The 72089-nt window shown below is 38.5% G+C and overlaps 4 protein-coding genes across 6 annotated transcripts; 3 read left to right on the forward strand and 1 right to left on the reverse strand.

Annotated features, from left to right (window-relative positions):
* Nucleotides 1-9540: 9540 nt before the first annotated feature.
* Nucleotides 9541-11638, forward strand: LOC145006276 (cold-responsive protein kinase 1-like). Of its 2 annotated transcripts, none has more exons than XM_078965370.1 (7): nucleotides 9541-9737; nucleotides 9837-9952; nucleotides 10106-10221; nucleotides 10318-10528; nucleotides 10606-10843; nucleotides 10937-11087; nucleotides 11163-11638. In XM_078965370.1, the coding sequence occupies exons 2-7, from the start codon at nucleotides 9886-9888 to the stop codon at nucleotides 11544-11546; spliced, it is 1167 nt and encodes a 388-aa protein (XP_078821496.1). In that variant the 5' UTR covers nucleotides 9541-9737; nucleotides 9837-9885; the 3' UTR covers nucleotides 11547-11638. The 2 variants fall into 2 exon arrangements, with proteins under 2 accessions (XP_078821496.1, XP_078821495.1); XM_078965369.1 differs by having other exon boundaries at nucleotides 9542-9737; nucleotides 9819-9952.
* A 5176-nt stretch (nucleotides 11639-16814) lies between these two features.
* Nucleotides 16815-19503, forward strand: LOC145005188 (cold-responsive protein kinase 1-like). Of its 2 annotated transcripts, none has more exons than XM_078964246.1 (9): nucleotides 16815-17028; nucleotides 17192-17412; nucleotides 17495-17593; nucleotides 17682-17717; nucleotides 17821-17936; nucleotides 18037-18247; nucleotides 18321-18558; nucleotides 18653-18803; nucleotides 18880-19503. In XM_078964246.1, the coding sequence occupies exons 3-9, from the start codon at nucleotides 17536-17538 to the stop codon at nucleotides 19264-19266; spliced, it is 1197 nt and encodes a 398-aa protein (XP_078820372.1). In that variant the 5' UTR covers nucleotides 16815-17028; nucleotides 17192-17412; nucleotides 17495-17535; the 3' UTR covers nucleotides 19267-19503. The 2 variants fall into 2 exon arrangements, with proteins under 2 accessions (XP_078820372.1, XP_078820371.1); XM_078964245.1 differs by having other exon boundaries at nucleotides 17192-17314.
* A 9734-nt stretch (nucleotides 19504-29237) lies between these two features.
* On the forward strand, nucleotides 29238-31172 carry LOC145005058 (multiple organellar RNA editing factor 8, chloroplastic/mitochondrial-like). The gene is made up of 4 exons (XM_078964104.1): nucleotides 29238-29670; nucleotides 29967-30064; nucleotides 30157-30222; nucleotides 30297-31172. Exons 1-4 carry the CDS (start codon nucleotides 29309-29311, stop codon nucleotides 30923-30925), a joined length of 1155 nt encoding a protein of 384 aa, XP_078820230.1. The 5' UTR covers nucleotides 29238-29308; the 3' UTR covers nucleotides 30926-31172.
* Nucleotides 31173-34085: 2913 nt separating this feature from the next.
* LOC145004283 (transcription factor GTE4-like) lies at nucleotides 34086-37689 on the reverse strand. The gene is made up of 5 exons (XM_078963175.1): nucleotides 35304-37689; nucleotides 35154-35208; nucleotides 34926-35021; nucleotides 34736-34812; nucleotides 34086-34376 (listed from the first exon to the last, which is right to left on the reverse strand). Exons 1-4 carry the CDS (start codon nucleotides 37056-37058, stop codon nucleotides 34751-34753), a joined length of 1968 nt encoding a protein of 655 aa, XP_078819301.1. The 5' UTR covers nucleotides 37059-37689; the 3' UTR covers nucleotides 34086-34376; nucleotides 34736-34750.
* Between the last annotated feature and the right edge of the window lie 34400 nt (nucleotides 37690-72089).

Here is a 72089-nt window from a genome sequence, read left to right on the forward strand (position 1 = left end):
CACGATATGCTACGAGCGGACATTCGGGAGCATGTGAGCTTTTCGGCTTGCCCTACCCTGGACTCCATGATTGCCAGGGCTAGGGAGAGGGAGATAGATTTGGAGCACATCCGGAAACGGAGACTGGAGGATAGTCAGGCATCGGGGGCTTCGGGGAAGAAGCCCAAGGGATTGGATGGGAGGCCGAAAGGCCAGTCGGGACCGAGCCGCTGCAGGAGGTGCGGCAGGCCGCACGAGGGGCCGTGCAGGATGGGATCGTCAGGCTGCTACAAGTGCGGCAAGTTTGGACATATCAGCAGGGATTGTCCTGCTCCTGCGACCGTGATTCAGATATCGGAGTTGCTGTGTTTCCACTGCAACCAGAGGGGCCACAAGAAGGCCAATTGCCCCATGTTGACAGCTTCAGCGCCAGTGAAGGCGCCAGCCCCAGCGACCCTGCGGATCACGGATGGCCGTCAGGGCAAGGCAGAGGCTCCAGTGGTGAGGAGTCGGGCATTTCAGTTGACTGCCGAGGAGGCGCGCGCCACACCCGATGTGGTGACGGGTATGATTCCTTCCTTCTATCTTTTAATTTCCGTTGTTATGATATTGATATGTGCTCCGTATGTATACATGTGTATTAGGATCGTTCCATGTGAACGGCATCCCGGTTCAGGTATTGTTCGACTCGGGTGCATCCCGATCGTTCGTTTCTCTTGCACTTAGCAAGAGATTTCATGAGACTTCAGGCGAGTTAGATTGTCCGTTAGAGGTGGAGATTGCGGATGATCGATCGGTGCGAGCATCGATGGTGTTTCGAGATTGTGTCCTGCGACTATTTGAGGAGTGTTACCTGGTAGACTTGGTTCCCATTCCTTTGCGTGGGAACAAGGTGATTATCGGTATGGATTGGTTGAGCCCTAATGGGGCAGTGATAGATTGCGCGCAGCAGCTGGTGCGAGTCAAGACCCCAAGCGGGAGAGAGCTAGTGATTCATGGAGAGCGGCCGCAGTGTGGACCCACTGTATGTTCAGCCGCGAGGGCTAGGCGCTACCTTCAGCAGGGATGCGCAGGTTATGTCGCATACGTGATGGACACCCGGGAGGCGGGTAAGGCGACCGTGAGCGAGGTCCCAGTGGTTCGAGATTTTGCTGATGTTTTTCCGGAGGAACTACCTGGGATACCTCCGGAGCGACAGGTGGAGTTCAGGATTGACCTCGTCCCCGGTGCGGCTCCGATAGCCAAAGCACCGTATCGGTTGGCTCCTCCCGAGATGCAGGAGTTGTCTACGCAGCTGCAGGAGCTGCTGGACAAGGGATTTATTCGGCCGAGCAGTTCGCCCTGGGGAGCCCCGATTCTGTTCGTGAAGAAGAAGGATGGGTCGCATCGGATGTGTATAGACTATCGGGAGCTGAACAAGGTAACGGTGAAGAACCGTTACCCGCTTCCGAGGATTGATGACCTCTTTGACCAGCTTCAGGGTGCATCTTGGTTCTCCAAGATTGATTTGCGTTCGGGTTATCATCAGATGAGGGTCAGGGAGGAGGATATGCAGAAGACCGCGTTTCGGACGCGCTATGGCCATTATGAGTTTGTGGTGATGCCGTTTGGGCTCACCAATGCTCCTGCCGCGTTCATGGACCTCATGAACCGCGTATGCAGGCCGATGCTGGATCGGTCTGTGATAGTCTTTATCGATGATATCTTGGTTTATTCCAAGACTCGGGAGGAACATGAGGAGCATTTGAGAGAGGTGTTAGAGACCCTGAGGAGGGAGAGCTTGTATGCCAAGTTCTCCAAGTGTGAGTTTTGGTTGCGGGAGGTGCAATTTCTGGGGCACCTCGTCAACCAGAACGGGATTCTGGTCGATCCGGCCAAGGTCGAGGCCATGATGAGATGGGAGGTTCCGAAGTCCCCATCTGAGATTCGGAGCTTCCTAGGATTGGCAGGCTACTATCGGAGGTTTATCCAGGATTTCTCCAAGATAGCCGTGCCCCTGACGCGGCTGACGAAGAAAGCCGTGGTCTTTCGGTGGGGACCCGAGCAGCAGGCTGCATTTGAGACACTGAGACAGAGGTTGTGTGAGGCGCCGATCTTAGCCCTGCCAGAGGGCGTAGAGGATTTCGTGGTTTATTGTGATGCGTCCATTTCTGGGTTGGGCGCGGTGCTGATGCAAAGGGGGCATGTCATTGCTTACGCTTCGAGGCAGCTTAAGCCTCACGAGGCGAACTACCCGACGCACGATTTGGAGTTGGGGGCGGTGGTATTTGCCCTCAAGATTTGGCGACATTACCTCTATGGGGTCCGGTGTACCATCTACACGGACCACAAGAGCTTGAGGTACCTCATGGACCAGCCGAATCTGAATATGAGGCAGCGTCGGTGGTTGGATGTGGTGAAGGATTATGATTGCGAGATCCTTTACCACCCGGGAAAGGCCAATGTGGTGGCCGATGCGCTTAGCCGCAAGACGGCACCGATCAGGGATGCCTGTTTGAGGATGACTGTGGTGACTCCCCTGTTGGAGCATATTCGGGAAGCTCAACAGGAGGCTATCAAGGAGGAGCATCGGAAGAGCGAGCGCGTGGTAGGTCAGGTTTCCTCCTTCGATTATGATAGCCGAGGGTTATTGACTCTGCACCATAGGGTGTGGGTGCCGTATCACGGGGGCGTGCGCCAGATTTTGATGGAGGAGGCGCACAAATCCCGATTCTCTATTCATCCCGGGGCGACGAAGATGTATAGGGATCTTCGTCTGGACTATTGGTGGCCCTGCATGAAGCGGGATGTGGCATGGTACGTCGAGCGGTGCTTGACCTGCAGGAAGGTCAAGGCCGAACATCAGAGGCCGCATGGCAAGATGCAGCCGTTGGACATTCCACTGTGGAAGTGGGAAGATATCACGATGGATTTTATCACAAAGCTTCCCAGGACCGCACGTGGAGTGGATTCGATTTGGGTCATCGTGGATAGATTGACCAAGAGCGCTCACTTTATTCCGATTTCGGAAAGCATATCGGCCGAGAAATTGGCCGACATCTATATCAGGGAGATTGTGGCACGGCATGGGGTGCCAGTATCGGTGATCTCGGACAGGGATGTGCGTTTTACTTCCAGGTTCTGGAAGAGATTCCATGACGAGTTGGGCACTCGTCTGCATTTCAGCACCGCCTTTCACCCGCAGACTGATGGACAGAGTGAGCGGACCATCCAGACTTTGGAGGACATGTTGCGGGCGTGTGTTATGGATTTCGGTGGTAGCTGGGATACCTATCTTCCTTTGGCTGAGTTTTCCTACAACAACAGCTATCACGCGAGTATCGACCGCCCTCCCTTCGAGATGTTGTACGGACGGAGGTGTAGGACCCCGATATGCTGGGGTGAGGTGGGCCAGAGAGTTATGGGGAGCACTGAAGTGGTGCTCAAGACGACTGAGAGGATACAGCAGGTCCGGAGCAGGCTTCAGACTGCTCAGAGTCGGCAGAAAAGTTATGCCGACAAGCGTCGATCCGATTTAGAGTTCCAGGTAGGGGATATGGTCCTCCTAAAGGTGTCGCCGTGGAAAGGCGTCATCCGATTCAGGAAGCGGGGCAAGTTGGGCCCGCGATTCATCGGACCGTTCAGGGTCTTAGCCCGGGTGGGCAGGGTGGCATATAGGCTGGATCTGCCAGCCGAGCTTAGCCAGATCCACAGCACTTTCCATGTTTCGCAGTTGCGAAAGTGCCTCGTGGACGATTCTGCAGTAGTTCCTTTGGAGGATATTCAGGTTGATGACAGCCTGAACTACATTGAGCGCCCAGTCGCAATCCTCGACAGGAAGTCGAAGGATTTGAGGAACAAGAGAGTGGAGCTAGTGAAGGTGCAATGGCAGCACCGCAAGGGTTCAGAGTGGACTTGGGAGCCGGTAGACGAGATGATGGAGCACTACCCCGAGCTGTTTCAGGATCAGGCAGTAGACTTCGAGGACGAAGTCTAAAATAAGTGGGGGAGATTTGTAGCACCTGGTTTCCGGTATGTGAATTTCATTTGAGCATTGCCCTAATTTAGCCTTGGACTCGGCGAGTCATAGGGTCCGACTCGCCGAGTAGGGACGGGACTCAGGACGCGTTTTAAGTAGGCGACTCGACGAGTCCATATCCTGGACTCGGCGAGTCACAGCTGTTGGATGAAACCCTAAGTTTCAGGGGTTTGCACCCTATTTAAACAGCTTATCCGCCCCAGGCCAGCCCCCATTCTCTCCCCAGAGCTCCCAACCTTCGTTTGTGCTTGTTCTTTGAAGATTTGAAGCTTTGTTGTGTGTTTTAAAGGCTTTGAAGGAGGAAAGGAAGTAGGTTCAGAAGAAAGGAAGCCATCCAGGCGATTATTGTGTTCTTCCAACATCTCCTTTGAGGTATAACTCGTTTTCCCCTTCATTCTATGCTTAAAACTTCATTTGGGTCATCCTTGGTTAATTCCTCAAGTGTGTATGTGCTTATTATGGCGTAATAAGGCGGTTGGCCTTTGGATCTGTGCAATATTAAGCTCCAGGAGCTCAGATCTGTGAGCTTTATGGCCCCATGTGGCTTGCTAGCTCTAGATCTATCCTTTTGAGACATTTTGAGCCTTATAATTCATTTTGGTGCATATCCACACGTAAAGTTGGAAACTTTACGTGTGATTCGTGCCCTAGAAGTCCAGATCTATGAATGGCATGGACTGGAATCGAGCAAATCGCTATATTTAAGGAGTGCATGGCGACGACTCGGCGAGTCGCATGGGTGACTCGGCGAGTCTGGTCGCGAGTCGTTGATTTGGTCCCTTATTCATATGTCGAGTTGAGCCTTGAGTCACAGGGGGTGACTCGGTGAGTTGGGAGCTGAACTCACCCATGTTAGGACTCGGCGAGTCAATGCTCTGACTCGGCGAGTCCAAGGCAATCTTCATAGCTCAAGAGCAGACTCGGCGAGTTGTTCATACAACTCGGCGAGTCTTAGCAGAAAGTGTTCATCGGATGAAGATGAACTCGACGAGTTGTTCATACAACTCGGCGAGTAGGATGAAGGTGATGGAATGACAGTTAGAAGCCGGACTCGTCGAGTCATAGCCCGACTCGACGAGTAGATCCAGGACCCAAGGACATTGGTTGCTTAGGACTCGGCGAGTGGTGATCCACTCGGCGAGTCGGGTCAACTGAAAGTTGACTCCAGCTTTGGCTTAGAGTTTATCCAGGGGTAAAATAGTCATTTTACCCAAAGGTCGGTTAGCAGTGTTTGATTGAGTATGTTATGGGAATTGCAGCCGGAGGACTCCCGGAGCAGCAGCAGTCAGTCAGTTCCCTACCAGTTCAGCAGCTACTTCGAGGTGAGTTACCTTCCAGTAGCGGTGGGTCTAAGGCCACAATGCCGACCCACCAGTAGGAGATGTATGATAGATGATTGTCTTTGTGATATCATCTAAGTTGTTATTGCCTGATATGTTATATGCTACCATGATATGTGGTAAGTGATAATAGTAGAGTTTGGTTGTTAGGACCAAAGGGTAGTCAGACACCCCAGATACGTCTGACAGTATGTGATGATATGTTTGCATGCTGGCTTGATATGTTATATGTGATCGTAGTGGTAGGGGGTGAAATAGTCCCCGAGGATCGGTTGTTAGGACCGATGGGTAGTCAGCACCCCAGAATGGCTTGACATGGGTAGGTCAGCACCCCAGAATGGCTTGACACGGGTAGGTCGGCACCCCAGAATGGCCGTACCGGGTAGTCAGGCACCCCAGAATAGCCTGGCACTATATATATGTTATGTGTTTGTATGGTATGCGGTACGTTGGGGGAACTCACTAAGCTTTGTGCTTACGTTTACAGTTTTGTTTCAGGTACCTCTGCTTCGAAGGGGAAGGAGCCGGCGCAGTAGCGGCACGTCATACACACTCTTCGATTTCCGCATTTATGAGTTTCACTGGGATTGTACTCTGATATTTTTATGATGTATGGTTGACTTTTGAACATGGTTGCGGTGGTTTGGATCAAACAATGTTTTTATTTATTAATATTTTCTAAAGTAATATTTTAAAAATGAAATTTTCGGACGTAAAAATTGGGTCGTTACAGATTGTGTTACTGCTTATAGCATCAAATTTCCCCCGTATTCTAATCAACTAGCTATTATTAGTGCTATTTTCTAAAACCAACGAGTTGCAGTAGAATTGTCGCGACCTTCGTATGTTGTTTTCAACTTTTTCGCTATCACATATGCGCCTCATTCCTCCTCCCACTCTTTGTGATGTTATGTATGAGGCGGATGTTTCACAAATCCTGTAAGGATCTTGCATATATAGCTTTTACCCAAGACATGACCTACACAACTTTGGAATCTAATAAAGCCTATTTTGGGTATGAAGTTTGAGAGTCCAAAATAGTTAAAACAAATGTTGTAAAAACGCTCGAATTAATCGGTTAGACGGGGATTAACCGGGGACCATCAATTTCTAATTCGTTTAATTTTCAAAAATTAAATATGACTAATAGCATAACAAAGTTTGTAAATATCACTAATATTATAATAAAATGGATTAATATGATTAATACAACACTAATCATTCCTCAGATGGTTTGTATTGAGATAAAATTTCTTCAAAGTGTTAAAAGTTCATTATTTTCTACCGCCTCACTAATTTTGTAGGTAGTGATTAATTGTTAGACGCCTTCTAATCAGTCGAGTAGCGCCTAGGGATTAATCGGATATTAATCAAGACCTAGTTGGGATTTTTACAACATTGGTTATAACAATGTTTATGTAATTATGGCGTTACTAATGGCTATCATGTAACACCCATTTTTCAGGTAATTCTTTTTCCAAGTTTAATTTATTAAATACAATTTTGAGGATTTTGGTGTAACGTCTCGAAAATACCAATAAATTTTTTTCATTTTAAGGATTTTGATCAAAAGTTTTCAGAGCTCAAGAACACCTAAACAAAGGCTAAGGTTTTCAAGATATGGAGGCTGGGTAAACATGACCAAATGAGGCTATCATAAGGTTTATATAGGGTGCAAGCCCTAAAAATTAGGGTTTCATAATTTCTCATGTATGCCATACATACTCCACGTACGCCCAACGTACGTGGATAGGTTAGTACGCTAAGCGTACCACCCAGTACGCCCTGGTAGTAGCTTAAAGACTAATTTTGCGAACTTTTTAGAATAGAGATTAAATATGAAACTTACCAATTTCAAGTGTTACATCATCAGTACGATGACAAACGTAAATATATGAATCTATAGCTTTTTGCAAGATCAGTGGAATCAATATTAATTAAATTATAATTAGATATAAACAATTGATATATTACAAAAGAATCTTATGTTCTTACCATACAGTTTAGAGCTATAATATAGAACTCAAAATATTCTCACCTATCTTTCTTGATGTTTGTGAAGGTTTTCAGGTTCGCTATATGAAAATTATGAAGGTAAATAGGAAGGTTAGAAAAGCTTTCTTCGTGCATGAAGGTAAACAGGAAGGTTAGAAAAGCTTTCTTCGTGCACACAACCTCATGAACTCATTTTCAAATATGTTTATATAATTTGAGCAAGTTGAAAGAGGAATGTGTTAAAATAGATTATAACAAACAAATTTATAGTCATCATAACTTTCTAAATGCTAATATGTTCAATCATAATGTTTTTTTATTGCAGTCAAAATGTTAAAATTCACAATCAACATGTTAGAATTCAGTCATTCACAGTCAAAGTGTCAAAATTCATAGTTAAAGTGTCTGGAACTATATTCAAAGTGTTAGGAATCACTCAAATTTTAGAATTTACAGTAAAAAGGTGTTAATTCACAGTCAAAATGTCTGGATTTATATTTAAAGTGTATGGAATTCGCAGTTAATGTGTAAGAAATTCTAGTCAAAGTGTTTGAAATTCCATACATTTACTATGAGTTGTCATTTCAATAGGGATACACCTAATACATCATCTATCACTATATTCAAACCTCTATATAAAGTATATACAATAAAGCAAATAACATATTATGATTGTGGAAGTTCTTGTCTACTGTCTCCACCTTTTATACATGTCATTTGAAAAACATATAACCCTTCTTCATTCCTTTATTCTTCAAGTTCGTGTCATTATCTCCATTTACACCCTTTATATTAACATTATCCAATTAAATCAAGCAAATGATGATTTGTTATAGTGAAAGTGAAGTGATTATAAGGACCTAGAGGACCGACAACAACCCTAGAAGATATTTTACGATTGTCAAAAAAAGGTACCCTAGTTTTCATTTTCCCTCTTCTTATCTTCTATATCGTTTTAGTTTTTCAATTGCTATTTCTGAATTTCATACGGACCATAGTGCGCGTAATCCACTATTTCTGAATTTCATATGGACCATAGTGCGGGTTTATTTGGTAGGTTGATGATGAAAATGTTCATCATTATTCTTTGAGAATTTTCACAGGGTTGGTAAGAAGGAGCTTGAAACCTAAAATAGGAACTTGAATATATGCTTAGTTTGTAGTTGAGTTTTGTTCTTAACCATAAATGTTTATTTGTTGTAAGTTTTAGGATTATCGGTTGTGTTTTTAGTTGTGATGATCAAAATTATCAGTTGATTTTTGGTTAAACATTTAAATTCTTACTTCAAATGTTAGGGTTTGCTTTATGTAGATATTACAATACTAAATCTAATCAAGATTAATATAAATGTTTGTTTCTTAGATGTCATTACAAATTGTTTGTCATGGGAAAGTGTTTGTCAATGAAAATGTTAATTTCATTATAATACTCACTAATAAGAACATGGTGTATAGTGGTTGGTATATATTGTTATTTGAGACACTTTTTGACCATGTTTTGAAAACCAAATCGTATCGGCTGGTTCAATCGGAAAGCGGTCCCGAAATCCGTTCTTATAGGCCAAAAAAATCACTTGTTATGTGAACTGGTAAAAATCGGTCCGGTTGAACCGGTAAAAACTAAGGATTTTAAAAATATTTATTTATTTTTTATTTTTTTTAATTTTTATATAATTAAAATTAATAATAATATAATTATGATATCATTTGGTTTTTTCAGTTTTATAGACCGGTCTCAACCAGTTTGACTAATTGAACCATCGAACCGATAAGATGATCGGTTCAGTCAACAGTCGTTTTCAAAACTTTTTAATAAATAGGTTGGTTGCTATATAAGTTATTTGGGACAAATTTGGAATAACAATCCAACAAAAGTGTGGTTATTTTTGCTTACCACTTTAAAAATGTCTAAAATAGTGGCTAATTTTGGTCAAATTTTCTTTTATGCTTGTATGTTTTCAAAAGATATTCCTAGTTCACACATGATGAAAATCGTTTATATTTGAATTTCGTTTCATTAAGGATCGAATGTTGAGAACTATAAAAAAAATAATAATAAATAAATAAATAAATCCCAAAATCCCAAATAAAAAAAAAATTACCATTATCGTGTGCGAACTAGTCGTCTATCGTCACGATCACGTCATGGGCCCGTGGGACCTGTTCTTCACTGCACACCTCTGCGAGCTACTCGTCTACCTATCCACAAAAAGTCAAAAGGAAGCTTTCCTATCATTCTTCTATCTCCATTATTGACATTTCTCTTGACTTTTTTGTTTCAAATTCTTCCAGGATCCTGATCTTGGTGTAATTGGCCTAATTTTGAGATAGAATTTCGTTTTGTTCATGTTGTTGTTGCCCTGATTTTGATTTTCGAATCATGATGTGATAAATTAGTAATCAAGGTTGACAATCTGCCATAAATCTTCTGATTATGATATCTATTTTCATCTTCAATGACACATTACATCGATTTATTCTTACAGATTCATTTTACATCACAGCACATGGCAATCGACACAATCTACTAGTCAACATACACAGCTCATTGTTATGGCTAAATTCAGTTGTTGTTTTGGGAAGGTAGCTTCCCCAACAAACGGTGTTCTTGTTCATAGAGGTACATGGTTAAAATTCAACTCTTTTTCCACAATTCCACTTACATATATGCCTATTCAATGCTAGTAATTTTCTCGAATATTTTCAGCAAACAATGGGGGAATTGGTGTGTCTTAAATCTTAACTTACACGATATCTAATTATTTGAATGCAGAACTTTTGGATGTTGAAAATATGAGATTGTATACATACAAAGATTTGCAAATCGCTACAGGAGATTTTAAACGTGAAAATATGATAGGGCAAGGGGGTTTTGGTTCTGTTTACAAGGTAAATTTCAAAATTTTCTAATCGTTTTTCTTCATGTGTTTAGATTATCACTAAACTACTTACTAACATCTTAAATATAAATTTGTTAATCTCTAGGGATTACTAAAAGATGGAAAAATAGTTGCTATAAAGCTCCTCTCTGCTGAATCAAGACAGGGTTTGCGAGAATTCTTGACTGAAATAACTATTATTTCAGATATACAACATGAAAATTTAGTAAAGTTACATGGTTATTGTGTGGAAAAAGATCATAGAATCTTGGTTTATGGGTATCTCAAAAACAGTAGTCTCGATCAAACCCTACTTGGTAATTGAAATTCGACACATCTTTTTTCATCCTTCGTACTTTTTTTTTTATTTATTAAATTTGGTTTTTTGTTATAGGGGGGAATCATTGTAGCATTAAATTCACATGGGAAATTCGAAGGAAGATTTGTATAGGTGTTGCAAAAGGGCTTACTTATCTTCATGAAGAATTGCAACCTCATGTCATTCATAGAGATATTAAAGCAAGCAATATTTTACTCGATGAAGATTTTACACCAAAGATTTCGGATTTTGGTCTTGCAAAGCTTTTTCCATCTCATTTAACTCATATTAGCACACGTATTGCTGGAACTCTGTAAGCGTTACATATTAAAATTAAAAATAATATATAATATAATATCGTTTCCACTATTATTAATCTTTTTCTAATGGCGATGACTTATTTTAGAGGCTATTTGGCTCCTGAGTATGCAATAAGAGGCCAATTGACAAGGAAAGCAGATATTTACAGTTTTGGTATTTTGCTTTTGGAAATTGTTAGTGGAAAACCCAATCAAAACAAACAGTTACCAGTTGAAGAACAATATCTTCTTGAAAGGGTATGAAATTTTTTATTTAAATTGTAGCGATGTAGTTATATTTATTTATTTATTTTAATATTTTGTTTTTTTCAGGTATGGGAACTATATAGGGAAGGGGAGCTAAAAAAGTTGGTTGACACGTCAATGGGAGAAGATGATGATGATTTTGATAAAGATGAAGCTTGTAGGTACTTAAAAATCGGCTTACTTTGCACCCAAAGACTTCAAAAAAACAGACCATCAATGTCTAATGTTACGATGATGTTAAATGACGAAAAGGACCTTGATGAAAAAGATTTATCTGACCCAAGGTTAATCTCAGAGTTAACAAAGTTTAAATCCGATAAAAATAACACATCAGGTACTGCTACATCATCAAGTCACTCAGGAAAACAAGAGGATAAGGATTCCTCGTTGTATGGAGACACAACATCATCGTACGCTACTATGAATTTTAGCACAATTATTGGTCGATGATTGCATTATTATGTCTTTTGTATGGTAATAAATTCTTTATAAAGAAAATGAAAAAAAAAATGATTGGTAATTACAAGTTTGCCATTTAGACATCATGCCAAGAGTGGTGGAGGATTGTTGATTTTTTTGGTCTCATATTCACTTAATATGTGAATGTTAACTGTGTCTTGGTTATAGTATTTTTTTAAGTGTTAGATTGTTAGATTCACATTGTGAAAATCGTCTGTATTCACATTTAGACACTCCGCCATTTCTTTCCAGATTTCCATGTTTTGAAGCTCTATATATTCCACCATTTCTAAACAAATCTTCGTATAGATTTGAAAGCATTACAGTCACGAACTACTTCAATTTATGCTAAAAGTTGACCAAATCCTTAGTCACCGGAGAGAGGGAGTTGTACATGGTGGTGCAAATATTATGTATATAGGAATCTGGCAGAAAGATGAGGAACGGCGGTGTGAGTGGCCGGTGGTTAAGTTTTATCAAACAATGGCAAGGATTATGCTCTAGTTTGGCCGATAATCGACTTTGTTTCTATTTGGATGCATGGTGAAGATACTGGAATTCGATTGAATTAATTTTTCCCACTTTTAAACAACTAAGAACCTTTTTTATTTTTAATTGATTAAAAACATTAAAATAGGAAAAAAGAAATCATAAGGGCATAAAAGTCAATTTAAGTGCTAGGGATTAAATTCACTAAAAAGATCTGAAATTGGACCATTTATGCACCAGCAAACTTTTTTGGATAAAAACTACTACAACGACTATTTTTGCAATTTTATATACTTTTTTTTGTCTTAAAAAAATATTTTGACAAAATTGCAAAAATGGTCCCTGTGTTTGTCAAAATTATGTGGTTTTTATCCAAAAAAGTTTGTTGGTGCATGAGTGGTCCAATCTTGGATCCTTTTAGTGATTTTGGTCCCTATACACTTGAAATTACTTTTATGCCCTTATAATTTATATTTTCTATTTTCTTTAAGTGCTAAAATGCTTTAATTAAATTAAATTTTCTTACATTTAATTAAATAAAATAAAAATAAAAACTTAACCCACCATCTCATCCCTATCATAGTATTGAAGATGAGAGAATCCCAATCATCACCACCTCTCTCCATCACCGGTGTATGTAACCACCGTCGGCGGCTTCCATTCTTGCCGGAGTTATCCGGTTCACGACCACCACCCTCTTATCTCTCTTCGCACGACACCACTTAACTTTACTTATTTCTATCTTTTTCAAAACAAACACTAACACACAGTCTCAAGAACACATGTTCACCCTCTCAAGAACACCCACACCGGAAACCACCGACAACAAGCCGGAAATCAACACGACCCGCTCCCCTCCCATATGTAAACCTAGTAATGCAAGGGGTGCTCAAACCTACAAATTAAAACCAAACATCATTCCCAGAAATTAAACTCATAAATCATTGATGAAATCAAATGAAATCCCCAACTTTATCTCCACCGATAAGCAACCGATTCAAGACTTAATCTTCATCGTTTTCTTCCTTAATTTATGTAATAGGCAAGCCACAAGAACATTATCCCTTTATCTTCCTACAACTCCAATGATTTTAGTAAAGCCATCCGTCACCACCGCATCCTCCGCCACTACAAGCTACTTCCTGTAAATTTTATGAATCCCCTCATTCTCTTTCCTCTTATTCTTTACTCAACTACCAACTTTTGATTTTGGATCCAGAAACCAAATCGAAAACGATTTTAAGATTTGATTTTAGTGGAAATTTCGTGTAACACCCGGAATTTGAGGAGCAACTTTGGGTATAAATCAACTTTTGGGGATTGGACACGACGTGTTGGAGGCACCAACACAGCGTGTCGAGATAAGAAAAGATGTGGGTCTCATTAAGAGCAACATGGTGTGTTGCCTCCTGGAACACAACATGTTGGTCACTGGAAATGAAACCCTAATCTTTCGAGTTTGCTCCTTATTTAAAGGAATGAGATGGCTAGGGTTTGTTCACCCTCAACCCTCAAGCCCTGAAGGAAATCCTAATCATCATTCCCTCTCATTTGTGAGCTAGTGTAGTATTTTTGGAGCCAAGGAAGGAAGAGTTGGAAGAAGGAAGGCAAGATCCAGCAAGAAAGTCCCTCATCTTTCAGCTTGGCACCCTTCTGGACCTTTGTAAGTGTCCAAGATCTGATTTTTATCATTCCATGTTGCTAGATCTTGGGTTTTGTCCCTTAGCTTCATATTCTTGAGAGTTGGAAGGGTTAGATCTCATAAAGTTTGCAATTTTATGAATCCTCATGTCAAGGTGACCTTGTAGAGTATTGGATCTGGCTTATAATTGAGTTTTGATGTCATGCATTGAGATTAGTTCATAATTCTCATTATTGACCTGATATGGGTTCAAGACATGCATCGGACATGCATGTCTATAAAGCACCGACTTTTGGGATGGTTTTAGTGCTAGAACCTCTTCTGGAAAGTATTAGGCATCAACTTTAAGGATTGATTGGTTATTGGTTAAGTCATTGCACCTTTTAGCCTTATAGATGGGTTTTGGTTCCTTTGGAGTAGTCCCAAAGGATAAAGATGGAAACTTTATCCTCCTTCATATTATTTTGGTTCAGATTTGAGCTTTGGAGCTTTGGGAATCGAAGGAAACAGCTTAATGGATTAAGCTGCTGGAACATTGGCAAATACGGTGTGCTTGCAAGTCAACACACGTGTTGGGTGGGGTTTTCCCGACTGTTTGGACGCGGGAGGAACACGGTGTGTTCGCAAGGCAACACGGCATTTTGGAGTCAACATGTACTATTGATTTTGACCAAGTTTGACCTTGAGGGGCATTCATGGTATTTTGGGATTTTGGGGTTTTGATGGTTATTGGTCACTTGGATGGATAGGTATTGATTGGAGCTGAGATTTGGAGTCGAGATCTTATCAGATATAAAGCAAATTGAGAGGTGAGCTTTCCTCGCTATACTTTCGGGTCGAATGCGCCAAGGCTGGCCCATTGGTTTGATAACTTGATATTGTTGATATGCTGAGTATGGGATTGATATGCATGCTAGTTTGATATGCTACTCTGGTAGATTTGTAGAACTACCTATGTTTCTGTCTGCATGATTATCTATATATGGTTGTTATTTGTCGGTATATTGTATTGGGTTGAGGTTGTACTACTTCATGTTGTAGCCAAAAAAACCCTGGAGCATTCCAAATATGAGCTTGGGAACGGGTAGAGCATGTCGGACTCATATTGAGGGCTCAATAGCATTCCAAATATGAGTTGAGGACCCGGTGATATGCCAGACTCGTATTGAGGGCTTGAGGGTATTGGAGCAATCCAGATATGAGCTGAGGGTCAGGTAGGGCATGCCAGACTCATACTGAGGGCTTAGTAGCATTCTAGATACAAGATGAGGGTCGGTTGGTATGTTAAACTCGTATTGAGGGTTGAACATTATATGCCAGTCTAATGACTGATTGGGCTAGGGAGCAAGCCAAACTTATGTTGTGGGCTCAAGAGCAAGCCAGATATGAGTTGTGGGCACGATAGGCAAGCCAGACTCATACTGTAGGCTCAAGGGTAATCCAGTCTTTTAGTTGTGAACCCACTACATGTTGTTATATTATGTGTGCTATTTGATGGTATGTTGGTACTTTGGGGAAACTCTCTAAGCTTCGTGCTTATGGTTTTGATTTATGGTTTCAGGTATTTCAGTGGTATTCAAAATAGGACCACTGATGCATCACCAAACTTTTATGGACAAAAACTACATAATTTTGACAAACACAAGGACCACTTGGTGGTTACTTTTGTCAAAAATAATTTTTTTTGTTATTTTCTTCGAAAACAATTGCATTATGGTTAGATTATTCAATTAACAAATAAAACTAAAAGTGCAAAATAAAATATGATTAAAAAATAAAAGGGGAGATGTACTATATATAAATATACATTGACCATTCAATATATATTGAGTGGTCAATAAAAAACATATAAACTACGTGTTCAAATGATTTTATAAGATCAATAAAAAGAATAATAATAAGCTACAAAAAAATCTTCATTCGAAATGTTCGTATAAACTAGTTTTAAAAATCTTAAACCGCATTTGCGGTGCAGTTTGCACCTTGTAGTTTCAACTCGAAAGTGTACCAAACCGTACCACAAACACCTCTAGTAAATAATACATCGCAGCCTAATGTTCTATGATTGTTCATTTTTTTTTTAACGATAAATTATATGTGTGTGTGTGTGTGTATATATATATATATATATATATATATATATATATATATATATATATATATATAACTAAGATGCAAACACAATAACAAAACAGGAAAAAAAATAAAACATTATGTAAAGGTAGAATTAGAATGCGAGAAAGGTGAACAACTTCATTCCACACAACAACCACTTCCGAAATTACACCAAATATATGATTGAGAGATAATATTATCAGCACATTTTGTTGGAGGAGTCCAGATATTTTTGAAAACTGTCATTTCTTGCCTTCCGGTTCCAAAGAAGACAATAGAACACCGTGTTTGTTATAAATATTTTCCTCGGACAGCTAGCAAATGAGGCCACGTGATCGGTGAATTCCAACACACAAGTGAAACTCCTAGATTGAAAACCGCAACACTTGAAAATTCATTCAAGAACCACCTGAGCATACTCATAGCAAACTAGGTGATGATTCATTGATTCTAACTCCGAACACTCTCAATTTGTGGGGTTAATACCCCTTAAAGCCACACAAATTCTACCCATCTAAGCCCTCCAAGTACTTGACTTTCAAAGGGATCACATTTTCCCAACAAGTTGCTTGCCCATTGTAATAGATCAATTTAGAGTCGATTAATCGCCTCATAGAGTTTATAATATATTCCTCACCAAAATTTGGTGATAAGGTGAAATTCGTGACAATGATTTATATGGCTACTCATTAGATATCCCTAGTGGACACGTGAGAATTAGAAAAAAAATAATAAATAATAACCCAATAGCCCAAATAAAATAACATGGAAATGAGAAATCATGATTGAATCCTTTGAATTTCATTTGATTATAGGATGAGAATTAGAAAAAATAATAATAATAATAACCCAAAAGCCCAAATAAAATAAAAAGGAAAGGAGAAATCATAATGGGAATCGTTTGAATTTCATATTATTATATATATGATCGAATGTTGAGGATTAGAATAAAAAAATAATAAATAAATAAATAGCCTAAAACCCAAATAAAATAAAAAGGAAAGGAGAAATCATGATCGAAACATTATTGTGGTCGTACTAGTCGTCTACTGTAACCCTGAAGAGCGTGGGGACCTGTTCTTCAATGCACACCCTGCGAGCTACTGGTCTACCTGTTCGCAAAAAGTCAAACCAAGCTTTCGTGTTCAAAGTCTCCTATCATTCTTCCATCTCCTTTATTGACATTTCTCTTCTTCACACGCCGATGAACTTGATAACATTCCTTTGGTCAGTTCTGTTGTTCATATGTGTTTTTAATTGATTTTATATTCCTTTCCTTTTTCTGTATTCAAATTCATAACAAATTTAGCTCCATCGATTTCGTTCTTCTACTTCTCTCTTATGTATCTACCCTACAACGGATGAACTATATCTTGTGATTCATTTACAGAGCTTATTGTCTAGAGAATTTCGAAGACTTTGAGCGCAATCCGGTTTTGAACTGTACGGAGCTTGTCGAGAAGTGATATATCGCCCTTTTGGTTTTAAATCCATCCAGGATCCTGAACTTGATGTAATTGCCCTAATTTTGAGATGAATTTCATTCCGTTTATGTTGTTGTTGCCCTGAATTTGAATTTTCGTGGCATGATGAGATAAATTAGTACTTAAGGTTGATGATCTGCGATAAATCTTCTGCTTATGATTTATATTTTCATCTTCAGTGACACATTAGAATTGTTTTGTGCATACAGATTCATTTTGGCGTCTCAGGCAATTGATAGAACTCCTTGTTATGGATAAATTCAGTTGTTGTTTTTGGAAGGCAGCTCCCCCCAAAAATGGTGTTCATGGTAAAATCTTAACCTGAGAGTTTCATAACTCCTTTTTTCCACTTACATATTCTTGTTCAATGCTAATCATTTTCTTGAAAATCTTCAGCAAACAATGGGGGAAGCAACATTGATCTTAGTGTAGGTAAGACCACCTCTAAAAGATCATTGGCAAAAACATTGGTTTTGGTTTCATAAGAATTGTTGTGACTTTACACTTTACATTACATATACTTATTTGAATGCAGAACTTTTGGATGTTGAGAATATGAGATTGTATAAATACAAAGATTTGCAAATCGCTACAGAAGATTTTAAACCCGAAAATAAGATAGGGCAAGGGGGTTTTGGTTCTGTTTACAAGGTAAATTTCAAAAATTTCTAATCATTTTCCTTCATCTGTTTACATTATCACTAAACTACTTACTAACTAACATCTTAAATACACATTTGTTAATCTCTAGGGACGACTAAAAGATGGAAAAATTGTTGCTATAAAGCTCCTCTCTGCTGAATCAAGACAGGGTTTGCGAGAATTCTTGACTGAAATAACGATCATTTCAGATATACAACATGAAAATTTAGTAAAGTTACATGGTTATTGTGTGGAAAAAGATCATAGAATCTTGGTTTATGGGTATCTCAAAAACAGTAGTCTAGATCAAACCCTACTTGGTAATTGAAATTCAACACATCTTTTTTCATCCTTCGTATTTTTTTTTTTAAATAATTTTGGTTTTTGTTACAGGGGGTAACCATTGTAGCATTAAATTCACATGGGAAATTCGAAGGAAGATTTGTATAGGTGTTGCAAAGGGGCTTACTTATCTTCATGAAGAAGTGCAACCTCATGTCATTCATAGAGATATTAAAGCAAGCAATATTTTACTCGATGAAGATTTTACACCAAAGATTTCGGATTTTGGTCTTGCAAAGCTTTTCCCATCTCATTTGACTCATGTTAGCACACGTATTGCTGGAACTCAGTAAGCTTTATTTACATCTTAAAAACATAATATCATTTCCACTACGAATATTATTAAACATTTCCACTAATGTTTTGGTAATGACTTATTTTAGAGGCTATTTGGCTCCTGAATATGCAATAAGAGGCCAATTGACAAGGAAAGCAGACATTTACAGTTTTGGTATTTTGCTTTTGGAAATTGTTACTGGAAGACCCAATCAAAACAAACGATTACCAGTTGAAGAACAATATCTTCTCGAAAGGGTATGCAGTTTTTTATTTAAATTGTAGCAATGTAGTTTTATTTATTTGTTTTTTTTTAATATATATTTTTTTTCAGGTATGGGAACTATATAGGGAAGGGGAGCTAAAAAAGTTGGTTGACACTTCAATGGAAGATGATGATGAGGATTATGATAAAGATGAAGCTTGTAGGTACTTAAAAATTGGGTTACTTTGCACCCAAAGTCTTCCAAAAAATCGACCTTCAATGTCTAATGTGATGTTGATGTTAAATGACGAAAAGGACCTTGATGAAAAAGATTTATCAGATCCAGGGTTAATCTCAGAGTTAAAAAACTTTAAATCCAATAAAACTACCAACACATCAGGTAACAACACATCATCTAGTAACTCAGGAAAACAGGAGGATAAGGATTCCTCATTGTATGGACACTCAACATCATCGTTTGCCACTATGAGTTTTACCACAATTAATGATCGATGATTCTACAATACAAACCATTTTTATGTCTTTTTATAGTTGTAAATTTTTTGGAAACAAGATTTTTTAGTAGTTATGACTTTGCCATTAAGACATGCTAAGAATGGTGGAGGGTTGTTGATGTGTTATTTTTTTATTTTCATTTTTATTTTTTGTAGATAAGTATTGTATGTGATAAGATTATTTGGATAGTTTTGAAGAAAGGAAAGTTGAAACTGGAAAAATTCCATTTGGATGTAATTCTTCTTTTATTACGCTAATTCCAAAGGTTTCTAGTCCAATGTTGGTTAAAGACTTTCGTCCTATATTGGTGCTCAGTATAAAATTATAACAAAAAATTTGGCTTGCGACAGTTATGGTTTCAATTATTAGTAGTGAACAAACGGCGTTTGTTAAAGGTCGTCAAATAATTGATGGCCCCCTTATGGTCAACGAAATTATAGATTGGCATAAGAGATTGAAGAAGAAACTTATGGTCTTTAAAATTGACTATGACTCGGTCAATTGAGATTATTTGTTATAAATTATGGTTTTTCTTGGGTTTGGTTCCAAATGGATCTTGTGGGTTCGTGGTTGTTTTCTCTTGAGTAAGGCTTCGGTCCTTGTAATTGGGAGCTCATCAGAAGAATTTTTTATTCAGAGAGGCCTTCGTCAACGTGATCCTTTATCTCCGTTTTTGTTCATTCTTATAATTGAGGGTCTTCATGTTGCTATTACAGATGCTATGGAGGCGGGAATTTTTCGAGGTATAAAAATTGGATGTTTGACTCTTTCTCACTTTATTTATGCGGATGATGCGTTGCTTATGGGAGAGTGGTGTAGAGAGAATGTAATCTGCTTGGTTCATTTATTTGATTGTTTTTTCTATGCTTCGAGTCTTAGAATAAATCTTCATAAATCCAATCTTTTTGGTATAAGGGTCGATTTTGGCGAGGTTATGTCGGTTGCTACCGTGACTGGTTGTAAACCTGCTAAACTTCCTTTTTCTTACTTGGGTTTACCCATGGGTGTTAGTATGACTTTGATTAAAGGTTGGAAGCCAATAATTGACAAGTTTTAGAAAAAAAAAATATTTGTCAAATTGGAAGGCAAACATGTTATCTATCGGTGGTAGATCAGTTTTGATTACTTCTGTTCTGGGTTCGTTAGGGAGCTACTATATGTCCCTTTTTCTGATGTCGGTGCAGGTTAGGAAATATTTGGAATCCATGCATGCTAATTTTTTTGGGGGATTTGATGGGAGTTCTAAAAAACTTTCTTGGGTTAATTGGAATTTGGTGTTGGCTTCCAAGGAGAAAGGAGGTCTCGGTTTTGGTAGTCTTGAGGCTATTAATCCTGCTTTGATCCAAAAATGGTGTTGAAGGTTTGTTAAAGAAAAAAAATTATTTATGGGTTAAGGTGATTTCAGCTTTGTATGATTATCCGATTGGTGTTTGTTGTAGTAGTTATAGAGTTATGACTTCGGGGGTTTGGTCTCGTATTATTGGTTCCATTGATACCATGCATGAAAGGGGTATAATTCCTTTTTCGTGTCACAAGAAGATGGTAGGGAATAGAAGAACGACTCGATTTTGGTTGGATACTTGGATAGGTATTTTTCACGTTTTTTTATCTAGAGCAAAATCGTAATTGTTCTATAGCGAATAAATGGGAAGATTATTGGTATTGGCTTTGGAATCGTAATATTGAAGGTGGAGCTTTAGAAAGTCAACTTGAAGACTTATCATTGTTGATTCGATCCTTTCAACCGAACCTAGAGGAAGACGATTGGCGTTGGGAATTGAATGGTGTTCTCAATTTCAACGTGAATGAAGTTAGAAAACATATTGATAATGAGTGCTTACCGGATGGTACTCTTGTGACCAGGTGGAATCACTTCGTTCCTAGAAAGGTAAACATATTTATTTGGAGATTGTTGATTGATCGTTTACCTATCAGGTGGAATCTTAGCATCAAAGGTTTGGATATCCCTTCGTTGCTTTGTCCATTTGTGATAAACAGGTGGAAAATGCAGATCGTGTTTTCTTTTTATGTGAAGAAGTTTATGTTATCTGGCAAAGGGTGTTTAGATGGGTGGATTTGGTGCTTCCGGTGGATATTCTACATTGTCTTTTTTTTTTTTTTCTTTTTTTGGTTGGATATGGTTTCGATCTCGAGTAATAAAAAGACGGTTTTGGAGACTATTATTCAAACGACATTATGGGTGATTTGGAAATATCGTAATGGTATCATTTTTGGAGATTCTAATCCGATTAAAAACCCGGTTTTTGAAGATATAGATGATTTTTTCTTATAATTGGTTTAGTTCTATATATATCTCTATAGGATATAGATCCGGTAAGAATTTTTTTTTGGTAGGAAGGTAAGAAGTTTTTTTTCTACATATTTTTTTGACGAACAAAATAAATGAATCACTAGATGATTCATTTGTAAGATGATTCACAAGAAAAAATTCCCAAAAAAACATCTTTATGATTCATTTTTAAGTAAATTAAGAAAAAAATCATTTTTATGATAATTTTAGTGAATAACAACAAAATCACTGTATAAATGAATCATCGAGATGTTTTTTTGAGAATTTTTTCTTGTGAATCATCTTACAAATGAATCATCTAATGATTCATTTTGTTTGTTCGTGAAAAAAATATGTAGAAAAAAAACTTCTTATCTTCCTACCAAAAATTTCCTTCTTATTTGATCTTGATTCTCTCTCTCTCTCTCTCTCTCTCTCTCTCTATATATATATATATATATATATATATATATATATATATATATATATATATATATATATATATATATATATATTCTAACTATATTATGGGGTCGTATTCTCCAAGAAAATAAGATGCAAGCTATATTTTCATGATATAAATAACCCTAAAAATTATGATTTTTCCTTCGCATTCTCTTAATATATGTTATTCTTTGGGATAATATCATTGTAGTACAATGAATTTTTGGGTTTGGTCCGATTTGACCGGTTATGTTATTTTTGGGTTTGGTCTGATTTAGTAAAATAAATTTTTGGGTTTGATCCGATTTGACCGGTTATGTTATTTTTTTTAATTTTTTTTTTTTGCGCAATAGTTCACCTAACTTTTACCGTACATGCAATTAAGTCATTATGGTTAGTTTTTAACCATTCTTTAGTTAACATCTTATTCTAAATTACACAAAGAGCCCTTATGGTTTAAATTTTTTTCGTAGTTGGTCCCTTATTATCAATGGTTTAAATTACACAACCAAAATGACCACATTTATGAAAATGTGGGGACTAAAGTGTAACATTTCTTAATAATTACTAATTAGCTTAATTAATATAATTTTTAAGAAACCAACCGTTTATCACCGACTTCATCACTTCGTGTCTCCACCTATGAAATCTGCTCCTTTCCCTCTATCGACAAAGATAGTTTCTCGAGACCTGAAGTATTGTAGATCTCAATGTATATGGAAACAAACATCTCAATAATCAACTCCAATTCTACGATGGAAACCTCCTTCTCCGAGAAACATAGGGTTTCTTAATCTGTGATTTATTTTTGTAACATCCATAAAAAAGCATGCCAAATTTACTTTTTCAAAACATTTCAAAACCATTAATCATTACAAAACTTGTTTTCAAAATAGTATAATATCAGAGTATCCCAGAAACAAGTGATAAACATGAGGAGTTGTACGATAATGCCTTTGCCTTCCCGCCATTATCTGATGTACCTGAAACAAAAACTAAAATTGTAAGCTTAACGCTTAGTGAGTTCCCCCAAAATACCGATACACTGCAAATAACACATATACAAATAACAACATGTACTGGGTCCACAACTTTACAGACTGGATTACCCTTGGGCCCACAATGTGAGTCTGGATTGCCTTCCGGGCCCACAACTCACATCTGGATTGCCACCGAGCCCACAGTACGAGTCTGGTATCCCCTACCAACCCTCAGCTCATATTTGGAATGCTCCCAAGCCCACAATACGAGTCTGACATGCCCTACCCAACCTTCAGCTCGTATCTGGAATGCTCCCGAGTCCTCAGTATGAGTCTAGCATGCCCCACTTGGCCCTTAGCTCATATCTGGAACACTCTAGGGTTTGTTGGCTACAGCACGGAGCAGTATAACCTCAACCCAACCCACATAATATGTCGACATATAACATAACTAATGCACATAAAGATAATCACATAATAATACAGATAGTCCTACAGATCTACGAAATTGGCATAGCAACTAGCATGCAACATTAACTCATACTCAACATACTACCAACTGCTAGGATGACATATCCAATGGGTCGACATTGGTGCCTTCGACCCCTTAGTATAGTGAGGATAACCCACCTATTAACTTTCGAATCAAAGTGATAAACTCAAACTCTCGAACCACGGTCACGAACTCCACCACCTATATTTACCACAAGACCATTTCCATAAATTTCCAAATTACCAAAATACCCAAGAAGTCAACTAGTCAAACCTTAGTCAAAGTCCAAGTCAATGGTCAAGGTCAAGAGTCCATGTTGACTCGACTCGTCGAGTGCAATTCACCAACTCATCCTGTCCTTCTTGAACTTGAGAAGTCGCGAAATCCCCATTTGACTCGTCGAGTTTCCCTAAAACTCGCTGAGTTCATGCATGTCCAAATGTCGGGAAAACCCTAGCTGACTCGCCGAGTCATCCTATTGACTCGCAAAGTCCATGCAGAAATCCTTGCACGGCAATCTTCATCGGACTCGTCGAGTTGGCCATGCAACTCTTTGAGTCTCTTCTCCATTCAGATGCTTTTTAAGCCATTTCAAAGCTCCATATTGCATATCAATCTTCACAAGGCATGTTTATTGTAACGCCTGTGTTTCCAGGCTTGCCATTTTTAGCAATATAATGGTCTAGGTTAACCTTTGTAACCCGTTTTGAAATAATAAGATTGTATTATTTTAGTATTATGTGTTTTGTGCTTAATTGCTTAATCATGTGGTTTGATTAATTAAGAATAAAAATAAGCGTCAAAATTTAAGTGTAAATTAAACTTGATATCTTTAGATAATGTTGTAGTAGTTGAAACAAGGTTTCCGGAGATATAAAGAATGCCGAAATCCGAGTTATAACGAGGAAGTTTCGCGACAGAACCGGCAACGCTGGATAACGTAAAAAGTAAGATTTACGTTAAAGCGATATTTAGCCTTAGTGATCTAAACAAGAATTGAAGATCTCGTTGTTAGTATCAAAGCGATAAAAAGTTAGGCGAGAACAGACGTCAAACGAAGAAGTTATGAATTTATAACGAAATTTTCTGTCCCGGCCTATTAAAAATAAATAATAAAAAATAAATTCAAAATTAGCCGACAGAGTCTAAACGAAAGTTGTAGATCGTAGTCTCACCTTTCCGTGGATATAAAGAACGTCGAAAACGGAGTTCGTATGAAGAAGATATGAATTTCCGAAGTTTATTAATTAATTTGTATTTATTTTTAAATCAAAATTCGGAAGCATTATCCGAAGGCGAGTCACAGGTCTGATCCGACTTACGCGCCGCGTAAGTGAGTACGCCCTGCGTACGAGAGGCTTCCAGCCTCCTATAAATAGGATGCGAGGGGTCCGGGTTTAATTGCTAATTTCCTCTCGTTTTTGTGCCGAAGCTCTGTGTTTTTACCCCCGAAGCCACCCCGAAGCCCCGGTAATATTCCCGAGTCCCGAGATCCCGAAGATCCCGAGAAGTGCGGTTTCCGAGCCGAAGCTCTGCCCGCGAGAAGTTCGATTTCCGTAGAGATCTTCCAGATCTGCTAAGGATTACGACTTTTGCAAGCCGTAGTGTTGTCCAATCATCTTCTGATCAAGTGAGTGTATACTACCTTTCATAAACGCAATAATAATACAAGTATGGTTTGAGTGTATTAAGTTTATTGTCGTTTATACGTGTGAATGCGTTGTTACTTTCTCCTAACGTATAACTATGAAGTATTTTATACGAGATACGTGTTATGTGTATATTTTGTTGTTATGTGTGTGAATGTATATTCACTTTCTTCTATCTTACAGATCTGATTATTTCTATATGAAATACGTGTTATGTGTGTGTGCCTCATCTGTTATATGGAAAATGTATTGATCAAGCATGCTATACAGGTTTTGAAAATATGTATAAAAATGTATGTTTTTATCTACTAATATGTTGGGTAGAACATGGGTAGATAGTTGGTGTGTAATAAACAGATGAGAGGCCTCGTTATTGTTTTGATCCAGTCATCTAGCGGAATTTAGATGACGACCACGAACCTTTCTAGACAGTCCAGTGGAACGCTAGCAGGCTCATAACCTGTAGGTGTTAATGAACTTGGGTGTTCATTCGCTGTATTCCATCCCCCTCATGGTTGCCTTATTTGACTTATATTGCTGAGGAAACCCCGCAGCATGTGTTGTCACCCCGATGAAAATATTCTTAGATTAGGTCCCTTGTGATAGTTATTTTAGGGACGTAAAGTGAGAATAACGGGAATGAGTAACTGGGTTATTGTTGGTTGATAATAATTAATTTAATTATTTATTGTGGGTTGAAAACCCTATATGCTCACCAGGCTCCCAAGCCTGACCCACTCAGTTTTATTTGTATTACATGAAGTGGCGCAAGGGCGTAAGATGGATGAACCATCAAGTTGTTTTGTTTACAAGGCTGCATATGTTTATATTTGTTATATGACTTGTAATGTATTCGTTTATGCTTATTGGTCGGTATCGGAACATGACACCCCGAGTTTTGATTATAATGAAAATACATTTCTTTTATGAAATGCTTTGGTAAACATTGTTTTATCATGTTTTGTTTTTGGGAACAAATTCCGCAACTCTTTCAAATCAAAAGGATTTACTCTAAAAATATTTAAAAGCATAAATGAAAATCGGTCTTTTCTGGCCGAGATTTTGGGGATGTCACATTTATCACGTAAAGTTGCAAACTTTCCGTGCATGCAATGCTTTAAAGGCTTAGAATGTCAAATCCAAGCTTATAATGGGGTTTAACTCAAAAGGGGAGGTTCATACTTGCTAAAGCTGGAGGCTTTACAACTATAGAGACCAAGATAAGATCAAATCTAAAGTTGCAACTTCAAATCCTAGCTCACACTCGAAAATGGTTAAGATATATACTAGAAAAACCCTAATCTTCAACATAAAGAGATCAAGAAAGAGGGAAGGTCAAGGTAAAAACTTGTTACCTTCAAGCTGATGCCAAGAAACAGAAGAGTCAGATCCACTAGCTCCTCTTACACTAATCCTCTTATACTTTAAGTCTTCTCCTTGCAATTCACCTTCAAAGCTTGAAAATCACACATGAATGGAGCGCACACACGAATTAGGGTTTCTGGACTCACAAGGGGCTGTAAGTAGAGGCTAAGGAGGCAAATGATCCTTTAAATAGGGTGTAAAACCCCAAAAACTAGGGTTTTATCCTTCAGCTCTAACTCGGCGAGTCGTGTCCTCCGACTCGTCGAGTCGGTCACTTAAACACGTGGCCAAAAACGTTCATACTCGACGAGCCAAGGCATCCAACTTGTCGAGTAGACTTTTCAATATGAAAAATAAAGCTGTAAAATTAATACCTGAGAGTCGGGGCGTTACAATTTTCTCATTATTTAAATCAGATATTCATATATGTTTTCTCGTAGAGTTCTCTCCAAAGATGACGATCATATCCATGGTTTGTTAATCTTCACTAAGCCCATTATTATTTTGTTTGTGTTTTCATATGATTAAAGGGAGCCGTTAGTTTGAAACTAAGGAAACTGGTGTGCAAGTAGTGTTCTTTCCAAGTTTTTTCTAAACTTTAGGATTTCTAGCTTATGTATTGTAAACTGGTGCTCCATCTGTTAAATTTATTACCCTATGGATTTGATTTTACGTATTCTTTCTTCTATTGTAATGGAGATAGTCCAGTCATACCAGTTATACACAAAATATGATGCAATGTGTACTGAATTGAATTTGATGAACCGTCAATTGTTAATCAATTTATAGTAAAATTGTCTGGTATGGGTTACCTGGTATGTTTCAACAAGATCTAATGGGAGAAATAATGACAATGTTACACTTTAGTTCCCATGATTTCAAAAATGTGGCAGTTTTGGTTGTGTAATTTAAACTATAGACGTGAAGGGACCAACTATAAAAAAAATTAATCATAGGGGCTATTATGTAATTTATAATAACTGGTTAATGGATGAATAGTTAAAAACTATCGATAATAACTTAATTAACACGTACAGTAAAATTTAGATGGTCTATTGCGCAAAAAAATTGTATAATTGGTCAAATCGGACCAAACCAAAAACTTCATTATTCTATAGCGACATTATCTCTTATTCTTTTGTAAATAGTCATTGTTTTCTTAAAAGAAAACAATGTATAATAAGTTTGAATATATATATATATATATATATATATATATATATATATATATATATAGAGAGAGAGAGAGAGAGAGGGAGAGAGAGAAACTTCAGATTGATCAAACTTTAGGTTTACAATCGTTTGTAAATTGTGAATTTGAATTGTATTTAATTTTTACACATTAATTCACATGCAAATGTGTATGATCAGATGTCAATTTTATATACATTAAAAAATAAAAATCACATAATTATAAAATTATATCAAATATATCAAGTTTTTAAAAGTGTTATATCAACAGTTATGAAAAAGTTAACAAGAATTCAATTGTTTCATGTCCAATAAAAAAACAAACAAAAACTTGCACCATGAAAAAAAACTCATATCATAACACGATAAGGCGTACCATGATACGTTATCTGAGTGACATGCTTAACAAACTCGCCTCTAACGTTTTTTAAATGGTTACACCACGCATTACGTAATGACACACCTTTTAGAACCATGATTTAGATTTACTATAATATACATAAATACTTATAATTCATATTCATCATTCATATGTGAATCACAATCATGTATACTAAAAAATCGATAGATATTATATGATTGTTATACATAATGATCATTCACATTGAATACTCATTATAAAAAAATTAAATGTTAACGATTAATTCGTGAATAATCAACAATTGCTGAAAAAAATAAGTACAATGAATATTTACATGTGAATTATTTTCGATAAAAAAAAAGACATTTAGATTCATAATGTAAATATGAACTGATATTTTGAAATAACATGTAGTTTTTTCTTCAAAAATGTATTATGATTTATTAGCAAAAACAAAAATATTTAATGAGTCCACATAATATTAGGTAGTTTCTCAGGTCTTAAAGACCAATCAAACAAATGATGCTTAGCTGAAGCTAAGGTGAGCAATCGGTCCATCCTAGTTTGGAATCAGAGTTAGTTTAGACTAATAATGAGAATCGATAATCATATTAGAACCAATTAAACTAGAACGAAGTGTAATATACTATATGTAGAAAAAAAACATGTAATGTTGACTTCAAACGAAAGAATTATGGGAGCTTAAAGAAGATGAACGATTCAATATGAATATACGACCGAGCTCAAACTGAAAACCTTCTCATACGAGCTAATAAAAATACAATTTAATTGTAAAACAGAAGACAAATAGAGCTGCAAGATAATAACGATGTAATGAATATTCCAAACAAGTTTATAAAAATGTAATGTGGATAATCAAACAAGTTCAATGGTAATATGCAGACAAAAAACTTACGGGGTTAAACTTGAACAAAACCTAAACTATGTGACATACACCAACTGTCATAATGAATCTAAACAAGTTCAATGAGGATATGTGGATTAAAGAAAACTTAAGAAACTAATTTTTTTTTTTTTTTGGACATGTTTTATCCTTTATGTAAACTTGTCGAAAAGTTGTAACGAAAATGTAAGTTAGAGAATACTTTATGGACCATTCACGCAATTCGCTTGAAGATATTTCTACCGACTCGCTCAAAGGGCAATTTCGACATTGCACCTCATCGTCTATGAAGAGAACCTAAACCCTCATCGATAACTAGGGTTTTAAACGCCCAGAACCCCAAAGACACTCGAAAATCGCTAAAAATGGCGACTCGCGTTCTCCTTCGCACCCTTCTCTCCTCTGCCAATCAAACCCTAATCCCTCGTTCATTCATTACCTCTGCTTATCTTCAACGTTTACGTCCTATTGTCACCATCGCCGCCGCTAATATCCGTCACTCCTCACTTGCAGCTACCAATACCCGTGCTTTCTCTACCCGACTCACCACATCTTCTCTGAATGATTCGAACCCTAACTGGTCAAATCGTCCCCCAAAGGAGACAATTCTTCTCGATGGCTGCGATTTTGAGCACTGGCTTGTCGTGGTGGAGAAACCCGAAGGCGAACCGACTAGAGATGAGATAATTGATTCGTATATCAATACCCTAGCCAAGGTTGTTGGCAGGTAAGAATGATTATAGTTTTTTCCCTATTTTTTATTAACCGAATCTGTTGTAAACTTGAAAACATTCGAAGGGAATCCGTTTAGTTTTAACACATGATTATAATTTTTTTATACAAATTGCACGATGGTTTTCTTTTTGATTATGACAAGGATCAAGGACATAACTTTAGATTATGTAGTAGTCAATAGTCACATCTGTTTTCGGATGTTTCTGTATTGGTTTGTGTGTGTTATTCTTTTAAACAACTGGTTGGAGTTATATGCTTCGATTAAACTCCATTTATTGTTTTTTTTAGTTACGATGAAGCAAGAATGAAGATCTACTCAGTTTCAACAAGATGCTATTATGCATTTGGAGCCCTGGTGTCTGAAGAAGTTTCTTACAAGATTAAGGGTGATCAAATCTTTCAAAACTTAGAACCCTCAAATCATATAATTTGTTAAATAGTATACTAACAGATCAAGTTCTCATTATCTATTCATCAGAGTTACCTGGAGTTCGTTGGGTGCTTCCTGATTCTTACTTGGATGTTAAGAACAAAGATTATGGAGGTAATTCTCTTAACAGTTACATTCTTCACTTTGAATCTTGAATTATAATGCTGTATTTTTTTTTATCATTTTAGGTGAACCATTTATTGATGGAAAAGCTGTTCCCTATGATCCAAAGTACCATGAAGAGTGGATTAGAAACAATGCTCGTGCCAATGAGAGGAACAGGAGGAATGACAGGCCTCGCAACTTTGACCGGTCAAGAAATTTCGAAAGAAGAAGAGAGAACATGCAGAGCAACCGTGGGCCACCAGTTATGGGCGGTTCACCACCACCCATGGGCGGCCCACCACCACCACCTAACTACTTGGGTAGCCCACCGCCCAGCAACATGGGTGGACCACCACCCAATATGGGAGGTGGCCCACCACCCAATAACATGGGAGGAGGTCCACCACCTAGTAACATGGGGTATGGAGGTCCTCAGTCCAATAACAACTGGAATGGACCACCGCCACCATACAATGGAGGGCCGCCAAACATGGGAGGAGGAATGAGGCCGCCACCGCCGCCTCCTAATTACCAGCAGCAGGGAGGATGGAATGGGCAGAACAATGGAGGACAAGGGTATCAATCTGGAGGAGGGCAAAATAGTAATTATCCTCCTCCTCCTCCACCACCGAATGTAGGTGGTGGGAATCCATACCAGAATCAGGATGTACCTGGGAGAGACATGCCTATGCCTCCTGCAGCCAACTATTAATAATGGAATGGGAATGGCTGATTCCATTCCTGTGTTTTGATTGTGGTTTGGCTAATGAGAAATGGTAGTTTGGTTGAAAAGGTTTTTGTCACAGACTTGAGGTATCATCTGGCTTATGGGAATATTGTATAGATTAGTGACAATCATGATGGGTCTATTTATGCTGCATTTATAGTTATGAACCTATTTATTTATGTGATGTGGATTTATTTAAATTATGCTATTGCAGCTATTAGCTTTATCTGGATTTTGTGATTTTGTGTCACATTTGTGTCTGGTTTCTTTGATCTTGTACTACGTTACATTAGTGCCAAATTATTGTTTGTGTTCATGATACTATTCTAATCTCACCTTAGTATGTTTGACTGTGAAGGATTTGTAAATCTTATATTTATTTGCGAAGGGTAATGTAGAACATGTGTGAGCCCCTTCTAATGAAGAAATAAAATCAACAACGAATTGGTTTATCGGACAAGTGTGAAGTGTTTGAGATTATTTAGTTGAAGTAGTTATTGATTTATTAAAATCTGCCATTGGTAATAAACTTATTTTAAATGTTAGATACAAGAATATCAAAACCATTTATTGATTTAGTTTTTTACAAGTTACTTCATTCTTATTGATTTAAATAAAGTGTTTTTGATACTCTTATTCAATTGAACATTAAATAGGCGTTATCATATACTAAAAATAACTAATAAGATTATTACTTTTTTTGTTTTCGTACCGGATAAGTTAATCATGACAATTTTTAAACTCCGTTTTAACCCAATTTGCTAACTAACAGTTTTATTAAAAAAAAATTAACTTGTTTTAAATAAGCATATCTCAAACACTCCCTATATCTTATATCTTAATACAGTGTTGTAGAACAAGCACAAGCTGTCTTTCTTTTCTAGAATGAATATAATTAGGCTATATCACAATTTAATGACAATTTATCCTCACTTTTCAAAAAAAAAAAAAAAAAAAAAACAAATTTCATAATATTCATCAATTTTAATTAGAAAAGTTGGATAAAATAGAAAAGAAACAACCGGTCATATCTATCAAGATTAAATGTTTAACAAAATGATGCCTAGATTTGAACCTAACACCACACCTAGATAGATATGTGTAAACAAAATATTTGAAGTTTTCATGTTTGTTCAAAGGGATATTGCCATAAAAACCCTTATATTTACATAAAATATGTGGTTATGTCTTAATACCCTACATTTGTTAGAAAATCGGGGTATAGTATTACTTGGATCAATGAGAGTTGTGAAACACTTTCATATTAAAGCATTTCGAGGGTACACTCGAAAATCTCTAATCAGATAAAACTAATTGTTTATGTTATGAAGATATGTACCCAAGAAGATTTCGAAATTAATCATACAATAGGGAACTAACCTCCTCTCTTAAAACTGACATATGATAGTTACAAACAACTTCTTGTCAAAAAAACAAGCTTGACCCAGTCAGAGACACTGCCCCTTGGACCCCGCTAGGGACTGCCGTCCCTTGGACTTCGCTTCCAGGGGCGCTGCCCCCGACAATTTAGGGGCTTCGCCCCTAAATAGCACTATACTTTTAACAAATACAAAATTAAACAAAACGTACACGCTTCCAGGGGTGCTGCCCCCAGACCCCCGTCAGTTTAGGGGCTTCGCCCCTAAATAGCACTCTACTAATAACAAATACAAAATTAAACAAAATGTACACTCTACGCCAATCACCATACTAATTTGTTCAATAATTGTCAAAGTGACATTGATCAACAAATTAACTAATTACATTTAAATAATATTAGTGATATAAAATCACCAATAATATTTTGGACAATTTTTGCCACTTACGCTTTTTATCAGGTTACATGTAGGTAGTAGGTCACCTAGACATTGTAACACAAAGCAATCACCATCACATGTGGGTAGCTGACCAATACCACTACCACCTTCAGGAGGAGCCGTCTCCAACACCATCTTCAATAACCTCTTTGCCTTCACTACCATCCCCTTGGATGAAACCCTAGCTGCCTCCATTGAAAGAAGAACTCTGGCATTAAAGGAAGCTCTGAATGGTACGAAGTGTGTCGATTTCATGGTTTATGTTCATATTTCTCTCCTTTGGGCGTGTATGTAACAACAATAGAGTACACCCCCTTCCCGTCTTGTTTGTTTCACACCCTTCTTTTCTTTTTCTGAATCGAATTGCACCGCAACCTCTTCGATTCAGATTGGGCTATAGTGATGGTAATAAAATTGTGTATGAACAGATCAAAGAGAAGATGATGGCAGCTAGAATGTTGATTATTAAAGGTTTATGGAGGTGGGTGAACAATGGCTTTAAAGGAGGTTAAGGGTGATGTTAAGGTGTTTGTGTAGTGGCTTCTACTGTTATTGGGTTGTGGTCTTTAAAAGGGTGTTAGAGGGTGGCGGAGGTAGGGATGGTGGTTGTTTCCGTGTGGTAAAGATTAGGTTGTAATGGTAGTGTTCCGAGGTGAAGAAGACGATGGCTGATCACAAAGGTGGTTAAGGGTTTTCGTGATGGAGGGATGGAGATGTTGGATGGACATTGGAGGTGGTGGTTTGTGTGTGTAGATTTCCCCCATGGTGGTCGACATGGTGGCAACTAGTGTCTTGATTTCAAGATATGGTGGGTTGTGGTGGCAGTCTGGCAGAGGCTAGCCGTAATAGACAATGTTATTTGTAATAAGAGAGGGTGATGGTGATGGTGATGATGTGTAAATATGAAAGAGCCTCTATGACAATAATGATGACCAGTTAAAATGGAAAAAAATACATAGGGAAATAGAAGCATTAATAAACATAAAAATAAAAATTAGGGCATAACGCACACATGTAAACATAAGGGCTTTTATAGCAACAATCCTTGTTCTAAAGCAAAAGGAGGATTCAAACCCCATTAATTTTGCAAGTTTAACAAAGTCGTCTCTGGCAAATATGGGATTTACGCATAATATCAAAATCTTTAAACTTATTGAAACTGTAACTAATTATGCTTAAAGAAAGAACAACAGAACATCTAATTCACTACTAACAAGCAAAACCCAAAACTATACATGTCATGGCTTGGCTACACTAGAGTTTTCATTTCCTCCAACTTAAACAACTTATGAGAGAGAAAAGGGAGGTGGGAGATAATACACAACGAATGAGCAAAAAAGCACAATTGCATTTGTGGTTTACCCAATCCAATCCAAATTCAAAACCTATTCGGCAACTTATATATTTTTTGTTGATTTTGATCGCATGGCCCACAATCCAACTCTTATATCATTACACCCTGCTTACTACTTTCTACTTGCTAATTAAAAAAAAAAAAGGCAAGGCACCATCTTTAATTACAAATCAACAATCAACAATCTCCGCCAATTAAAACTTTTTCTTTTTCTTTTTCTTTGTTAGGACTTAGGACACCTGTCAGTTGAGTTGTTGATGAAAATCTGCAAACAAACCAACCATCAAAACAAACAACAATTATTATTATTATTATTATTTTTTTTTTGTCAAAAACACATAACTGCAAATATCAAAAGATTAGTAACGTTGAAAAAAGATTCATCAAGTTGCCATCAAAGGTATCATATCAAACTAATAATTATATGCTATCGGGAAATGAACTCGAACAATTCCAATTCCGATTCTGATTCTGATTCCGTCGTAATTGCACATAAAACCGTCGGAATTGAATATTTCCAACTTTATATTTTCTTATATACTAAATGCAATATCATTTTTTTTTGAAATTTTTAAAATCAGTTTTGAAAGAGAGCTAATACGTGTGTGTGTGTGTTTGGCTTACCTTAATCTATGCCATTCAACTTGTAGGTGAATGACCTGCATCCGATCCATCTTCAGATGAACTATCACTATCTGAATCTGCATAATCATAATCATATTCATATCATATCATATCAAACAAACATTACAGCAAAAACAACTCAAACTGTTGATTATTACAACTTAAAAATCAAATTAATTTAAAAACTTACCACTTGAAGATGATCCAGAATCACTACTAGAACTGCTTGAACTACTAGACCTACTACTTCCAGGACCCCCACTTCCAGCAATGCTCTTCTCACCTCCTTAAACACCACAACACCATCATTTAACAAACATTCACAATTTAATATCAAATCAATAACATCATTCATTCTTAGATAGATAAAGTTAAAGATAAAAATAAAGATTTAAGATAGAGATAAAGATAATCTTACTTGTTTTATTATTTTCTTTTGGGGCCTCCATAGTGGATGTCACAGGGTTAGGGTTCTGCATTTTCGTTTTAACAATAACATAAAACATCTAAAAATGTAAAATTTGGGGGGATAAAAAGAAAAGGAGATGTATGAAAGATATAATCTTACTTGTAACACAGTCCGATTAGCTTGTTGAGCAAGTTCAGCTCTCCTTCTGTGTTTACTCAAACTCTTTTTGTAATTTGTGACAAACCTATCGAGTTCCCATAGAGTTTCTATATCAACACTATCGATATCAACTTCAATCTCATCATCATGTTGAGAAAGTGAAGTGTTCTTCTTTTTGATGATTTGGACAATGTTGTCGAGCTTTTCGGAAGGGAGGCTTTGAAGATTTGTACTCAGTTTTTGCTTCTCTTCATATGTCATGTTCCTCTTGTTGGGATCTTTAGCTTTGGGTTTCTTGGGTGCTGGTGTCCTACTTGGAGGGGCAATTTTGGGTTTTGGCCGATTCATGAAAGGTAAAGACATGGATTCTGACCTGTACAGTGTTCTTGATGGAGCATGTGAAAAATGAGGAGCTTTTCTTGAAGTGGGTGTTCTGCTTGTTGGAGTTGGAGTGTTTGCATCATAAATCATTCCATATCTCCAATCTGGGTTTGATTCGGATTCAATCACTGACCACCTTTCTTCAAATATATTTGATAATTGTTCTGCCATAACATGTACATCTTGTCCTTTTGGATTATATGTCATGGCGTTGTAAAAAGTCAGCCTCACATCCTCTGCAAACTCCATTGGAGACTTGTAGAAGTTTTGAGCAAGTCGACTCTTAATTGTGCCAAAATCCATCGGGTGTTTGATTATGTCATGGTAATCATGGAGTCCAAGAAGCTTTGCATTAACAGGTTCGTTAAACACCCAACCATGTTTGTGCTTCATCAACCTCTGAAGCAAATTGTTGCAGCTCTTGAACATCTGATTCCTGTGTCTTTCATGTCCAGAAGAATAATCTGATTCCTTGCTGTGTTTTCTTCCGCCATTAGCTTTCTGCCTCTTGTTGGTTTCAGGTGGTAATCTGTCTTTTCCAAGAAGGAAATCGGAATTCCTGTAATACTGATTAGCCTTTGGTGTCCTTTTTTCTTTTTCAACAAACTCACCGACTCCATGGTTGTTGTTATCCACAACTGATACATTTAGTTGCCTAAAAGGCCTCAGGTCAGTATTGGGAGCAGAACCCATATCAGAATTCAGTCTCATCAAGGCTCTCCTGTCCACAAAATCAGTACCCATTTCTGAATTCACTCTGAGCAAAGCTCTCCTCTCGATGATATCATTACCTGAATACTGTGAATGACTGTAAGTTTCAACGTCGGCAGGAACAGCAAGAACAGCGGAGAAGGTGGTTAGCTCAGCTTCTTTATCTTCGAGTTTCTGAGATACACGTCGGACATGATTAAGCTCGGCTCTCAGCTTCTCTCTAAGCTCGATAATCTCATTCTTAGACTTCGCCGCTTTTAAATTAATCTTAACCCGATCGCCGACAATAACAACAACCGGTTTTATCACACCGTTACCGGTGGGCCGATTTGGGGACACGGCAATTTGAACCGAATGATCATCTGATACCTCTACTACCGGCGATAGAGTATGTTGATGTTCCGAATTCGCGTCTTCAGTAGCTAGATTTTGCTCGTTGTTTGTGGCGGTGGGTGGAGAAGCTGGATTGGATGTGTTGGTTCTGGTAGTAGGCGGAGATGTAGCGGCGACGGTGACGGTGTCGGTGGCGGTTGGGGAGGAGGGGGCAGCGGCGGTGGTGTTCTTGGCGATCCTTTTGAATCTTCTCGTGTAGACTTTATTACCCTCTCCCCACTTACTCTTTCCTTTGCTTATCTTGTCCGCATCTAATATCCCTGAAGCCATACATATACGAACACCCCCGCCGGCCGCCCCGGAGAACGCTATAACAAAAATCGCAATCGAAAAAGAAAATTCAGAAAAATTTAAATCCGATTTCTTCAGAAACGAAGAAATCGAATCCGATCAACGAGGCTAGGGTTCAAACCGACGAAGAAACGGGATTATGATTTAATCAAACACTAGAATTTCAAACCTTCTAAATTCAAGCCCTAGAATTCCAAAAAATCCGACCATAACATCAGATCTGGGACAAAATCGTTCGATTCAATGGGAAACAGAGATCAAAATCGGTACGGAACTAGGGTTTTCAACGGGTATGATGATCTACCTAATCTGGAACGAAAGAGGGAAAAGAAAATCAAAAAAAATTTTAAAAAAATAAAAATAAAATAGAAAATTAGAACATTAGAAAAAAAATTAAAAATTAGGGTTTGGAGTTCTTGGGGAACCGAAAATCAAACAACGATTCAGAAGGGAGTAATCGATCCGAACTCTGCTCTCTTGCTGATGAAGCGTTAGTGGGGGATTGTGAATTTGGGAAGAGTCACGCGCTTGTGTTTGCGATTGACCAAAGACGATGAACTGTTCTTTCTGCATCAGCTTAAAGGCATTGTTTATGTGGTTTTTATGTTTTTGTAGACGCGCCTTTCGATGGAAATTGGGGGTTTTCTGCCACGTACACACATTCGAGAGGTAAGTTGCAGGAATGGTCCTTCCACTATTGTCTCTTTATATTGTGTTCACAAGAAAAAAAATGCTTTACAAAATCAGCCTTTTCTATTATTGTCGGTTTGGTAAAAGTTATACTCATAGGGCATTCATTCTTCAGCGAAAATCCATTTTGGTGTAATTTAATTCAATCAACATCATTTTCAAATTAAATGTGATGTTAAGAATAGTGTAATATAAAATATAATGTTACTATTTATTTATATCAAATGGGGTGGTCAAATTTTGTATGTGTATTTGTGGGGAAATATTTAGAAAAATTCTTATACTTTTGCACTATTAACGAAAAAATAATTCTTGATTTTTTTTAATAATTAAGCCCAGAACGGTAAATGTTTGTAAAATATGTCATGTATGCTGTTAACGTTTGCATTTATCACAAATCATGATTTTTTTTTTTTTTTTTTTTTTTTTTTTTTTGTTATTAAAGTTAAAAGACTTTTGTGACGATTTCCTGATTAAAATATATTAAACAAAGGTTGTCAAGATTGGGATCCTACCTAGGATCGTTTTTGGGTTTGCAAAATCGGAATCGTAAGATCGGGATCGAAATCCTAAGATCCCACAAAATAGAATATAATTTTAATTTATAATATTAATCATAAAAAATATTTCAAACATTTAATTTTTCGTTCAAAAATTATAAAAACTTTAAAATATTAGTCATAAGTCACAATAAAAATGATAAATGGTAGATTGGTAAAGGGTAAAAGACATAAAATGGTAAAAAAAATTCATTTGGAAAAAAAAAAAATTAAAGGAAGGTAGGATCGGATCGGATGTCGATCCTACGATCTTACGATCCTACCTGCGATCCTACCCAAAATACGATCCTTTTACGATCAAGATCGTTTTTCATACGTAGGATCGTAGGATCGTACGATCCTATGATCAGGATCGCGATTTTGACAACCATGTATTAAACGGTTGCAAGTAATTTCAAATTATTTCACTAACCTTTTATCTTGATAAAAAATATATATAATTAAAAATTTATTTTGTTTATCCGGTTTAGAGGTGGCAAAAATTAACACGACACGAAACCCGACACGAACCCGACACGAAATAAATGTGTTTGGGTAAGATATTTCAACCCGTTTAAATAAACGGGTTGACACGACACGACACGACACGAAAATTAAATGGGTAAGGTTAGGGTTGAGAATTTCAACTCGAATATGACCCGAAAATGACCCGTTTATTTATATGCAAGTTTTTTTGAATTATTTAAATAAACTAGAAAGATACAAAACCAAACCCATAAGTAAAAGAAAACATTCGAATTGAATTGTTTTGTAATGTTGAAATGATTTAGCCGTCTAGATCAAGACTTCATTTTAGTTTTTCCATTCTCTCCCAAACTACCCAGTCTCTTTCACCACTCTCACATCCTAGTGACCTTGTCATCCGCATCCCAAAATTTCAATCTTTTAATTTTGTCATCTAAACTTGCTATGACTTCATCTATTATGCCTCCAGACTATTAGTTTTACCTTTCCGCCTACCCAACTCCTACTCTTTCAACATGCTCAATCTTTTAACCTTACATGACACGATATATTTCAAGGTATAGCCGTAACCCGAAACCTGACACGAACTCGACACGAAAATAAACGGGTTGACACGACACGACACGTTAATTAAATGGGCCGGGTTAGGGTCAAGCACTTTCAACCCGTTTAGTGTTTCGACACGACACGAACCCGACACGACACGATACGATTGCCACCTCTAATCCGGTTAACCAAACCGAAAAACTAAATCTTCTTTCGTTTGATTGTAGTTAGTTTCAAAGTTATATTAAAAACTAAATAAACATAATCAAATAAACAAAAATCCGATTACCCATGTATGCTATACTTTCAATATGACATTCGGGGGTTAACATGTCAAATAGCCGATAATTAGTATCTATAATAGAATAGATTTGTAGTAATAAAAATTTTGAGTGGGATTAGATATAAAAAAAGAAGCCAACTAAAATTGTTTTTAGTAAAGTGTATCTAATATGTGTTTTTTATAAGTATTATAGCTCTTATAACATTCTTTAAAACTATTTAACCGTGTTGACATTTAAATTATGTATTGTAGAACAACTTGACATTCACTTGATCATTTTTAAAAAGTTGAAACTCATTCCATTGTCATTCTTCACACCTAAGTCACCGTATTTATACCTAATACCTGAAAATTCAACTGTAACACCGTAAAATTTAAAATAAAATTTCGCATTTTTAAACACATTTTTCCAAACACATTTATTAACAAAATCTCATTATATCATAACTTTGTTTCACAAAATATTCACCAAGATCAAATACATAAATCGCATGCGTGTGTATGAATCATGTCGGCGCCTTCCCGCGATCATCACTGGTACCTGAAACACATAACACATAACACTGTAAGCATAAAGCTTAGTGAGTTCCCCAAAATACCATACATAACACATACTAGCCACTCGAGGCTATAACTCTGTGGGCCCGTGGGTCCAAACTCTGTGGACCCTCTGGTCCTAGCTTTGTGAACCTTCCGATTCTAACTCTGATATACTCTAATATACACATGACATAAATCACATAGAAATAATGCAGTACAACACATCACATAATAGCATACAGTAACTCTGTCACATGACTCTAATTACCACTCAAGGTAAAGTATAGTGAGAAGACTCACCTCAGATATCTCGGTAAATCTCTGACTCGGTAGAAATACGATCTAGCCTCCACCTAATCACGTAAAGTAATACTCTCATAAATATAACTCTCAGGACTAGACTCAACCCTCTCTAGGCACCCTCAGAAGGGTAAAAGACCATTTTACCCTCCTTTGGCTCAAAGACCCTCATTGTTGACTAAACCCTAAAAGTCAACCAAAGTCAACGGTCAAACTTTGACCCGACTCGTCGAGTGCACTTGGGCAACTCGGCGAGTCTGCACGTGTCCACTAACTCCCTAGTCTCGCTTGGCATGTCGAGTCCCTCCCCTTGCTCGACGAGTCACACCTGGCATGAATCGCGGGGCTACCCCGACTCAACTCGCCGAGTCTCAAGATCAACTCGGCGAGTTCCGTCTTGAACTCCAATCCTCTAATCCCTCTCTGACTTACTGAGTTAGTCCCCCAACTCGGTGAGTCTACTCGCTGAGTGATTTACGGGAAACCCTAACCCTACTCGCTGAGTCTGATCTTTGGACTCAGCGAGTTCATGCCATGCAAAAACTCCATTGACCTCCTGAGGTCAGATCTGTTCCTTAAATCCATAGATCTGACCTTCCCAAGCATGATAATCACGTAAAGTTCAAACCTTGACACTCATATAACATCTAGATGGTCTTACTTGGTGATTTAGCCCCAAAAATAAACTTCTAAGTTCATGGCTCCCAAAATAACCCATAAAGATCCAAGGGTTAAGGTCTCTGGACCTCTTTGAGTCCAGATCCAAAGCATAAACTCGAGAAGGGACTAATTGCTCCACATATCCATTCTCTAAAGGGGGTTAGAAAACCCTAACTTTAAGAATCAACACCAAAAATGAAGAAGGTTTGAATAAATACCTCAAGATGAAGTCTCTGAACTCTAAAATCACCAGATCTGCTCCTCCTTCAGCCTCCTCTTGCCTTGGTCACCTCCTTTTTGAAATCACACCAACAAAATGATCAAAAGTGTCCTCTCCTCCCTCACAAACGCTCTAGATCTCTTAGGGTCTCTTTCTGGGGTTTGGTAGCCGCAAATGACGGCCCTAAGGGCCTTTAAATAGGTCCCAAACCCGGGAAATTAGGGTTTCATTAAACAGCGTGGACTCGACGAGTCCACTCATGGACTCGCCGAGTCCGTTCATGAACCCGGATGAGAATCCGCGACCCTACTCGGTGAGTCCAAGCACCAACTCGCCGAGTCCCTCTACAAACTCCAAAATAAATGAATAAAATAATATACCTGGGAATCCGGATGTTACATCAACAATAAAGGTAACATAAATGACAACTGTATTCGTGTAACAACTATATGATATCTTATTTATACATGCAAGAAGATCGGTTAGAATGATAGATGGAAGATGAAAGATTGTCAATAACCAACCAAATATAACTCGTAACTACAACCTACCAAATATAACAATACGTTTGTAACGACCCAAATTTCAAGGCCAAAAATTTCATTTTTAAATTAACGCATTTAGCAAACATTTTACCAAAACATTGTCAATAAAACATTCATTACAAAATCATAATGCTGTATTTCAAACCATACATCATAAGTATTGAAAATCAGAGTACAGTCCCAAAAACTTATTGCGGAAACATGTGTGTGTGTGTGATGCGCTGCTACACCGCCGACTCTTTCCCCTTCGACGAAGAGGTACCTGAAACCAAAACCAAAACTGTAAGCATGAAGCTTAGTGAGTTCCCCTATCATACCACATACCATACAATATCGTCGGTATCTTTCAACCGGTAACCTTCATCGATATCTTTCAACCGGTAACCTTCATCGGTATCTTTCAACCGGAAATCAACATCGGTGTCTTTCAACCGGTAACTAAGGACTATTTCACCCCCTACTACTAGCATACAATCAACAGATATAAGCATACAGTCAAACATATCTGGGTACTGACCTACCCTTGGGTCCTAAGGACCACTATCAGGGAAACTAATCCCTACCATACACATAACATACTACTCAGATAAACCTTATAACCAACACATAACCAGACCAAGATAATTATCACAAAAACCATTATCTTCTAAATACCCCTTTTTGGTGGGCCGACATTGTGGCCTTAGACCCACCCCTACTGGAAAGTAACTCACCTCAATGTCGTGCAGTGTCTGAACTATCCTCGGCGCACAAGTTGTTGGATTAGTGTCTAAGTCCATAACTATTTTGGTATGTACTTGACCCGATGGTGCATGGTCCTTTTGGGTTGCCTTCACCAAAGCAACTTGATTGGAGAAATGAATAAAGAGAGAGAGGATAATATGATTTATTAATATGTTATAAGAATAATATATTTAAGGAGAAATCATAATTGTTTAATTAATATTGGTCAATAATTAATTAAGAATTAGTTTTGTGATCAAATGTAATTAATTAAACTAGAGGGGCTGATTTGTAATTATGTGATAGTTACAAAATAAGGTAAGGATTATCTTATTTATATGGTGGACGAATTTAAGGTTGGAAAGCCTTAGAATTCGAGTATGATAAGGATTCAAGGATTATCTTATTGGTTGCTTAATGGATAATCAACTAGATAAGGATAATGACTGAAACCCTATCTCTACACCTATATAAACACCCCTAGGGTCATGAATTCGTGTATCCCTTCCCAAGAGGTCCTAGATACGAATTCTAACCTTTCACCTCTCTCTTTATACCTTCTCCATTTGCTTATGGTGTTTGTAAGCCATTAGAGGAGTGACACTTGTGACTCTAAGCATTCCAAAGTCAATCCAAGGTGGAGTTGTGATTGTTATTGCTATATAACAGTCAAGGTATGTTCTTAAACCTAATTATATGTTAATGTCGATTTCCATATGTTAGAATTAGGGTTTATAGTCTTGGATTCAAAGCATGTACAATAGAGAAACCTAGATCCAAGCATTAGGGTTTGTATAAGCACATAAGATGTCTTATGACCAAAACCCATCAGTGGTATCAGAGCCTAGCTTGGTTTCAATTGTATTGATGCTTGTATATCTAAAAAATTAGATTTTTTGAAGTTTGGGAGGATGGACTCGCCGAGTCCATGGCTGAACTCGCCGAGTCCATGCAGACTCGACGAGTCCAATGCCTGACTCGACGAGTCGAATCGTCAGATGGAGGTTTTCTCGGATTTTCTTGCTGTATTTGCTTATGGATAGTTTCCTTATCATGTTAGATCATTATTAATCCGATTATATGATATATTTGACTATATTTGTGATCTAAATAAAGATAATTATCAATTAACAAGATAATTGTTTCCTTATAAGATAATTGATTAATTATTTTGAGTAAATTGATAAATTGTTTTGCAAGAAATCATTAAATAAATCAAATATGGATAATTATGTGATTAAATGTTAATTTAAAATTATTTTTTATTTGATCCTTGTTGTTATGAAAAAGTTTCATATTTTCCCCTTTAGGTTTTATAGTTTAAATTTGAACCCAAAAGTTTTGGAGTTTTGAAATTTAAATAGTTAAAACCCTAATGTTTTGAAAAATGTTTCAAAATTTGCCCTCAAGTTTTGGAATTTAAAAGTTGATTAAAAGTTTAATTAGAAATGTTAAATTCTAAAACCCTAGTAATGTTTTTGAAAAATTCAAATCACACCCTTATGGTTTTATTAATTAATTAAGGAGTATAATTAAAAGAGGTTTAATAAATCCATAAAAGTTTAGGTTAACCTTTTAATTGAATTAAAAGTGTAATTGTTAAAGTTAACCATATAGTATTTTAAAAGTATAAAATACACTCTATACTATATATAACATTAAAAAAAGTCAGTCTTACCGTTAGTAGGTCTCATTCACGAAGCTGGTCTATAAGGGGTGTTTAAGGAAATTGCCTATAAAATGGCGATTGAATGGGTATCCACTCTTACCCACCGCACTCTTGACTAGTGGAGGGTCGTTAGCCGAATGGGTAGGATAGGACGAAATCTTCCATTATAAGTATAATGAAATACAAAGTAACTAAATGTTTTTCTAATTCCCAATCTTAGTTACTTAGGCAAAAGTGAATTGATGCAATTCCATGAAATTACACTTTGTGCCCTTGCGAAGACGTTAGTGGAGCGTGTGTGGTTTACCGGCACACTAAATGGTTCTAAGCAAAGGTAGCAAAGGGTGACTCAATGTTTGTCATAGTTTGGTGGAGCGTGTGTGGTTTACCGGCACATCGAATAGGTGACTGTAACATGTGAGGGCACCATGTAGTTTGCATGGTTATTCACACCCGCTTTGTGATCCTCGGCATCCCAGTCACAAACAAGAGGGGCATATCGAGATTTAAACATGCCATTGAAATGTTCAATGAATCTCAAAGGATCTAGGAGTTTTCATAGATTTAAAACTTAAATTTCTTTTTCGTTTTTCATGGTGGAAACTAGTGAATCGTCATTCACTTACCTTCAAATGTTCTGCAATTTGGGTTACGGCATCCCTCTCCCGAGTTGTAGGATATTGTGTTGGGTCCTAGCCTTGGAATTTCATTTGGGTGATTTACCAAGGACTCAATCAATCAACTAACTTGAATTCGTTTTTCTCCTGATTTCAAAGTTCGACAACTATGGTCTTCTCAAGTCCCGTGGAACAAGCATTCCACATGAAGATGATATTCCACGATTCGATCGAGGAACAAGAAATCATGCTTCACTTCCTCCTCCTCCTCCAATTATTCTCCCTAACCCACAAGATTGTAAAATTGAAAGGTTCAATATCACTCAAGCCCTTTTGGCAAGTGAACTTAAAGAGGGCAAGTCGGTGTGTGCACACGTCTTAGGGATGAAGTCACACATTGATAGATTAAGAATGATGGGATCCGTTGTCGGTGAAGCGATGACTGTTGATTGGGTTCTTCAGTCACTTCCTAACTCGTATAGTGAGTTTGTAAGAGAGTACTATATGATGAACCACGACGTGACACTTATAGATCTCACCTACATGCTTATTGCTGCTGAATCAACAATGGTTTGGCACAATAGAAAAGCGAAGTTGATTGGTGAATCTTCCTTCAAGACCTCTATGGATATAGACAATGGCAATGAAAGACATGCAATGATCGAAAAGTTTGATCATAAGAGAAAGGCGATGTCTGAAGTAGTTCCATGTGTTGTTCCAAAAGAGTCAATTTGCTTTTATTGCCAAGAGAAGGGGCATTGGAGACGAAGTTGCCCTATTTACCTAAGAGATCTACGAGATGGGAGAGTCAAAAGTATGACTACGCTTTAGGTAAGAATCCACTATCTAACTCCATTAAGTTCCTATTCATTAATTCTTAATACATGATGTGATAAGATTGCATTTGAATGTTTTGAAGGATCGGTGAAAAGAAAGGAAGCTTGATAAGAGAGCAAGATGAATCTAATCACAAGAGATAGATCTTGATCGCATGGACTTAAAGATTGGATTTTGAGCTCAGATAGTTATGATAGAGTTGTTAGAAATTTTCTTTTTACATAGTTTTCAATAGATTTTGCATTGTAAGGACAAATGTTTTTCCGCTGCTTTTATAAATAAAATAAATTTTGTTTGACTTATTTATTTATTTGTTTACTTCCTTGCAATGAAATCGTTATGTGAAAATTGATGTTTGCATATTTCTACAACGAATGGATATGATTCTTAGTTATGTTATTTATGGAAATGTCGAGAATTTACCAAATAGGGAGAGTTTCTCATCGCCCAAGTTTCAATTGGACAGAAACTTGGAATCATGCAACGTGGATGCACGATGAATGAGAAATTGCGTATTTGGAAATTAGACTAACTCATTGACAAAGTGTCAAGTGAAGGACTAGGAGATTGAGTACACAAAGTTGTGTGTTGATCAAGTTCACCATAAGAGTGACAAAGATATTCGTCATGATTTACTAAAGGCTTAGTAAATATGATTACACTTACAAGATTAAGTGTAATTTTGAATTGATTAAAGGGTTTAGATCAATAGCAAAACGAATAAGAAGAATCAAGTAGGCAGAAAGATAAGAGTTTCTCCATTCTAAGAAGAAGGGAGAGTAGCTTTTATGCTTTATAATGTGTCTTAATGATTAAGAACCATATCTCAATTGATCCTCTAATGAGTCTTGGTACAATTGTATGTCCAAGAAGAGGAATCAAAGATTGAAGAAATGGTCAAATCAAGAAGTCAATCATACTTCGTTCCAAAACAAGTCTTAAAGTCAAGATTGTGACATTGAGTGAATAGTATTAAGAAGGTTTATAACATTCATCAATTGTGGAAAGTTGTGATGTCTTGGATAAGACAAAGACCAACTAAGACCAAAATTATGAAGTGTTTTGTTTTGATAAAAGCTACACTAACTCTTGAATATTTGTTTATCAAAAAATGTTTTGATAAGAGAATCGTATATGTCAAGGAGTCAGTGGGAGTCTTAATAGTCTTGAAAAGTTTCAAGAACAAATCAAATAAGCCTTATCGATCATCACTAGCACACGAGTTGAGGTTTACAACCTATCATGAAGACATTATTTTGTTTCTGTGCCAATCCAATCGAGTTAATTATGCATGTGAGTCCTATGAGTTCTCATTTGAATGCATAAAAGGCAAGGACCTTGATCAATGAAAGGTACATTGATAGGAAAAGGTGAGATGCTTAACTACTTGGAAGACGTGGTGGGCAGCTGTGCTACCATGAGGCAAGAAATCAAGATTAAGGAAGTTCGATCCGTATGAGTTTGAATTTGTCGTAAACGTTGGTTTTGACAAATTCACATGGATAGGAACATTTACACCGTTTAAAATCTAAGTGTCATAAGATTTCCTCCTTCATGTAAATGATTATGAGGAAATCCTTTCACTAAGAAAGATTTTAAGAAGATAGTGATTGTAAAATTGCATTCTCGAATTTGATTATGGTTACGGTATCCCTTTCCATGATTCGAATTGTGAGGTTTGGCAATTAGTCTTAATCGTTAAGACACACATATGAACTATCTAAGGCTAAGGTGTACAAGTTCAAGAAGCCATGATAAAAGATTATCAAAGCACCAAGTATTAGAAACATGGACTTAAGAAATTCAATAAGTATTGTTTTTTCTGGAAGTTAAGATGTTTATGAATACATGTCGAAGCTAGTGGGAGCATAAGTGTTATGTTTTATAATAATCATCATGATAGTGGGAGCATAAATGTTATGATTGTATGATTATTAAGGCAAGTATTGCATAGGTGGCAATATTAATTATAGAAAACAAGAGTCATACTTTGCAAAGTTGTAAGAGTTGAAAGGTTGTTTTGCTATAATTAAGGGAGAGAATATTATGCTTCATTTCAAATCTAAAGGATTAGGTTGTGAAATGTTGATAAATTTAGTCAAAGGTACATAGTGTGTTCTTAAAGTTTCGATTATGATTACGGCATTCCTCTTCACAATTCAAATTTTGAGAACATAGAAAATAAAACATTGTGCGTCGTGTCCCATACGCTTCGGGTATAGGATTGATTGCAAATGCTTTAATGTTTGACCATTCTAAAATTTTCCAAATGTCCAGCGCATTTAGAGGGAAAAGGGACTAGAATTGGTTCTGACTAAAATAATTAAACAACTATCAAAGGACGATTCGAAGTTCGACGAGAATTGGTCACTTGTGAGTAGTTGGAAGTATAGTATTGGAAATTAGGGAAATGTTTCCATATTGGATGGACAATATCGACATCATTACGAATAGATAAGATTCTATTAAGAAATTAGTTGCCATATGGAAAATATGGAAGCGTGTCCATATTGGGAAGTAAATATTGCAAATCTATGACTAGATTAGAAACCTTTATGCAAAAGGATGTTCAAAGGAATGTGCTTTGAGTGAGAGACATCGTATCTAAGGAATTGTCTTGTAACAATCTCCGATAGAGGACTTTGTAATATCATTGGCAATAGTCTTTGAGACTTTGGTGCAGTGACATTACAAAAGGATCGTTGCATAAAGTGTTAGAATCTAGTATATTCTATAAGTAACAAGAATTTGATATTCTTACACTTAAGAAAATGGATTTGGAGTTGTGAAATGAGAATGATTGGAAATGTGTTCAATTTGTCTATTTCACAAAAGTAAGAACCATAGTTAAACATTGTGTGCATGCTAGGAGCATGGGACAAGTGTAATGATTCAATTAAAAAGTTGATTACCCGAAACGACAAATAATGAGTAATCGATATGGTGATAAATAAAACGTGTTTTGTTTATACTCAAAGGTTTGAGGCCATATGGGATTAGTATTATTCTTGTGTTTCACTTTGCATGTTTTGACTTCCAGAATAATTGAGTTTATTAAGAATAATCGAATTATTCAAACGGGCCACAGTCGTTCATATGTTGGAAGTAGATATGAATGAAGACTGTCGTGAATTGGTGTGTGGATTGTCTAGAAAAGTATTAGACATAAGCAAGTGTTTGCTGCAACGTTCATGAGTGCTTACGAATATGATTTGAGCATTGGATTAAACCCACGCTCACTTGGATCACTCCATGAATTGTATCACGAGTGATTGGTGAGACGATAACATCTTATATTCTTGAAACCGAGATGTGTGAGTTGTATCTTGCGAATCGGTTGCACATTGATAATATGTAAACGCACCAGTAACTTGGTGTTATAAAACATATTGTTGTGTGTAATTCGGTGAGTGAGTGCAAGCAAGCATTGTATCAAAGTTTATCCGTTCCTTTTATTCAAAGAATAAAAGCAATATCTTTGGGCCCCTCGATGGTTTAGTGATGACATACGTAAATGCTCGGCCGGGCTAGGGCTAATTTGATTTGTTCAATTAGTCTGTCGTCATAAATCGGAAATCGAGATAGAGTACAAAGAGAATGATTTGAAATCATATCTCATACGATATCTAGAATGGAGGAATATATGATCCCTTATATAAGGACACGCGTATCTAATATGATCAGAGTTGACAGCGGCTTTAGAAAGCTACGATTGCAGATCAGGATCTGAAGTCATACGCAGAATAGTTGTTAGACTTATCCAAGTGGGAGACTGTTGGATTAGTGTCTAAGTCCATAACTATTTTGGTATGTACTTGACCCGATGGTGCATGGTCCTTTTGGGTTGCCTTCACCAAAGCAACTTGATTGGAGAAATGAATAAAGAGAGAGAGGATAATATGATTTATTAATATGTTATAAGAATAATATATTAAAGGAGAAATCATAATTGTTTAATTAATATTGGTCAATAATTAATTAAGAATTAGTTTTGTGATCAAATGTAATTAATTAAACTAGAGGGGCTAATTTGTAATTATGTGATAGTTACAAAATAAGGTAAGGATTATCTTATTTATACGGTGGACGAATTTAAGGTTGGAAAGCCTTAGAATTCGAGTATGATAAGGATTCAAGGATTATCTTATTGGTTGCTTAATGGATAATCAACTAGATAAGGATAATGACTGAAACCCTATCTCTACACCTATATAAACACCCCTAGGGTCATGAATTGGTGTATCCCTTCCCAAGAGGTCCTAGATACGAATTCTAACCTCTCACCTCTCTCTTTATACCTTCTCCATTTGCTTATGGTGTTTGTAAGCCATTAGAGGAGTGACACTTGTGACTCTAAGCATTCCAAAGTCAATCCAAGGTGGAGTTGTGATTGTTATTGCTATATAACAGTCAAGGTATGTTCTTAAACCTAATTATATGTTAATGTCGATTTCCATATGTTAGAATTAGGGTTTATAGTCTTGGATTCAAAGCATGTACAATAGAGAAACCTAGATCCAAGCATTAGGGTTTGTATGAGCACATAGGATGTCTTATGACCAAAACCCATCACAAGTCGACTCCCAACAACTCCTTGATCCCTACATGACAACCTTCAAGTCAACACATATCACATACAACCCTAAACAGGGTTAGCCCAAGTTCAGTCAAAGTCAACATTGGTTAAAGTCAACATTCAGTTGACCTGACTCGCCGAGTTGGCCTACCAACTCGTCGAGTCCATGCTTCTCTCTAATCCCACACAAAACCCCAAATCCACTCATCGAGTCTAGCAAAAACTCTACGGGTTCTCCTTCAATCATAACAACTCACCGAGTTCCTTCTTGGACTCGTCGAGTTCATCTTCAACTTAAGAACTTGTCCAGTCTATGACTCGTCGAGTTGTATGAACAACTCGTCGAGTCCATCTTCAAAGATTGGGAGATTGCTATGGACTTGCCGAGTCTGCTCATAACATTTGCCGAGTCCCATGGCTCCCAGGTCCCTTTTCGCTTCTAAACCCACAAGGGACTTCCTTCCTAACACTTACCCATTCACAGAAAGGGTTTGGTGCACAATGGTCACCGACTCGTTGAGTGCCAAGAAAAACTCGCCGAGTCCAACCTTGACCAATTCCATACAGTTGATTTAAATGAGGTCTAACACACAAAAACATAGATCTGGCCTCCTAATGTCCATTTTATACGTAAAGTTCCAAACTTGATGCACATGCATGGGGTTTTTAGCTCAAAAATCCATATAAAGTGTCCTACAATGTGCATGGCGCTCTCATGGCCCTAAAGTTGGCACCTTTATGCCATGAGACCCCTCTTAAGGCCCAGATCTGAAGGCTAGAGTCCACATAACACTCCTTAAATTCGAAAATGGCTTGAAATCCCTAAATGCACCCAAGATCTACAATCTAAAGATAAACAACCAAATGGAAGACCAAAGCAGGAGCATTTTACCTTGATTAAGCTGAAGATGGGATGAGATTTCTGGATCCACAATCCCCAAGTCGAATACTCAAGCTCCTCTTCTTCCTTCCAAGCTTCACAAGTCAACAAAAGCACCAAAATGGCCTTAACACACACACACAAACAATCAGCTAGGGTTTCGATATGCAGCTCTAGGAGAGTGTTAGGGACAAGGGAGACTGAGTTAAGGTGTTTATATAGGGTGAAAACCCTCATATTAGGGTTTTTGTCCAGACAGCACGGACTCGTCGAGTCCGGTCTCTAACTCGCCGAGTTAGCCACTTAACTCATGTGTCCAATCCGCTTCTACTTGACGGGTTGGGCCACCAACTCGCCGAGTCCCAGGCCAAAATGCAAAATACTTGATTTAAAAATACGTACCAGGAACCAGGTGCTACAACATTAGAAAATGAAGTTTTACCAGAGGTTGTTATTATCAAATAGAGCTCCATTAGACATGTCATGTGGCCTATAAACGTGCTCATTGCGATAAACCAACGGAAGTCCTCTTAAGTTATATAGAATATGTATAGTATCTTTATGATTTTGAAACACCCATCGCAAGGGCCTATTTGAAATAGCCTTTAATAAAATCTTTCAAAATAATTTTAGAGTTTTAGTTTGAGGGAAAACCATCCCAAAGTATAATTCAAAATATTTTACAGAGTTCAAACGCGAATAACGGTCCCAATTAAAATTTCCCAAAGCATTTAGTGGTGTAATATGACATTTCATGCGAGAGTGCTACAACATATATCAAAACAAAGGTTTAAGAAGACATCCAAACCAAAAGTCTTCTAAACATCCAAGCTTATAGGTATCCTAAGCTTCTAACAATATCTACTAATCTGCCATAATTTGTCAACAAGTGGGTTACGCTATATGGATCCTAGTGAGTATGATCTCAGCGTTAGACATTATGGACGGTATATGGATGAAAATTGTGGTTTATACACCAATGTAAAAACCCATACCTTTTCAAAACAAGAAAATCAACATCAAAAGTTAGCTTGTGGGTAAAATATTACATTAGTCAAAGTATATTGTCATTTTTGACAAATCTCATATAAACTTCACAAATGAACAAACAATATAAGGTAAATATACATCAAGTAAAAGCTTCTCGAATATCAAAATCCAAACAAGATCATATGGATCTGATAATACTTATACGAGTTACAAAACACTTCGAAACGATAAATCAAATCAACAAATAAGAGTACAAAACTTGATACTTTTACAATATATATATATATATATATATATATATATATATATATATATATATATATATATATATATATAGTAGGAAGAAACAATCTAAATGGATAATGCGTTGCATGCATTTATCCTAACCCATGTTAATCTCAAAGTCTAACTCACAACAATTGTCGGATGCGAAAAACTCATGACGAACATCCAACTTTTGTGCTCAAATCTGACAACGAAATAATGATGGTCGGCTATGAAGAACGTACGACATATGAAATTGCCGAGTCGCCCTTACACCCACAAACCAGACACTAGGGGTCATCCAACCTAAGCCACATGAGGGTAGCGAGCCTCTACTCGTGCACGTGAGGATCATATACAAATCTACTAACAAAAAATAACAAGAAACAACAATTGTCCATTTGGGTACTTGAGACCACAAAGTCACACCCATCCTAACATGATATGCATGTATGAAACAAGCAAGATGGAAAAATCTCTTTTCTCAAAATAAGCATTTTAGCTTTATATCAACTAAAAGCAATTATGAAAATATAGTTTCATGAATGCACAAATAATTCAAACACGAACAACTAGCAATAAAGTATATGTTAAACAGTTTCAAAACCTAATACCAATACTAAGGGATGTACAGTCCTAATAAATTTAATGAAAAACAAAAGGGAAATTATAATCATAATACTACAGAATAAGTTTAAACCCTACAAGTAAATCCATTTCTCAAAACATGTCCTTAATTAATTAAGGATGTCCCGAATAATAAACTATCATAACGAGAAAACAAAGCATATATTATACATTCAGTTTCCAAAAATAGAAATAAGTATAACATAGCACAAAAAGGGAAATGTGAGTAATATACTCATTGTAGGGACCAATGTTCCAAGATAAGTAGACTCATCTTAAGTCCTAAGCCTGCAACACCAAGCTCCTTCTTCACTTTAACTATGCCACTTCTCCAAAATTCCCAATCAATCACCTAATATCATTAAAAGGTGTCAAACAACTAAAATGCCCTTCTATGGGTAAATTTAACATTCTAAGCTAAAAATATCCGAAGACGTCCTAATGTGGATATTAGAATAAAAAAAAGGAACAAAAGGAATGAACCAGACCCAAGACGCAGGCACCACACAAAATTGGAAACAAGGCATGATAGTAATTGTGTCGTGGAAACTAGAACATATGCATAATTTCGGTTTTTGTTTCTCATTTAGCCATCCAACTTTCAATAAAACTCCAAAATGAATCCAATGACTTAAAAGACTTTAAAGGAAAGTTTTAATACTTCTAATGAAATTAATAAGGATCCACAATGGTTCATTTCCTTAGATTAACCATTAAAAATCTAGTTTTTATAAAAAAAAACATTTAAAAATCAATGAGAACCTAACCTCCAAAAGTGAATGAAATTCTTCATTAGACTAATTGATTTGATTCTACATATACCAACACATGTCAAAACCATTTTTATGAGGAAACAATGTTATGAAAGCTTTAAACTTGAAATATAACTTAATACCACAACTCAACAATTCAGTGGACATTTACAATTCATTTAAACACTAATTATGACACCAAATAAGCATATTACTTCCCATGCCAACGAATGCACATTCACTAAGAAGGTCTGTTAAGAGTGCAACGCGAAGGGGCACATTTCGAGGGACTGCCCAAAGAAGAAGGAGGCAGGAAGACCCAACATACCACCGAAGCCGAAGGCAAGAGCCTTCCAGATGACGCTCGAGGTTGCGAAAGAGGCAGAAGACGTCGCTTCAGGTACCTTTCTTGTAAATGGTTTGCCTGCAAATATACTATTTGATTCTGGAGCCAACTACTCCTTTGTGTCGGATAAATTTGGTGGGAAATTAGCATTACCTATAGAAAAACTTGAAAATATCCTAATTGTAGAAGTTGCCAGTGGTAAATTCGTACCTATTAGTGATCGTATTAGGAACATCGTCATCGACCTAAACGGAAACGAATTCCACGAGGAGCTATTACCCATAGAGCTATACGGTTTCGACATCGTTTTGGATATGGATTGGCTTAGCGCCAACAATGCTGAGATTCAATGCCGAAAGAAGATAGTAAGGGTAAACCCACCCGAAAAAGATTCATTTATGGTGTACGAGGACAAACGCAGAGTGAATTCTGGAATCATCTCCTTAATGAAAGCCAGAAAATGTTTGTCCAAGGGATGTGCATCATACTTGGCATTTGTTATCGATGCTAAGAAGGAAAAGAAAGAGGTGCAGAATATACCGGTTGTGTGTTATTATCCGGAAGTCTTTCCGAAGATCTTCCCGGGTTACCACCTGATAGACAAGTAAAGTTTCGGATAGACTTGTTACCAGGTACAACACTGATAGCAAAAGCACCTTACCGATTAGCACTGAAGGAGATGAAGGAGCTTATGACGCAACTTCAGGAGCTGTTGGACAACGGTTTCATTCGACCTAGTTCATCACCCTGGAGAGCTCCGATGTTATTCGTGAAAAAGAAGGACGGAAGCATGAGAATGTTTAACGACCAAAAATTTCAACACAATTTAAACTTTTCAAAAACAATCCATTTTAATAATGTTGTTACAAAAAGGTTTTCAATACAATTATTATCAGAGTATTCCCAGAATCATGTCATAAACATAAACACGAGGAGCAGTACGATCACGCCTTCGCCTTGCCACGGTCTCCTGAAGAACCTGAAAAAACATTTAAACAACAACTGTAAGCCCGAAAGCTTAGTGAGATACCCCCAAAATACCAACCACATATACGCCCTTCCAGGCTATGACCTTCCGGTCCAAAACATATTGCCTTCTGACCCATAACATATTGCCTTCCGGCCCATAACATAAATAGCATACATAACATAACAAAACATAGAACAACCATGCATATCGGGTCTACTGTGTGACTGGTCCGCCGTATCGGCCTCAGTCCACCCTCTGTGTCTAGCCATGTCCTTCGAGTCTGCAGTGTGGTTGGTCCGCCCGCACCGGGCCTTCAACCTACCTGGTCCACTCTCTGAGTCTACAATATGACTGGTCCGCCTGCACCGGGCCTTCAGTCGGCCTGGTCCACTCTCTTAGCCTCGGTATGTCTGGTCCGCCCTCGTGAGGCCTACAGCCTATCTGGACCGCTCGCTGGGCCTTCGGAACAACCGGTCCGCCCTCGGTATCTTGGCCTACAACACAAAGCAGGACCCGCCTCAACCCAACTCCAGTTCAAACAACCATGTGCACATAACATACAATCATATAACAGTTCATAGTCCACAAACCGATCAAGCAGATCACATAACATATCATTACCCTAACCAGGATACCAACCAAACCGGTCACTAGCATAGCATCACTCTACATATCGGGAAATCGACCTTAACCAGGTCTCTAGCACATACCATCCTAGCTACCAGGATGCAGACATATCAAAGCAATAACATAACAACCATATCCGAATCTCAATCCAATAAAGGGCCGGCCTTGGTGCCTTAGACCTTGTCGATATAGTGAGGATAACTCACCTCGCGAATGCCGATACTCTGAACTGAAGAAGTAGACTCTCGAACCACCAACTCACCGCAAATCCCGAACTAACCAACATAACAAGCATAAACATTAGGTCAAACATACTTCCACTTATCGGGCCAAAACCAAAGTTCAAATCTCACACAAAGTCCAACATTGGCCCAATTTACCAAATTGGGCCCACCTCGCCAAATGGGCCTAGATCCAATGTCCATAACATTAATTGGGCCCAAAATATTCTATTCATAATTTCCAGACCTGGCCCAACCACCAACAACCCATAAATGGCCCAAACTCAAAAAGGCCCAAAATTGAAGTCCACAGGAGGAGTACGCTGGGCGTACCCTCCTTGGTACACTGGGCGTACTGCAATGATCACTAAAAGAAAACGGGGCATTGGCCCGCTACGCGGGGCGTACTCGAAGGTTATGCGGGGCGTAACTGCGAGATCCATTAAGTCTTTCTAACCTCTTAATGGCTTAAGCTCTTAAGCCCAAACTTCAGATCCATAGGTCAAATATGATTAGAATTCATAAAGTCTCTGACTTTATCACTTGGGACCTTAAGCTCTTAATCCAAGGTCTTAATCCATTAAGACCTATATATCTCATACATAGAACAACCACAACCCTTGGGACCTGATTTTTATCACTCAAGACCTCTCCAAAGGTCAGAAAGGACAGATAATCTTGACCAAATCGAAATATGCAACAAGGTGAGGACTTTTGGGACAAGAATGGTGACAAAGCTTCAAAATACATAGATCCATGCAATATGAAGGTCAAGCAAGAAACTTTATACCTCAAACAAGCTCCAAAGGGTGGTATCTCTTCAGATCTACAAGCCCCACACGTTCTTCTTCTTCTTTGACAACTCCTTTGTTCTCCTTCAAGCCTTTCTTTTGCCAAAAAGAGTTTCCCAAGGTCAAACACACCCAACAATGGAGGAATACGAGTCTTCTAGGGTTTTCTGAGGTTAAGGATGAGTATAAGGAGGCTAAGGGGTGAGCCAACATGTTCCTTATATAGTGGATGACCCTAAATTAGGGTTTGGAGTTTCTGAGAGTACGCTGGGTGTACTCGCCCGGCCAACCCGTATCATTCACCCTATTACGCTAGGCGTACGTCTAGCTTACGCTGGGCGTACCCAACCAAACTTCACAATTAGTTGTATGCATGCATGCTATGCATGCATGGGACCTTTTCCCCATTTACTCCACAAAGAACTACAACAATGATCAACTTCAAGACACCGTAACTCCTCTAATCTAAATCCACTCCCAAATAACTTTACATTCATACGGGGGTGATGGAAGCCCAAATGCTTCTAACACATATACCAACCCAAAACCTTCTCGGATGAAATTCATTTATCGTAAAAGGACCAGAATTACCATTCCTCTTAAATCTCAGGGACTTATAATTAAAAATTTAAAGAACGGGGTGTTACAATTCTCCCCACTTAAATTAGGTTGCGGCCACTCTACTCCAAAACTATCCCTGCAATGCACCGCCTGGCATTCACCGAACCAGGCTAACCAAGACTCAACCATCGAAATTCGACACCCAACTTTATCTTTCTTACTGACAGGATGACACAAGCTTCAGCCCTAGAGCAACTCCCACGAGTTCTCCATCGCAATCTCATAACCGCACCAAACTGATTCTAATGTCCTCGGGCTAGGAAAACCCCGTTACACTGTTGACACTTCCAAACATCCTTCCGGATGGATTCTCACCACCTAAAACAAAATCTATCTGGAAATCCGAGATTTCATCCATGCATTCCTGCCGAGCCTCAGCAACCATCCAACCCGGATGTGCTCCCATACCACTGCCGTAATCTCGCTGCTCAATGACCAAAATTGGGCCACTCCCATCATAACCCTGAGCTGCTACTTCCACTTCCGTGGATTTACATTCCATTAGCAAGAACGCTAACCATGCGACATACATGTCCTGAACCTGCTCGCAAGGACTCTCGAGTCCATGCACCACCTCCACTAATCACAATCAAAACCTGGGGCCAGACCTTCTAATGCTAACACATCACAACATACCCAACCCATATCTTTGAACCTATCCGATAATACCTGCAGAGTCTTCAGCATGACTGGGCCACCTCACTAGGTCTTCAGTCAATCTAGACCACTCTCAAAACCTTCAGCCAATCTGGGCTGCCCTCCAGGGCCTTCAGTCTAGCTGGACCGTCCCCCGAGCCTTCGGCCTGACTGGTACGCCTACCGGCCTTCAGTCTATCCGGACCGCTCAACTAGCATTCATCATTCCGAGTTATCTCTCCGGGAAATCCTCCCATGCATACTGTTCTAGCCCCCTAGGGGTTCCGAACTCTATCTCCATCATACATACTCGATCCCAGCCTGATCCCAGGCCCTTCACAAACAATGCCAGGTCTGTATCCCGCCTCGCACGCCTACTACTCACCCATACTAGCCTGCTCTTGGCTGAAAGAAATACCGCCGAAACCCAAGTAGCTAAACAATCTCTCAAGCCTAGCGATCATCCGGAGAATTTCCAATTCTCCCCCACTTAAGGCACTGACTATCAACCACCAGTCGCTAACACCGACTTCCTAAAATAACCTTGCACAAAACCCAACACTTACACGCAGACTGATTCCCACTAGCACTAGTAACCTTCGCAAAAACACATTTCCACACCGCTCATCCCGCTCGAAAGGAACTCAATCTTCAATTATCCACTCCTCAGACTGCAGATGCTACCCGACATTCAAACCAACGCCGCATCCACTAATAACCCTCACAAAAGATAACTAGTGAAACCCGAAACACTAACCCATAACCAAACCAACCCTCATGGAACAACGGATATCAAAACAAAAAACCCACACAACAAGACCAGCAGATAACAACACACCACAATAATCACAAGATAACAAGATATCAAGAAAGGAACATACCCGCAGTTGCATCCGACACTGCTCTGACCTCCTCTGCTGAAAGCTGAAAAGCACGACCCTGAGTCCTTGGGGCTCCGCTCCACCCTGACCTCCACCTGTGATCCTCAAAGTGGCCGGTGCTGGAGCCTGCACCGGTCCTGCAACAAGCTGTGGGCAGTTGACCCTCAAGTGCCCAACCTGATGACAATGATAACAAATTCTCAAATCCCGAACCGACACTGACTGCCGACAATCCCTCGCATAGTGCCCTTCCTTTCCGCACTTGCGACATGCACCACCGGACCGACAAACTCCGATGTGACCCCTCCCACACTTTCCACAAACGTGGCTGCCCTGATCTCCCATCCTGGAGTCAACGGTCTTAGACCGTTTCGTCGCCGGCTGCGACTGAACCGGAGCTTGCCTTAGCTCACGCAACTGCAACTCAATCTCTAACTCACGCCGCCTGGCGGCCTCCTGCAACTCCAACAAGGTCTCGCACCTCTGCACGGACACAAACTGTCTGATGTCTCTCTTTAGCATACTCAGATATCGGGACATCTGAGCCTGCTCCGAAGCGAACTCAGGGCAAAACATCGCCCTCTCAGTAAACATCCTGGTGATTTCCGTCACCGACTCCGAATCCTGCTTCAGCTCAAGGAACTCCTGAGCTAACCTTTCCCTCTCGACCTGTGAAACATAACGAGTGCTGAACATCTCTCTGAACTGATCCCAGGAAAGCGCAGCCCTCTGCGCATCCGAGTATGACCTCGTGGTCAATCTCCACCAATCCTTTGCCCCGAGCCTTAACAGGTTCAGAGCATACCTCACCCTCTGATCAGCAGGGCATGAACATGTGAAGAAACACCCCTCCACGTCTGATAACCATCTCATAGCAACGATCGGATCCTGAACTCCATCAAAGGTGGGAGGCTTCGTATTATCGAAGTCCCGATACTGAAAACCTCTACTAGCTCCTCCCCCTGCCGCTGTAGCCGCCGCGGCAGCCGTCTCCGTGAGAGCCGCATAGCGCTCATCAAAATACTCCACCATGGCGGTCTTGATCGACCCAAACAGTTCCGGCAGCTCAGCCCGGAACAATGCAGCAACCTCATCATGTAGGATCTCGCGAATCCTCACATCCAACTCGCGCGTACTCATCTGACCGATAACCTCGAGTGGTACTGACCCGTCCGGAATTCCCTCTCCTGCACCCGATCCTGACCTGGATCCACTCCCAACATGCCTTGAAATCTCCATTGTAACATCCGAAAAATACGACGAATTTAAATTTTTCAAAACAACCCGAATTTCATTAAAATGTTTACAAAAAGGTTTTCAATACAAATCATTAGAGTATTCCCAGAATCACATTGCTACAAAATCATGAGGAGCGGTACGATTACGCCTTCGCCTTGCCACGGTCTCCTGAAGAACCTGAAAAACATTAAACCACAACTGTAAGCCCGAAAGCTTAGTGAGATACCCCCAAAATACTAACCACGTATACGCCCTTCCAGACTGCGACCTTCCGGTCCAAAACATATAAAACATACATAACATAACAGAACATAGAACAGCCATGCATATCGGGTCTACTGTGTGACTGGTCCACCGTATCAGGCCTTCAGTCCACCGGTTCCATCCTCCAGGTCTAGTCATGTCCTTCGAGTCTACAATGGGGTTGGTCCGCCCGCATCGGGCCTTCAACCCACCTGGTCCACTCTCTGAGTCTACAGTGTGACTGGTCCACCCGCATCAGGCCTTCAGTCGGCCTGGTCCACTCTCCAAGCCTCGGCATGTCTGGTCCGCCCTCGTGGGGCCTACAGCCTATCCGGACCGCTCGCTGGGCCTTCGGAACAACCGGTCCGCCCTGGGTATCTTGGCCTACAGCACAAGCAGGACCCGCCTCAACCCATCTCCAGTCCAACAACCATGTGCACAAAACATACAATCATATAACAGTCATAGTCAACAAACCGAGCAAGCAGATCACATAACATATCATTACCCTAACCGGGTTACCGACCTAACCGACCACTAGCATAGCATCACTCTGTATATCGGGAAACTGACCTTAACAAGGTCTCCTAGCATGTACCATCCTAGCTACCAGGATGCAGACACATCAAACAATAACATAATAACCATATCCAAATCTCAATCCAATAAAGGGCCGGCCTTGGTGCCTTAGACCCTGTTGATATAGTGAGGATAATTCACCTCGAAACTGTCGGCTGAAAGGATAAGTTCCTGCTGCTCCGAACTCTAACACGAACTCCTCCACTGAACATCAAAACGTACAACTCAATAAATACCCTTAATTACCAAAATACCCCTGGAAGACAACTGGTCAACCTTGGACAAGTCAAAGTCAACCCCTGACTGACCCTACTCGCCGAGTCAACCCGATGACTTGCCGAGTCCTTATGCTCAGAACTTCCCTCAATTAGCGACCCAACTCGCCGAGTCACCCCAAGACTCGTCGAGTCCAACAACTCTGAGTCCACTCGCACCCAACTCACCGAGTCATCCCTTGACTCACCGATTCATCGACTCAACCAGAAATATTGGGACTTCCTCGACAAGACTCGCCGAGTCCAAATGGACTCGTCGAGTCCAAGGCTATCTTCAACCTACTCGTCGAGTTGTTCTTCCAACTCGTCGAGTTCCAGGCCATCTTCAAGCAACTCGTCGAGTCCACCTATGTGACTCGTCGAGTACCACCGGTCTGAATCCATACAGAAGCATCTCAGGCCATGCAATTGATCCAAAACATAGATCCAACCTCCTACAATCCATCCATCATGTAAAGTGGCAAACTTTACGTGAATCTAAAGAGATCTAAGCCTTATTCACCTTAGAACCAAGGTTTGGGACATGGTAGCTCCATCAACAACACAAGAACAGGGGCTTTAATGCTCTTAAGATCTTCTCCACTCCAGATCTGAGGTAGCAACCTCAGATCTATCCTCCAACATCAAGATGCCACACAACCAAGCACCCCACACAACCCCAAAATGAGAAACTAGGAAAACACAGCCCAAGAACGAAAGTATTACCTCCAAAAGATGCCTCAATAGCAACCAAAATCGAATCCAAGCAAAGCCCTTTGATCCAAGCCACTTCTCCTTCAAGATTTCTTCAACCAACACGTCTCCAAGCTCTAATTTGCTCCACAATGGGACTCTCCACGAATTTAGGGTTTCTGGGACTCAAGGGGGGAATAAGGGAGGCTGTGGAGGGGTATAATGCTCTTTATATAGGGCTCAACTCCGAAAATTAGGGTTTTCTCCATACAACACCTACTCGCCGAGTCCATCTTTGGACTCACCGAGTAGGCCACTTGACACGCGACCATAGCCGCGACCTGACTCGCTGAGTCTATCCATGGACTCACCGAGTCACCCTCCGAAACTTACACTTTTAGCCCTTCAACTCTACTCTTGCGATTCCGGGATGTTACATCCATACTGAAAATAAACCACAAAACCTCAGACACTTCCCACTATCTCGAGAACCAACTCTCAAACCAACCCTAGAGGTCATGGTTTCACTGATACGCATATGGGTCTCGTGCTTTCAGTAGTACGGGCCCATACTACCTTCCACACCTACCCATATTTGTATGAAGTACTACCACAACACCCTAGTGACAAATATATATATATATATATATATATATATATATATATAGCAAGCGCTCGATCCTCACTCCTAGAGGAACACTGGAAATCTCATACAGAGGAAAACCCTAGACTAGCAGGCATCATAAAACAAGCAACATTATCATGAAATCATGAAGATCCCTAGCCTAGTACTAGCATGCTGTTCTATCAAAGCTCGAAAACAATTATCATGTATGGTATTTTGGGGTTACTTACTAGCTCCGGCTGATCGTACCTCCGCGTCCTCTTTTTACTTAATTTGAAAACCATTTTAACTCCTCTTTTAAAAACTCTCCTTGATTTGAGACTGGATTCACACGAATGTTCCTCCAATTCACTCAAACCAAAGCTCTGATACCAACTTGTAACGACCAAAAAATTTCAACACAATTTAAACTTTTCAAAAACAATCCATTTTAATAACGTTATTACAAAAAGGTTTTCAATACAATTATTATCAGAGTATTCCCAGAATCATGTCATAAACATAAACACGGAGCGGTACGATCATGCCTTCGCCTTGCCACGGTCTCCTGAAGAACCTGAAAAAAAAATTTAAACCACAACTGTAAGCCCAAAAGCTTAGTGAGATACCCCCAAAATACTAACCACATATACGCCCTTCCAGGCTACGACCTTCCGGTCCAAAACATATTACCTTCCGGCCCATAACATATTGCCTTCCGGCCCATAACATAAATAGCATACATAACATAACAAAACATAGAACAGCCATGCATATCGGGTCTACTGTGTGACTGGTCCGCCGTATCGGCCTTCAGTCCACCCTCCGTGTCTAGCCATGTCCTTCGAGTCTGTAGTGTGGTTGGTCCGCCCGCACCGGGCCTTCAACCTACCTGGTCCACTCTCTGAGTCTACAGTATGACTGGTCCGCCTGCACCGAGCCTTCAGTCGGCCTGGTCCACTCTCCGAGCCTCGGCATGTCTGGTCCGCCCTCGTGGGGCCTACAACCTATCCGGACCGTTCGCTGGGCCTTCGGAACAACCGGTCCGCCCTGGGTATCTTGGCCAACAGCACAAAGCAGGACCCGCCTCAACCCAGCTCCAGTCCAAACAACCATGTGCACATAACATACAATCATATAATAGTTCATAGTCCATAAACCGATCAAGCAGATCACATAACATATCATTACCCTAACAAGGATACCGACCTAACCGGTCACTAGCATAACATCACTCTACATATCAGGAAATCGACCTTAACCAGGTCTCTAGCACATACCATCCTAGCTACTAGGATGCAGACATATCAAAGCAATAACATAACAACCATATCCGAATCTCAATCCAATAAAGGGCCGGCCTTGGTGCCTTAGACCCTGTTGATATAGTGCGGATAACTCACCTCGCGAATGCCGATACTCTAAACTGAAGAAGCAGACTCTCGAACCACCAACTCACCGCAAATCCCGAACTAACCAACATAACAAGCATAAACATTAGGTCAAACATACTTCCACTTATCGGGCCAAGACCAAAGTCCAGATCTCACACAAAGTCCAACATTGGCCCAATTTACCAAATTGGGCCCACCTCACCAAATGGGCCTAGATCCAATGTCCATAACATTAATTGGGCCCAAAATACTCTATTTATAATTTCCAGAGCTGGCCCAACCACCAACAACCCACAAATGGCCCAAACTCAAAAAAGCCCAAAATTGAAGTCCATAGGAGGAGTACGCTGGGCGTACCCTCCTTGGTACGCTGGGCGTACTGCAATGATCACCAAAAGAAAACAGGGCATTGACCCGCTACGTGGGGCGTAACTGCGAGATCCATTAAGTCTTTCTAACCTCTTAATGGCTTAAGCTCTTAAGCCCAAACTTCAGATCCATAGGTCAAATATGATTAGAATTCATAAAGTCTCAAACTTTATCACTTGGTACGTCCTTAAGCTCTTAATCCAAGGTCTTAATCCATTAAGACCTATATATCTCATACATGGAACAACCACAGCCCTTGGGACCTGATTTTTATCACTCAATACCTCTCCAAAGGTCTGAAAGGACAGATAATCTTGACCAAATAGAAATATGCAACAAGGTGAGGACTTTTGGGACAAGAATGGTGACAAAGCTTCAAAATACGTAGATCTATGTAATATGAAGGTCAAGCAAGATACTTTATACCTCAAACAAGCTCCAAAGGGTGGTATCTCTTCAGATCTTCAAGCCCCACACGTTCTTCTTCTTCTTTGACAACTCCTCTTTTCTCCTTCAAGCCTTTCTTTTGCCAAAAAGAGTTTCCCAAGGTCAAACACACCCAACAATGGAGGAATACAGGTCTTCTAGGGTTTTCTGAGGTTAAGGATGAGTATAAGGAGGGTAAGGGGTGAACCAACATGTTCCTTATATAGTGGCTGACACTAAATTAGGGTTTGGAGTTTCTGAGAGTACGCTGGGTGTACTCGCCTGGCCAACCCGTATCATTCACCCTATTACGCTGGGTGTACCCAGCCAAACTTCACAATTAGTTGCATGCATGCATGCCATGCATACATGGGACCTTTTCCCCACTTACTCCACAAAGAACTACAACAATGATCAACTTCAAGACACCGCAACTCCTCTAATCTAAATCCGCTCCCAAATAACTTTACATTCATATGGGGGTGACGGAAGCCCAAATGCTTCTAAGACATACACCAGCCCAAAACCTTCTCGGATGAAACTCATTTCTTGTAAAAGGACCAGAATTACCCTTCCTCTTAAATCTCAGGGACTTATAATTAAGCATTTAAAGAACGGGGTGTTACAAAATGTGTATAGACTACCGAGAGATGAATAAGGCAACAGTGAAGAACAAGTATCCATTTCCGATGATTGATGACATATTCGATCAGCTGCAAGGTTCGAGCTACTTTTCAAAGATCGATCTTAGGTCAGAATATCATCAGTTAAAGGTAAGAGAGCGGGATATCGAAAAGACTGCATTTAGAACGAGATATGGACACTACGAGTTCTTAGTTATGTCATTTGGACTGACCAATCCTCTAGCAACATTTATGGATTTGATGAATAAGGTTTGTAAACCATTCCTCAATAAATCTATAATAGTGTTCATAGATGACATTTTAATATACTCAAAGAGTCAACAGGAGCATGGAAATCACCTGAGAGAATTATTAGAAGATTTGAAGAAGGAGAAGTTGTATGCTAAGTTCTCAAAATGTGAATTCTAGATTTGAAAAGTCCAATTTTTGGGTCATGTGGTTAACTAAGAGGAAATAATGGTTGACCCAGCAAAGATAAAAGTTGTAATGACATGGGAACGACCAAAAAGTCCCACGGAGATTCAGAGCCTTTTGGGATTCGCTGGATATTACCAAAGATTTATCCAAGGCTTTTCTTTGATAGCTTCTCCATTGACAGCTTTGACCCATAAAGGAGCCACATATGCATGGAGTGAGAAATCGGCATTCGAGAAGTTAAAGAAGAAATTGTGTGAAGCACCAATTCTTTCTCTACCCAATGGAGTTGAAGATTTCGCAGTGTATAGCAATGCATCGAGAGTCGGGTTAGGATGTGTTCTAACTCAAAGAGAAAAGGTGATAGCATATGCATCTCGACAATTAAAGGAGCATAAAAAGAACTACCCCACTCATGATCTAGAGTTGGCAGCAGTAGTTTTTGCCTTAAAGATATGGAGGCATTACCTCTATGGCACGAAGTGCAAAATTTTCACTAATCATAAGAGTGTCCAATATATCTTTAATCAGAAGGAATTGAACATGAGACAACGACGTTAGCTAGAGTTACTCAAAGATTTCGACTGTGAGATACTTTACCACCCTGGTAAAGCAAATGTTGTAGCTGATGCTCTAAGTCGAAAAGTAAACTTTGAAAGAAAAAGGCCAAGATCGTTACAAATTGAAGTTGTCTCGACGATTGTGGAAAGTATCAAGAAACCTCTTCGAAGAAGCTTTGGAGAAAAATGACCAAAAGGAAGAATGTTTAGGTAAAACTTTGGTATTCGGTACAAATAAACAAGGATTGAAGGTATTTAAAGATAGAATTTGGGTACCTAAGATGGGAGGAATAAAGTATCTTCTGATGGAAGAAGCTCACAAAACCATGTACTCGATTCATCCAGGTAGCACTAAAATGTATAGGGATTTGAAACCCTACTACTGGTGGCCGACGATGAAGCTCGATATTGCAAAGTATGCGGTTGAATGTGTAACATGTGCAAGGGTTAAGGCACAACCTCAGAAACCGTATGGGAGTTTAGAACCTTTACCTATAACCATGGGTAAATGGGAAGATATCACCATGGATTTTGTGACTAAATTGCCCAGAACGAAGAACGGTCACGACATGATTTGGGTAGTCGTGGATTGTTTCACAAAGAGTGCACACTTCATAGCAGCCAATGAGAAATGGTCTATGGATAAGCTTGCAAATTCTAACGTGAAGGAAGTGGTAAGACTTCACGGTGTACCATTAACGATTGTATTAGATCGTGATAGTCGTTTCATGTCAAGGTTTTGGAAAAGTCTACAGGAAGAAATGGGTATGAAGTTGTGTTTAAGTACAGCTTACCATCCACATACTGATTGTCAGAGCGAAAGAACGATTCAAACACTGGAAGATATGCTGAGAGCATGTACCCTAGAATTCCAAGGTAACTGGGATGAGCACTTACCTCTGGTAGAGTTTTCCTACAACAACAGTTATCATTCGAGCATTAAGATGGCACCTTATGATGCGTTGTATGGCCAGAAGTGTCGTACGCCATCTTGTTGGCTTGAAGCTGGAGAAAAGCAGTTTATGGGCCCTGAGATAGTCCATCAGACTGCTGAAAAGTTGAAAGTGATCAAGGAAAGGATGTTAGCAGCTCAGAATCATCAAAAGAGTTATGCTGACAAGAAAAGATGACCGCTAACATTTAAAGTTGGAGATTCGGTTTTGCTCAAAGTCTCACCATGGAAGGGACTTATACGATTTGGAAAGAGAGGAAAGTTGAGTCCAAGGTTTATAGGACCATTCAAAGTTCTTCAGAGGATTGGGAACCAAGCTTACAAGCTAGAGTTACCGGAAGAACTAGATGGTATTCATAACACTTTCCATGTGTGTTACTTGAGGAAGTTTATGGGAGAAATTCCCGATATAATTCTAATTTCAGAGTTAAGGATAGATGAAAATAAGAGGCTAATAGAAGATCCTGAGGCGATTGTTGACCGTAAGACTAAGAAGTTGCGCCGCAAGATGGTTGACTTAGTGCTTGTGCACTGGAAACATACGAATGGGCCGAACCTCACCTGGGAAACAGAGAATGACATGATGAGTCGCTACCCACATTTGTTTGCTGATGCATGATTCCGAGACGGAATCATCCTAAGGAGGAGAAAATTGTAACGCCCGAGTTTCTAGTTTAAGCATTAATTTAATGGTGTAATAGTTAGGGTCAACACTTATAACCTACTTTGAAATAATAAATAGGAATTATTTTAATATTATGTGCCTTATACTTAATTATAAGATATAATAAGTCAAGAATAAAAATAAGCATCAAAAATAAAATAATAAATAGGTCCAATATCTATGAAGAAAGGTGTAGTGGTCGGGACAAGGATTCCGGAGATATAAAGAACGCCGAAATCTGAGTTAGAACGAAGAAGATATGACCTGTCGAAGTTTTGCGTCAAAACCGGCACGACACTAGGAAACGTAAAATTTAGTTTATGATAAACTACTTTTTATCCTTATAAGTCTAAATGAAAGTTGTAGAGTACATCTCCTCCTACACGTGGATATAAAGAACGTCAAAAACGGAGTTCGTATGCAAAAGTTATGGCATTCCAAAGATTTAGCTTTTAAAAACCCTAAACTAGCTAATTCACGACGTGAATTTTATGACGCTTACAATATTCTGTCATAATTCGGAATCTCGAAGCTGCGAGAGGATAAGATCCAATTCACGACGTGAGTTTTATGACGCTGACTATATTCTGTCATAATTCGGAATCCAGAAGGTGCGAGAGGATAAGATCCAATTTACGACGTGAGCTTTATGACACTGACGACGTGAGGTTTCATGGCCACCATCCGAAGCTTGGGACGCAAATGGCAAGTCTACGGAGTGAATCATGAGATTCACGACGTGACTCTTATGACACGCACGATGTGAGTCTTATGACACTCACGACGTGAGTCTTATGACACTCACGACGAGAGTCTTATGACACTCACGACTTGAGTGTCATAACCAATTACTATAAATAGCAAGATCGACCCATTCACTTCCTTACACCATTTCTCACTTCTCTCTCTAACTTCTTTCTCTCTCTAGCTCCCCTAAACCCCCCTAAACCCTAAGTAAACCCCCTAGCTCCCAAAGGAAGCCCCGAGGCTCCCGGAGTCCCGAGAAAAAAAGGGTATTTCAGTTTCGAAACGCTACTCCGAGCGAAGCCTGGTTTTATATAAAATCCGCTGTTTTGTCGAGGAAAATTGTTTTAAGAGTAACAAAGTACCGTCCGAGTGCCGACTCACCACCTTACCAGGTAAGTGCATAGTTACTTTCATCTTACACATAGATATGAAGTATTTTATATATTACGTGATATGTGTGCATATTATCTGTATACTTGCTATTTATGTTGGATGAATGTTTTTATACAAGTTTTAAATGATTTAAATTATATATGTATTTTATATCTACAAAAATGTTGGGGTAAAACATGGGTAGATGTAATAAGACGATGTGTGATAAAATGATGAGAGACCTCGATGTTGTCGTTGTTGATCCAGTCATCTAGCGGAGTATAGAGACTCTTCTAGACAGTCTAGTGGAACGCTGACAGGCTCGCAACTTGTAGGTGTTGTGAACGATGTGTTCACCGGTGTAGTCCATCCCCTACATGGTTGCCTTTAGGACATTTATTGCTAAGGAACCCCCTTAGCAGTAGTGTCCGTCCTGATGATAATCCTTAGGCTAGATCCTTTACAATAGGTGTTTTAGGGACGTAAAGTGAGGATAACGGGAATGGGTAATTGGGTTATTATTGGTTGATGAAATTAATAAACTTATTTATTGCGGGTTGAAAACCCTATGTGCTCACTAGGCTCTCAAGCGTGATCCACTCAGTTTTCTCATATACAGGTAGTGGAAAGAGAGCACATGAGTGATGATCTGATGAGAGATGAATGGATTATAGGCTACTAGAATAAATAGATATTATAATACCTATGTTGCTTATGTTTATGCTTTTGATCTGTATTAACAATGATATCCCAAGGTTTTTAATATAATACATTTCTACGGAAATGCTTTAATAAATTCTTTTTTTATATTTTTTGGGAACAAATTCCGCATTATATTTCTTTAAAAATATACTATGATTTTCAATTAAAACATAAACAAATCGGTCTTTTCTGGTCGTGAATTCAGGGATGTCACAGCTTCAAACCGAAAAGATAAATTTCTCGGGCTCTTCGGGCACTTCGGGATGTGTTTCGAGCTTTAAAATTGATAGCGGGGCTTCGGGAGATGTCAAAATACTAAAAATATGGAAAAGGGGTCAAAAATGGCAAAAATTCCATTTTACCCGGGCTGGTTCGCAACCTCCCTTTTATAGGGTGCGAAGGTCAGCCGATCTTAAGGGGGGGTCAGCAACGAAGACACGCGACAGCAGCAGGAGCGAAGCACGTGGAGCGGCAGCTGGCTCAGATACGAGGAGGTGGCAGCCAGATGCGAAGCGTCTTAGACGTCGCCTAGGACGCCGAAAGGCGCGTCGGATGCTTACGAGACCGAAGTTCGGTCCAATCGGAAGGTGACACACGGCTACTGTTCATGCAAGGGTGACGTGGCTGGTTCCGGATAAGGCTTATCCATGCGAATTTCTCTGAAACTGAGCCCAAATCTTCTAAAATCCATAACTTTCGTATACGAGCTTCGTTTTTGACGTTCTTTATATTCACGCGTAGCTAAAATTATGTTCTACAACTTTCGTTTAGACTTCGTCGGCTAATTTTGACTTTAATTTTAATATTATTATTTTTAACAGACCGGGACATGAAAATCCGTTAAAAATTCATAACTTCTTTATCCGACATCCGTTTTCGTCAGACTTTTTACCGTTGTACTACTAATGACGAGACCTTCAATTCTCGTTTGGTTGTGTTGGCCAAAAATCCCTCGATCTAAAATTCAAGTTTTTAGCTATCTACTGCTAAGCTGAAACTTAGAAAAATCATAACTTTCTCATACGAAGTCAGATTTTGGCGTTCTTTTTATCGAACTTCTCGGCGCCGTGCCAGTTTTGTCGCTGATCTTCGATTTGTCATAACTTCTTCGTTATAAATCGGATTTTGATGAGGTTTTTGCCTAAATGTTTCTAACGAGTTTCTCTACAACTTTAAATAATAAAATTTCACTTATTTCAAATTTTATATTTTTGCTAAATTTCACTATATGACATTTGATTGGAATCTCATAAGATTTCCAATACTTTCTAAATGATTCTAAGCATAGTTTTACTTTATTTATAGTAAAAACCATCTGTTAGAACTCAACATTCAAATTTACATAATATTTCGTAATATTATTCACTTTTATAATTTACAATACACGATAGCTGAACGTGTATGTTACAGTGTATGTTACCACATGCAAGTGGGTTTTACAAATATCAAACATTTACAAAGTCAATTATGAATAACTTTGTACCCCAACACGCACCCCAAAAGCTTCCAACACATCGACTTTATGCCATAAACTCGATGAGTTGGCCCCTAAAAAGGGAATTTATTTATATAATTGACCTTCTAGATTCCGGATGTTACAATACAGACTGGCATCGACCTAAAAATATATTACCTATAAACACTGGTATGTTGGTTTATGTATAATCTAAGTAAGAGATTGAAAGAACAAGAAAAAGCTCACCTGAACTATATGCAGGGCCGGTCCAAATGTATTGTGGGCCCAAGACAAAAAGAAAAAATAGGCCCCAGAATAATAAATAAATTTAATTTAATTCAAAAATAAACATGTCGTTACAAAGTCCACAAAAATCACTATTAATATTAGAAACATAAATATGACCACAACATTACCTAAAAGAGAAATTACTATCATTTTAATTCAAATTAGTTTTTCTGCATTAAAACTAGTATCATTTTCATTCAAACTAGACGAACTCGATTGTTTAAAAAAAATTATGTATAGATCCTTTATAAGTTTGATTGAAGGCATAAAAAAAAATCGTTTCTACCATTTTTTGGCTTCTAGATAATTGTTTTTTGGAAAAAATTGTAGATTGTCAATAGCTAAACACTATCTACTTATAGGAAAAGGTTACATCTGATTTCGGATATATGATTTATGTCTTAAAGTTGTAGAAGCCTATTTATATCAAGGTGCAACTGCAAAATAAAATCAAATACAAACAATCAAACAATTGAATTTAAAATTGGATTTAAAGTTTTGAATTATGAATCATATATCAATAAATATATTACTTTCTTAAGTAAAAAAATCTAAAAAGTAGGTAGAAGATAC

The sequence above is a fragment of the Lactuca saligna genome, chromosome 7 (assembly GCF_052625555.1).
Source record: "Lactuca saligna cultivar CGN05327 chromosome 7, ASM5262555v1, whole genome shotgun sequence".
Lineage (NCBI taxonomy): Eukaryota > Viridiplantae > Streptophyta > Magnoliopsida > Asterales > Asteraceae > Lactuca > Lactuca saligna.

Bases quoted from the DNA above. Each gene is read 5' to 3' on its own strand.
- LOC145005058 (XM_078964104.1), top strand. From the start codon at position 29,309: ATGGCGACTCGCGTTCTCCTTCGCACCCTTCTCTCCTCTGCCAATCAA. The intron at 30,065-30,156 runs GTGATCAAATCT...TCTATTCATCAG, and splicing joins AGTTTCTTACAAGATTAAGG to AGTTACCTGGAGTTCGTTGG. The intron at 30,223-30,296 runs GTAATTCTCTTA...TTATCATTTTAG, and splicing joins TAAGAACAAAGATTATGGAG to GTGAACCATTTATTGATGGA.
- LOC145004283 (XM_078963175.1), bottom strand. From the start codon at position 37,058: ATGGCTTCAGGGATATTAGATGCGGACAAGATAAGCAAAGGAAAGAGT. The intron at 35,209-35,303 runs GTAAGATTATAT...ACGAAAATGCAG, and splicing joins CTAATCGGACTGTGTTACAA to AACCCTAACCCTGTGACATC. The intron at 34,813-34,925 runs GTAAGTTTTTAA...ATGATTATGCAG, and splicing joins TTCTGGATCATCTTCAAGTG to ATTCAGATAGTGATAGTTCA.
- LOC145005188 (XM_078964246.1), top strand. From the start codon at position 17,536: ATGGATAAATTCAGTTGTTGTTTTTGGAAGGCAGCTCCCCCCAAAAAT. The intron at 17,594-17,681 runs GTAAAATCTTAA...GAAAATCTTCAG, and splicing joins CCCCAAAAATGGTGTTCATG to CAAACAATGGGGGAAGCAAC. The intron at 18,804-18,879 runs GTATGCAGTTTT...ATTTTTTTTCAG, and splicing joins AACAATATCTTCTCGAAAGG to GTATGGGAACTATATAGGGA.
- LOC145006276 (XM_078965370.1), top strand. From the start codon at position 9,886: ATGGCTAAATTCAGTTGTTGTTTTGGGAAGGTAGCTTCCCCAACAAAC. The intron at 10,529-10,605 runs GTAATTGAAATT...TTTTTGTTATAG, and splicing joins TCTCGATCAAACCCTACTTG to GGGGGAATCATTGTAGCATT. The intron at 11,088-11,162 runs GTATGAAATTTT...TGTTTTTTTCAG, and splicing joins AACAATATCTTCTTGAAAGG to GTATGGGAACTATATAGGGA.